General features: G+C 32.7%; 2 protein-coding genes across 3 annotated transcripts; both read left to right on the forward strand.

The window, feature by feature from the left end:
* Window positions 1-12493: 12493 nt before the first annotated feature.
* Window positions 12494-50032, forward strand: LOC132751217 (jouberin-like). Of its 2 annotated transcripts, XM_060741361.1 has the most exons (35): window positions 12494-12530; window positions 18317-18388; window positions 18847-18913; window positions 19495-19546; window positions 22548-22674; window positions 23015-23114; window positions 23333-23458; window positions 24450-24589; window positions 25138-25580; window positions 26567-26642; window positions 26917-27112; window positions 28081-28176; window positions 29021-29114; window positions 29891-29968; window positions 30528-30629; window positions 31228-31353; window positions 31990-32051; window positions 32820-33009; window positions 33883-33998; window positions 34635-34803; window positions 35517-35658; window positions 36380-36432; window positions 37411-37505; window positions 38118-38251; window positions 38604-38744; window positions 41573-41645; window positions 41933-42050; window positions 42810-42839; window positions 44006-44128; window positions 45059-45188; window positions 45860-45927; window positions 46636-46704; window positions 47054-47216; window positions 48893-49049; window positions 49636-50032. In XM_060741361.1, the coding sequence occupies exons 1-35, from the start codon at window positions 12518-12520 to the stop codon at window positions 49781-49783; spliced, it is 4089 nt and encodes a 1362-aa protein (XP_060597344.1). In that variant the 5' UTR covers window positions 12494-12517; the 3' UTR covers window positions 49784-50032. The 2 variants fall into 2 exon arrangements, with proteins under 2 accessions (XP_060597344.1, XP_060597345.1); XM_060741362.1 differs by lacking the exon at window positions 42810-42839 and having other exon boundaries at window positions 12496-12530; window positions 49636-50031.
* Window positions 50033-55883: 5851 nt separating this feature from the next.
* LOC132751218 (uncharacterized) lies at window positions 55884-70335 on the forward strand. The gene is made up of 13 exons (XM_060741363.1): window positions 55884-56203; window positions 56882-57184; window positions 57876-58094; window positions 58425-58538; window positions 59312-59533; window positions 59806-60042; window positions 60681-60908; window positions 61222-61452; window positions 62052-62134; window positions 67721-67922; window positions 69045-69242; window positions 69561-69643; window positions 70203-70335. The coding sequence occupies exons 1-13, from the start codon at window positions 56140-56142 to the stop codon at window positions 70230-70232; spliced, it is 2214 nt and encodes a 737-aa protein (XP_060597346.1). The 5' UTR covers window positions 55884-56139; the 3' UTR covers window positions 70233-70335.
* The last annotated feature ends 1754 nt before the right edge of the window (window positions 70336-72089 follow it).

The following is a 72089-nucleotide window of genomic DNA, read 5'->3' on the forward strand; positions in this document are numbered from 1 at the left end:
TAAATCTTGTACATTAAATTCAATAAATATAATTTTACTGCTGTTATGATACTCCTTTATTCTAGAAAATTACTTCTAAATTTAAATATTGCACAAAATTCATCATAATTAAGTATAATAATCTCCCTCTTGATTGACAAGATCTCCTAAAAACAGAATTCCACCAGCAATCAATCTATTCAGATGAATGCTTGAATTTCCAACCTTAAATTCAGAGTTATCCCACAAATGAATGGAATAATAATGATTAACATGTTTTGGCTGTAAGTTCAATGATAGGGAATAATAGCTCTGTAAAACATCTTTCCAAAATTGATTGATGTGTTACTGCAATTTTCTTTTCACAAAATTTATTTCATACCAATTTCATATAATTATTGTTTGAATGTATAAGTCTCCTAATCCAGATAACCTTTAGACTATCCATAAAACATCTCAGGTCAATCATGTTCAAACCTCCAAACTTATATTCTTGAGTGATTATATTCCTCTTGACTTTATCCATAACTTCACTCCAGAGAAATTTGAAGAAAAGATTTTGAACTTAATTATTTTTATCTAAAGGTGGATAAGGTATATTCATAATTAAATGATTTAGTTTGGCAAGTGCCAAAGATTTTATAACTACAATTTTACCAATAGGCGAGATAATTCTTTTGGACCAATTTGCGAAAAGTTTCTTTTATTCTTGAATTTTTGCATCATAATTAAGACTTATAATTTGGCTTTAACCTGTGGAAAACTTAATACCTAACAAAGTAAATGTTTCATTGTTCCAATCCAGATTGTACTCTGGGCAGATCACAGAATTGTTATTTTTAAGAGAACCAAACCAAACCACTTTAGTTTTTTTCTGTATTAATAACAAGGCCAGACATATTAGCATAGAATTTTAAAATTTTCATTGTGTTTTTTAAAGATTTCTCTGTGCCATCTTGAAACAAGCTAGTATCATCTGCATATTGGGACACTTTATATTCTTTGCCATGAATTTTGATACCCTTTATATCATGATTACTTCTGGTCAAAATGGAAAGAATCTCAGCACATATAATGAACAGGTACGGTGACAGGGCATCCCCTTGACGACAGCCTCTCTGAAGAGAGAACCAGTTTGACATATTTCCATTTACTATAACACAAGACTCCACATTTGTATAGAACAGCTTAAAACATGTTCTAATTGAAGAACCAAAATTAAAAAAACTCTAAAACTTTAAACATAAAATCCCATGACACTGAATCGAAAGCAGCCGCAAAATCAATGAGAAGTAACAATCCTGGAATATTATTTCTCAGTATAAAATAAACAAATCATACAGCATCCTTGTATTAATAATAATAATAAGTGTTCTTTGTATATTTAACCGACTAGGAAATAATATAATGTTTTACAAACGCGTCAAAAATATATGAAACTGAACACTAGTAATCTGCTGTAATTCATTACCGTGTTAAGATTATATTATTATAATAATGAATTACTACGCTCGTTTTTATGACAAATTCCTGGATTTAGACATTTTATAGTTTTTCCATTCCATTTGCATCCATTTATTACATTACTTTTTCATTTTATATTAAAAAGTTTATAATTTCATTTTGATGCTTTAATTCAATAATGTTACATATCCATGCGTTAAGACTTTTTACTGCAAATCAATGCGTTTATAAATGCCTTACTTATGATATGTTCTTTTATTTTACTTTTTATCGACGCGCTCTCACACTTAATCATTATACATTTCCATGCTGTCAGACCTAATTATTGATTAGGAACGCATTCGGAATTCTAATTGTAAATGCATGCATTCATTATATGAGCCGCATCACGACAAAACCAACATAATGGGTTTGCGACCAGCATGGATCCAGACCAGCCTGCGCATCCGCACAGTCTGGTCAGGTTCCATGATGTTCGCTTACAAACCCTATAGCAAGTAGAGAAACTGATAGCGCACAGCATGGATACTGATCAGACTGCGCGGATGCGCAGGCTGGTCTGGATCCATGCTGGTCGCAAACCCATTATGTTGGTTTTGTTCTGACGCCGCTCATATAATATTATTTATCCATGAGTTAAGACTTTACTATAATCATATTGAAATTAATCCGTTAACAATATAATAATAATAATAATAATAATAATAATAATAATAATAATAATAATAATAATAATGATTATGATAATGATACGATACGATACGATACGATACGATAAATATAATAACAATTATATTCTGTCCCAGGTTCATACTACATTGCATTTAACATTTATAATTAAGCCTACTTATCCATGCGTACAGACTATTTCACAATTAAGACTATTTCACAATTAAGTTTATCCATGCATTCATATCATTTTACACTTACCCATGCATTTAGTCAATTTCACAATGAAGCTTATTCATCCATGCATTCAGACTATTTCACAATTTAGACTATTTATCCATGCATTCGGACTATTTCACAATTAAAGGGGTCTTCACCTTTTATTTTTGTCCGGAAAAACAATTCTGTGGGTTTTTTTTAAACTTAATATTTCAGTACTTTTATCCCGGAAAGATGCCTCACATCACGTACTGTTAGGCCTCCTTCAAAACAGCGTCCCAAGAGCTATTTATAGGGCGCCAGTGACGTTCGTTTCTAAAAAAAAAGACCGGGAAAGGATTAGAGGGATTTGTATTTTGTCGACGGCAAATTTTAATTTCCACTTTATTTTTTATTTTTTTTATTTGACAATTATATGAAACGATTAATCTAAAAATAACATTTTTAACATTTAGATCGAAAAGTTGAAAACCGCTTTAAGCATATTTATCCATAAATTCATGCTATTTCTCAATTAATCCTACCTATCCCTGATTTGAGACTTTTCCACAATAAATACAAATTTCTTCATTTATAATCTACTTAGTATTGATAGTTAAAATTATCGCCAAACAAGTTAGTCACTTACTCCTGTACTTGTAAACTACGTTCACCTTTCTTGTAATAGCACAAATGAAAAGCACATACATAAATGATATCATTTAAATTATTGATATACCGTATATTAATCTTCCAATATTTTGTAGAAATAGTGTGAGCTCTTTAATTTTAGCACAATCCGTAGAGCTGCAAACGGTATTACGTGGTTCCAAGGTTTGAGTCCCGGTAAGAACATAGTCCTAGTCAGTTCACATGCTGTGCAATTGCCTCATCCTGTGACGCTGAACTAAGATAATACTTTCACTTAATTAATCCGCATGTAACATTGTTTTCGAATGAAATTTACACACAAAAGTAGTGATAGTATCTCAACAGTATCTCAATGAAAAAATGGACCACTTATCGGAATACTGTGATAACTCAGTAACAATTCGACACGAACTTGTCAAAGCTACATTTTCTAGAATATAACATATTGTAATGCGGTTATATATATATAGCTGGTAAAGGCTTGGATGATTAGATAAGAAAAGGAAAAGAAACACTTATTGTCATTAAGAAGAACAATGACAACTTTAATTACGTAAGGAAGATTAGTGGTTTCCTAACTTTAAGCATACTTAGACAAAAACAAATGTGTATTAGGGAAAACGTCTAAAAAAGTAAGATTTGGTCGGGTTTGAGAATTTTTTATTTCTTGTTTCATTTTAAATCTAGGCATCGGGTTACTCTGAGTTGGGTGCGTCGGGCTGCGCAAGAACACAGGATTTTTAGACATCTATAAAGTCGGTGGTTTCCTAACTTGGCATGCACGTACATTCTGATGAAGGCATATTACAGCAAACATTATTTTCCATCCAGCCGAAGCCGGAAAATATCAATGCAATTGATAGAGATGAGAAGCTATTCACAATAAAAATGATATGTGTAGCCGGTCCGCATAATGTTATCTAAGATCATACCCTAAATATTAGCAAAAAGTAGCATCTAAGGAAAAAAGTGTGACGGAAAATTACTCAGAACCTTACTTGGTGTAATATAAAAAAAATGTTAGAAAACATAAAAACAATATTTATCTTAAAATCATTCTGAAAACATTTAAAAATGATAATTATCAACTTCACAAAGTTTAAACCTCCAACGTTTCGGGGGGATAAACCCCTCTTTGACGTCATATTTTACGTCATCAAACAGTTAACTGTAAAAGTGAAAGTAGGTTGTCAGCACGAATCGCTTTATTTTTATTATGAGAGCTTAAGTGTATCTAGTACAAACACATTTTTGTTACTATTGAAATTTGAAGAAATAATACGACAAATTCATTCCGAAAAAAAAATGAAAATAAAACTTGCTTCTAGATTCTGCTGCTTTGAACACACAAACAGTAAACATCTCTGTACTGTACAGAACAGTGGAAGAGTACAGTAGACAAGAATTTCATGGAAAGAACTTCAAAGTCTATTAAATTTCTTCTGCCGTGTATTAACCTCTTAATATAGGTAGTCAGTACAAGCAAAGGGTAAACATAAATATAGAAAGAAAGGTAACAGATTGAACAGGATAGATAGTAAAAGTGAGGTGGTAAATTATTCCAAAAAAAAAAGACTTAACCAATTACCACATAACTCTACTTTCAAAAAGTGAGACATTTGTCCCAAATAACAGAAAACCAAATGTAACAAATATCATGTGTGAATTAAAAGAATGTAAAAAGGAGAATGAGATTAAGAGAGTATTTTTACGATTCTGAAAAAGAAAATAATGATAATGAAGCAAATAAGGAATGTTGGGATAAGAAAAAAACAGTTGTTTCACTCCTAATGGTGGAAGATATAATTGTTTGGATGCTGAAATAGATGCAGTAAAAGAAGAAATCTTAAAGGTATGAAGAAAAGTGGTGCATCTCTAGGTTAGAAGAAATTGCGGTGAAAGACCTCCTTGACGATGAAACAATTGTTATAAGACCAGCAGATATAAAGGATCGGGGATAGTGATACCTGACTGATAAAAACAATGAAGATATCGAAAATGAATTAAAGGATGCTAGTACATATAAACATGTAAGTGAAGACCCAACAGCAATGATTTTAGGGACAACAAAGAAACTCATAAGTAGAATAGATAAAAATGGAACTTTTCCTAAAAGACTTACACAGTATTTAATTCCCGACTGCCTCGGACCAGGACAAGTAAAGGGCAACCCTAAAATACACAAACCAGACAATCCCTTCTGACTAATCATAAGTGGTATTGGAACAGTAACAGAGCGAGTGGCAGAACTAACTAAGAAAGAATTGAATGAATTTGTAGTTAATACGCATAGTTTCATACAAGACACGTCACACTCCCTCAATGAAATCAAAGACATAAAAAAATCTACAAAAATGCAATACTATTTTGCTTTGATGTGAAAAACCTCTATCCATCAATACCAAAGAATGATGGGCTAGAAGCATGGAAAGAAGCTTTAGCATACCGTACGTCAAAACAAATTCCCGATAAAGAGATTCTGAATATGATACAAATAGTTCTTGAAACAACAACTTTGAGCATAATGGAAAACATTACATACAGGTTGATGGAACAGCTATCGGATCCAAGCTAGGAAAGAATTATGCTTGTACATACATGCGAATTTGGGAAAGAAAGTTGTCAGAATTTAAGTTACAACCACATATATACAAAATATTCATAGCTGATGGCTTTGGTATCTGGACACATGGAATAGAGAGTTTGCAGCAATCCATGGTCCATTAATCAAACTGGCCTGGCGATGTAGACGCGTCCAGGGGATACGTATGCAAGGTCTTCCCAACTGTGATCTAGGAGGGACTTTTTATAGCCCTTGACTGTCTGTGCGCACACAACACTATCTCGCAGATGGTTCCAACACACTAGCGTTTCAATGTAAGATTTCACTTTGATAGAACGTCTTTGATGTTTAGGTGTCAGGTAAACATTTGGGTCCACTGCTGGCACCATACCCCTTCTATTTTATAGAGCATCACCAACCAGTTGTAACATCGCGATCTTGAAGAGAGTTAAATTTCAATGTAGTTAGCATTCATAAGAGTGACACTTCTTTCTTCTTTGGAATTTTACATGTATACAATTGTTCATAATTAAACGAGCGTCGAGGTGTTGGACTTTTTCTCTTTTTTTTTCAATATCCTTTTTGAGATATGGGTCCCAAATAATAAAACCATATACTAGTTGAAATCTGACAAGTGATATGAAAGCTGGTTGACGACATTAAAGGGGGCAGTGCTTTAAGAACACCGATCAGTGTCGAGTCGGCCTTTTTGCAAACGTTTATAATATTATTCGAACAAGTAGGGTAGGGATTTGGATCCACATGTTTATTATGTCTTTTCCAGTTCATAAAGTGAGTACTTTTGCTTTTAACACTGAGGATATAACATTTTTTTTGTATTAAATTTCATGCCACAGTTTGAGGTCCAACGTTCCAAGGCGATAAGATCTTCTTGGAGTTTGACATGATCTGATGTATTACGTACGTGTCTATACATAACAAACAATCATCTGCAAAAAGTCTAACCTGAGATTTTACACTGAGTGCAGGTCATTTATGTGACACAGAAACATTAATGGTTCGAGTACATAGGGGAACTTTAAGGAAGACAGTCAGAAGATGACCTTTTTCTCTTAATATATTGTGATTTTTTTCTAAAACGATGAAAGCAGGCCTCACTTATAATTTAGGTTCTGTAGAATATCCAGATCTAAGCCCATGATTTAACGTTGTTAATTTACACTATGTTTTTCAAAATGTTTTAAAAGATGGCTGCACTTAATGTGTTCAAGAATCTTGCTCGTAACTGCATAATGTAAAGCTTATACAGGACGATAGTTTTCAGCTGTGTGTTTGCCCCCCCCCCCTTCTTAAAAACAGGCGCTACATTTGCATCTCTCCAATCCTGTGGCTATTTACCGGTTATATAACGAATACTGATTTTACTCATTTCATGTGCATACGTTTTCCAAACTATATTAAGTAAAGGTAAAATGTTGGTAAAGACTGAATTCAATACTATTTTACATTGTAACAAATGGTAGAGGGAATAGAGAATACGAAGTATTATCTAAATTTTAACATGATGTTTTTTACAAATAGTAGAATTCAATTTTATTATATGCTTTTCGATGGTTTATAGAAATATATCAGTGAATTAAAACTGGTAATTTCACTGTTTTAAACAGTGAAATTACCACTTTGATAATTTCACTGTTTTGAATTTAAGCCCCTTACGTTGTTTCAGTGAAATACAAGCGTGCACAGTACTGGGTACCAACTCAATGACGTGACGTCGTAAATGACGTCACGTTGTATTATGATTTGGCGCGCTTTTCATTCAGTATTATGTTTTATGTCTTTTTAAAACGTTTCTTTGCATATAATAAAAAGAAAATTTGTTAAGTTTAGTGTAAGATCGAAATATATTTCACCTTGTGAACACCAAAAGTTCATATTTCACTCGTGGCTGCGCCACTCGTGAAATATACCTTTTGTTGCTCACTCGGTGAAATATATTCCGATCTTACACTGAACTAAACAAATATCCTCTATATACACACCACTGTGCCCAAAACTCCGTTACAAGTTTTAGTAATACAAAAACTCCGTTAAAAGTTTTAGTCATACCAATTAATTTCAATAAACCAATGAAATGCCTTCATTATCTTTACTGCAGTATGGGTGGGGGGAAAATCCCGGGATCGCCTATAGAAAAGCCGGGATCCGGGATCGTATTAAACATATAGTAATCCCGGGAATTGACCACCCGTCATCGATAAATTATCGATTATTTCATGCCTTTTGTCAAAGATATGCTTGTGATATGCTTGTTGACAATTTTAATGATGTTTTTTATCGTTGATGGCTATGATATATATTTGTATTTGAATGATTTTCGTTGAGACTCGCATGTACTGTAATTCTTTATACATGTGTCTTGGTTGGTTATTTCATATGTTTGATAATGGAAACGTTTAATTAATAACAGCCGTACTAAAAATACTACAATTTGTACAAAAATAAAGTTTAGATTATTATTATAATTGTTGTTTAATTATTATTATTATTTTTATTATTATTATTATCATTTTTATTAATTGACCTCAGAATATGTCACACACCGATAATCTTATTTAATATTGTAAGTACATGTGCTGGCAGTAGAAGTCATTGTATATTAGTTTCGAGATATTGACACAAATGACACGTGCACTTTTATAATAAATATTATGAGAGATGAGAGACACCTGTCTGGTGAACCAAAGCGTGATTGCTACGTAAAGTGACATTAAGCGGGTTTTTTTATTTTATTAAAATACATTTTGTTTGATTTGTCACGGAACAAGATGACCTTTTATATAAATCACTGGATTTTGATTTCCCTACTTTGATATAAATTATTATAGTAATTTCCACTTGTTAAACAGAATCAGTCATGTAATGTTCAAATCATTTTACTCCTATCAATATATGAGTATATTGTATCTTTAAAATATTAAAACAAACGTTTCAATAGGACAGATTATCATTTTCCCTATGAAATCATTACGATACGTGTACAATATTTTAAACAGAATATCTTTGATCTAACATATAATAATCACATTCAGAAAAGCCGGGATAGTATTAGATATATAGAGATCCCGGGAATTAACCACTGCCATGTCATATTCAGAAAAGCCGGGATAGTATTAGATACATTTGTATATAGAGATCCCGGGAATTGACCGTCTGCCATATGACATTCAGAAAAGCCGGGATCGTATTAGATATATAGAGATCCCGGGATTTGTCCACTGCCATGTCACATTCAGAAAAGCCGGATCGTATTACACAAAGAGAGATACCGGGAATTGACCGTCTGCCATATCACATTTGAAGAATAGCCGGAATTGTATTAGATAAATAGAGATCCAAGCAGGATAACATTACGAAAAGCCGGGATCGTACTAGACAAGCTGTGTCTATCATCATCATCATCGTCATCATTATTATATGTTATTACTTTGCAGTAATGCAATAAATTTGTACATACTTGGGTTAACAAAATAATATCTTTAAATGTTACGAATATTTGTATAACATGGACATATAAGATCAAAATGAAATTCGACTTCTAAGTCTCTTAAAGAACAACATTGGCAGCATTGGTATTCTATTTCTAGCGTGTCTGCCAGTTTGTATTCTTCGGTTGTGTGCAGAAGTTCTTAATCTAGTTACAAATCGTCTCTAATGTTCAGGCAATATATCTAAATACCTTTCGTTACAAAAAAATCACATATACAGACATATAAATAAACACATGTTTCAACACATTAAATCAATTCAAAGCTGCATTCCTCCAGGTAAACGAAAACATTTCAAGAAAATCAAACTTGCGAAAAATGGAAAAGATTCAAGTAATAATCTACGTGATATATGCGATTAATGCATGATTTTGTCGTATTTATTACCATATACAGATTGATTGTATTTCTTTATGCGGGATAGAACTCTTACAAAGAACCAGGAATGTATATTATAATTATATAAACGTTCCTGAAAAATCGAAAACCATGTGGCAATGACTTTTTTCAAATATTAAGATTCACAATAGACGAAAATAAGATTTGTGTTGATATTACAAATCTATTCTTATAAAAAATATATAAAAGTATTATAAACGTAAAAATATTATTGCCTTGTACATACATTTTCACAATTTTTATTAAAAATGCTTGTGGTTAATCTGTGCTTCGTAATAAATTGCTTAATATATATTTATAATATTATATATGTATAATTGACTCAGAGACATTTTGCAGACGTATTTATGTAAACTAATTATAATCTTTACTGTCACAGAATTTATTTCATTAATACAAAGAGCGACGCTGGGACAATTAACAGGGTCATATGTTGAATATACCATAATGCGGCACAGGGCCATAATATCATAAATCAACAGGGTGCATAACATTAATTACATCAGATTACGTCACTTGTGCTAGTTATTTAATTATGATCATTCTAGGTGCTTTATGACATTGGCCATGTCTCATAAGAATGACTACCAACTGTATGGTATTAATAAACACAGTTGTTACAGAAATAATTATTTTTCAATTATTAACGAAATTTCTGTGTACGTTTTTCACCTTGTTTTATACGTTAAATGAAGAAACATATTTTCTTTTACAATATCTAATAAGCAAAATATGAAAAATATAAAGATATTAAGTTGAAAAAATTCAATATCTTTCATTGTACCTTTCATGAAATATGCAGTGCATTAAACTGTGAAGTGAAGTACGTATAATTTTATGATGATGCCTTTTATCTCTACTCAATTAATCCGCTGTGTGACACAATATTTTTTTGCAAGACTCAAACTTTTTTTATTGGCAAAAGCATTTAAGTGTTCATCGCCACTATATATAAGAAAAAAAACCTGCAAAAATAAAAGCATTTTCTTAAAATGTTTTTCATCTTATAATTGCTATAACTCATGATATGGCGACTTTTATACCACGAGATGAAAAAGTCACATATTCATAAATTTTATTGATATTTATATAAAATTGTTTTTTTTTTTAAATTGTATGTTGATGTTTTGTTTGACCTGACGCTTTAAAATATATCCCCCAAAAAGCCCCATTTTTGCATAAACTTATTGAAATGAAAGCAAACACTTTGTTTAGGAAGCTGTATTCCCTATAATTGGTCAAGTTATTTTGGGTCTTTTCTTTTAAAATTGCCGTTTCATGACAGTGTTTCATACTGTGTTTTACTGATATCGTGTGTAAAGATAATATATCTTATATGTCTGTATTAAATATGTTTATTTTAAATTCAGAAAGAGAAATTATCAGTATTTTCAAATATTAAGTTTTAGCATAAAATATTAATCGAATTAAGGTGTTGATTTTTTTTTAAATTCTATCATCATTATATTTTACATTTACCATGATTGAATAATCTTGCACATCTAAATGTTCATCAAGTTATGTAACGTGAATTACTATTTTCAATGTTATAAGAAAAGTTGTAGCCACAAAAGCCGGGATCGTATTAAAATATATATGGATCGAGGGAATTGACAAGCCCAAGAAGATAGATTTCAGAAAAAGCCGGGATCGTATTAAAACATATAGGGATCCCGGGAAATGACCAGTTCAATAATATAGATTTTCAGAAAAGCCGGGATCGTATTAAAACATATATGGATCCCGGGAAATGACCAGTTCAATAATATAGATTTCAGAAAAGCCTGGATCGTATTAAAACATATATGGATCCCGGGAAATGACCAGTTCAATAATATAGATTTCAGAAAAAGCCGGGATCGTATTAAAACATGTATGGATCCCGGGAAATGACCAGTTCAATAATATAGATTTCAGAAAAAGCCGGGATCGAATTAGACGTACAGATAAAGAGTAAAATTCTCATTCGGTCTATTGGCCATATCACTAGACACCTTCAATACACCAATGTTTATTAACATCAGGGACGGCACGTTTTTGGTCCTGTACAGGGCATATTTATAAGGAAAATGAGGTCCGCTACAGTTACGTTCCTTTTCATTTTATAATTAAATCGCCAAAATATGCATAGATAAATAATTTGTTCTTCTTATAAAAATATTCATTTTAGACATTCATATCTGTTAATATGTGAAACATGTTATTTTTATACGATCCATGGATCTTGATTAATTGTTTATACATCTGTACTATCAGGTACGTATATTAACGTATATACGTACCTGGTACTATATACCTTATGTTTTACATTTGTATTCCTTTTTTTTTGCAACGTGAAAGCCTTCTGGTATAGTATATATCATTAAAAAAACAACAACGTGATGTTCGAGACATTTGTTAATATGCAGATAAATCAGCATTTTATATAGTATTTTACAACGTCTTGTACTTAAAATAAGCATAGCAAGTCGGACTTGTATTTACAATAATTATTTATAAATACTCAAGCATAACGGTCGCAAAAAAAACGTTGATTTTCCTACTTAGATATATAAGAGATCCCGGGACATCGTATTTAGAAAAGCCGGGATCATATCCCGAGAAATTTACCATTACCATCTTGCTTTCAGTAAAGCCGGGATCTATTAAACAGTACAGAGAATTGACCACCTGTCATACATCTCAAAAGTTTGTTTTTTTTGTTATCAATTATGATAAGTATATCTTATGATCTTTTCTAAAAATAATATTTAAATACATGAACATAAAATTTAACCAATTATTGTATTAACAAAAACTTTGATTTTTTTCAATTAGGCATATAATTACAAGTATTGTGATTTCCGCATTTTAAGTTTGTTAATAAATAAATATATTTAAATCTTAAGTTAAATTAATTTACCATTCATTACATACAATAAAAAATAAAAAGTTATCGTTTAACCGCCTTTCATTACGACGATAATCAACACAAATATAGTTTATTCGTTTTCCCTATATATCTAATACGATCCCGGATCCCGGGCGTCCCGGATCCCGGATCCCGGGATTTTCCCCCCACCTGCAGTATGACTTGTAAACAAACATGGCGGACGAAGGTATTTTGTGTTCTCATTTTAAAAAAAGTTGGCACATTTCCCCCTTTTATGACCGAATTTATTGTCATTCACCTCGTATTTGATGAAAAAAGTTTAATAGATTACTGTCATCAACGTATGTGCCAAACAAATGGACACTTGTCAATAACTAACCATTTTATTCAAGTTTGTTGACAAGACTGAACCTGAATAAAAATTCCCAGATAATTTTAAATAAATAAATCATCCTAATTTTTTAGCATAAAAAATGTTGTTATCATTTATTTCATCTATGTATATAATAAATGACAATTACTGCGGTTACTATGTCAGTTGGATTTCAATATCAAACTACTAGCCAATATTTTAATTTTGTTTAGCATTCCCAATCATACCATTGATGTTCATGTGCTATACTCAAGTCAAGTCAAGTAAAGTAAATTTTATTTATAAGTCGGATACATCAACAATAAACATAAGCTCTGATGAGCTTTTTACACCGACTACAATAATATAAAACACATGTTTAAGATATGATAAATGACAAAATGGTTATGATAAAATTAGACAAATAGCATTGCATTAACAAATAAAGTATACAAACAGCACTGTACTAGCATTCATCAATAGCATACAAAAGTAAGAGGTAATACATATTAGATCTAATAATAAAAAACCATTAATATATATACTAAAAGTTAAGATCACACATCACAGCTTATATAAGACACATAAACATTTAAGCAGAGGAACATCAGGCATGCATACACACAATAAAATGCATTGACAAACCAACTTATAAAAAGAGCAAAATTATATATAAATAAATAAATAAATATAAAACATGTTAGGACTAAGCAATAGAAAGACAAGGTTAAAATATGCATAATGAACATCAATCCTGACATTAACATCACACAAACATTCAAGTTATACCTGTATATAAAAGATGATACATAGCACATAAAAAATAGAAATAAATCTATTACAATAAAAGCACACAAAAAGCATAGCACTTAAAATAGAAATAAATCTATCACCATTAAAAGCACACAAAAGCAGCTCAATATCAAGCACAGTTATAAAACAAATGCCAAGCAAAAGTAACTAAAAAAATTGAAACATCCAGCATGTCGCTGCCAACATTTTGGTTTTTTTTCTTTTTGATGATGTACATGCGTTATGTGGTATTACATGAAGCTACAGGAGCCCAGTTCTCCCCTGGCCAGTATTTATCAATGAATCTAAAATGGTTAAAAGATGAAGTTTGTCTAAAATTATCTGGAAGTTGATTCCAAAGTTTGGCAGCGGCATACCGGAAAGATTTTCTTACCATATCTGTCAGTTCTTGGTAAAGGTACCTCAACAATATTGGTGTGTTCTAAAAATTACTATTTCGAATGTTTTAAGATGTAGTAAATCATTTAAATAAACAGGAGACATATCATTTAGAATTTTGTATGTTTCTAAAGCAAATTGCTCTTAATCTCCTAACTTTCAAAGAAAATAAGGCCAGACTTCTCAAGTAGTTGATCATAGTTACTGTTTTTAAAATCATCAATAAAATAAATCTCAAAGCTCTTTTCCTGAATTTTTTCTATTATTCCTAGGTGTTTGATTCATTGGTAAAATGCCAATGTAAGAGGACAATAATTAAAGTTTGACATGACAAAAAGAGTAGTATATTGTGAGTCTGCTTTACCTATTAAGATGTTACCAATTCTCTTTAGTACATTCAGTTGTTTAGAGGCTTTTCCTACATATATTTGACACATGTGAATTTAAAATTTAACATTAAAAATCTAAGTTTACACCAAGCAGCTTTACTTCATCGTCACATGATATTTCTATATTTTTGAATTTAAAATTAATTTTCTGCTGGTGGCTTTTTCTTCCCAAGAGCTATTGCCCCTGAGAACACTTCTCAGGTTAGCCTTTTCATTTGATTTTTTGAGAACCAGTCTATCAAAGTTAAACTATCTTTTTCTAAAGTGCTTACAAGTCTGTTTTACAAGTGACATTGAGTAAGAAAGAGTGTTATCATCCGCATAGTTAATACAGTTGACTTTTATTTATGAAAAAGAAAATGTCGCTTTATAAAAATATTAACAACAAAATCGGTCCAAATATTTGAGCCTTGTGGGACGCCTTTATTATGTTTTGATAATCACTACATATATTTTCTAATCTTAACACATTGTTGCTATTAGACAAGATAACTTTTAATAAGATTGAGTGATTGTTCAGACATTACCATAAAATTTCATTTTTAGTAATAATAAATCATAGAGGCAAGCAGTCGAAGGCTTTTGAGAGATCCATTAGCGATAGCTGCCAGATACTGGTTTTTAGTCCAGAGAATCATACTTCCAGTCTTCAACAATTTTTAAAAGAGCTGTATTGCAACCATAACCAGGTCTAAAAAGCACTAAGAAAGGGATTAAAAATGTTATCAAAAATGTGGACAATCAATTGTTTCAAAATGGCTCTCTCTCAAAACCTTAGACATTACAGGTAAAAGACTGACTAGCGGTCTGTAATTGCTCTTGTCTAAAATACTATTTTTCTTATGAATGGGTACAACTTGAGCTTTTTTCATATTATCTGGAAATAACGATACTTGTATGCATCTATTTATCATATCTGTTAGTGGTTTTGTAATAATCAGGAGAGGCAATTTTAACATTTTAACTGAAATACTATCATAGCCTGTTAGCCTTTTTGATACTCATATTTCCTATTTGTTTTTTTTGACAAAATTTTTCAGAAACAGGTTTAAAAACTAGTTCATCAGATATATTAGATGTTTCCCTTGATTTTACTTACACTTACATGAACTATCATTACAATGTGTACATTGCTATCACCAATATTTTTTGCAACATTTATATATAAATCATTAAAAACATTACTAATCTTCTATCCTGATCAGGAAAAAGAACAATTTCATTTTCACATAGTACAAAGTTTTTTTGAGCACAGTAGATACACTTTTGTTGGTTAAAAAACGGCTTATTATAGTCTTCCAAAATCAGACCTGTTTACATCCTCCAGAGCATCTGTCCAAAGAAATATTTTTAATTGATTGTTTCTTGATTTTAGTGACTACTGTTTCTTGATTGTTCTGTAATTTTCCCAGTTAACACTATTTCTATTTTTAGAACTTATTAACATCATTTTCTTTTTTATAAATTAGATTTTTCTCAAAAGTAGAAGGTATCATGTACAGGGCAGGACTGTAGAGGCCTTATTTTCTTTGCTTTAATAGGAGCATGTTATGTCAAAAGGTTTCTGTCATTAAACAATGAAAAATTTTTCAGAGAACTTGTATCATTAGATTTTCCTCTGTATTTATAAAAGATGAGATCTGAATTTCTAAAATAATTAATTTAAAAAGTCAGTCGTCACTATGTGTAGGAGTTATATTTCAGTGCTTATGTTAGGGGAAATTTTCATTTTCTCTCACGAATGGCCTCCAGAACAAATACCTTATTTGGGTAGTAGTAATACTCTACTTTTATCATTTTTAAACAGAGACATAGATAACAGAGATAGGCTACTTCCTAGCCAGTTAAAATATCACGCGTGCCTACTTTACCAAAAACTTGTAGCAAGTTAAAACTTATTTTAACCAGATATCAAAATCGGTAAAATAATACATTTTCTGAAACGCTTATGCCAATTTGTCTATGGCTGCAGGTAAAAATATTTACAGTTCCCATTGTTTTTAAATAAATGTTGTATCATTTTTTTAAAGAGAACTACTTAATATTTTTTTGTTACAAAACTATTCATATGATAAAAAACTGCGCCTCACAGTGGGTATGTTCTCGCCATGCTTTTCTAAGTAAAGGCTTGAAAGGATTTACCAATATTTTAACTGCAGCCATAGATGAAGATTTACCTTTCAAATGGTATTAATATTAAAGGATCATTGCTACATCCATTCAAGATTTATATTTGCTACAACAAATGCCTAAATTTTCACTTTTAATAGGCATGAGTTGATATTTCAATGGAAGTAATAGAGTGCTTATCTTGTTATCTATGTCTTGATTAAAGATTGTTCGTCTACCGATATTTAGGTAGAAACCTTTTCGGGTATATAAGTTGTGTTGCAGTGATGAAGAAAGTACCTGTTATATATTTTTTTGTCTAGCTATGATATAAATTAAATTTGGACTGGATTTTCATTGGTGAGTGTCATTGATCGTTTAGGTTTTACAGATGCAATGGTATTTTTTACGCATCATTGCCTCTTTTTATAGCAATTCAGTCATGGAAATTTCAGTGTTTATGTGAATCAGATCTTGTCAGATATAACGTTACCGGCTGTTTCAGTGTTTGTGTAAAACAAAATTAATACTTAACACTCTGACTGCTTTATATGAAAGCTAAATGTTGATATTGACTTTAGATCATTTTCTGGGGGGTTGTAACAGGGACTGGGGGAGGGGGGGGTCTATCAGATCAAAGCGTCTAACTTTCTCTAAGTATCCCTGTGATTTTACTGTTTGAGTTGGAAAAACTTGATGTGAGATAAATTAAATAAGATATATTTTATGCTTAAAATTGTGTACTTACATTACCTATATTTTTTGGCATGTGGAATAATTTGTACAATGATATTAAATCATGTTTTTTTTAATTTAAATGTTTTATTCCATTTTAATCCAAAAAAAGGCCAAATTCATACTTACCACTGGCGCTATTACCAGAGACATAGATAACAGAGATAGGCTACTTCCTAGCCAGTTAAAATATCACGCGTGCCTACTTTACCAAAAACTTGTAGCAAGTAAAACTTTTTAACCAGATATCAAAATCGGTAAAATAATACATTTTCTGAAAGCTTATGCATTTGTCTATGGCTGCAGGTAAAAATATTTACAGTTCCCATTTAAATAAATGTTGTATCATTTTTTAAAGAGAACTACTTAATATTTTTTGTTACAAACTATTCATATGATAAAAAACTGGGCTTCAGTGGGTATGTTCTGCCATGTTTTTCTAAGTGAAAGGCATTGGGAAAGTTACCAATATTTAACATGCAGCCATAGATGAAAGAGTTTTACCTTTCAAATGGTATATAATATTAAAGGATCATATGTACATCCATTAAGTTTTATTTGCTACAAAATGCCTAATTTTCCACTTTTTTATAGGCATGAGTGATATTTCAATGGAGTATATAGGAGCTGCTTATCTCTGTTATCTATGTCTCTGCTATTACACACCATTTACATGTATGTTAATTCCCCAGAGCTATGTGCAGAACGTACTAGAAAACGATTGTTAGCTAGGTTGTCAAATTTGTGAATAAACCACCATCAGTTAAAAAATGAATAGAATATGTACAGTGGGTTCCGAAGAAATGAAATTGATGGAGTCCATAGTCAACCATTTAGTCCATTTTATCTTGTTAATGAATGCTTGTTTTAACTTTTATACTAATTTGCATCCATTTATAGTGCTGAAATGTAGACATTTATTTTTGGACATTGTCATATTATACCAACTACTTAATCCTTCATATGAAGTTAAAAAAATCTATGACTTTGTGAGGTAATTTTAGAACTTGGAAAATGGAGAAATGGGTAGGGGCGAGGGGGTTGGGAATTGAGGAAATATGTACTTTTTGGGATAAAAATGAAGCTGGACTTTGGTTAGATTACACAATAACTGATTTACTCAGAACTTAATAATCATGTTAATGTCACCGATGTTCAAAGGAAAAAATACAGCACTGCTTCAATGCATTACTTAATACTTTCATATCGTAACTCTTTTCATTTTTTTTAAAACAGGGGCTTTAGTGGAGAGGCCCAAAAAGACTAAAAGGCCGAAATCTGGAAAGAAAATGGAGGACATACCAATGTGTAAGTTGACTTTCCCTGTTTAATCAAGAGACCAAAGTTGAACTTGAAGTCAGAAGACTTGATTTTATTATCACATCCTGTTATGTTTAAGACAAGAAAGTGTAATCATTTTTCAAAGAGCAGAGAAAGATTATATAGAGGATATTTGTTTGTTTGTGTGTAAGATGAAATTTTATTTCATCGAGTGGGCTTTAAAAACAGTATTCTCACGAGTGGCGTAATATAAGAGCAAGAAATTGTACAATAAAAACATATGAAAATGTTCACTGCAGATTTTACCACTTAAAATTTGATTGATCATGTATATTCTTGCTTCTACTATGAAAATTCTGTTTATTTTCAAGCTATTTGAAAATGCAATGGCCATAGCTCATTTATAAGGGAATATTTTTAGAGATTTTACTATGAATTTCTGAAAATAAATAGCCTTCTAAATATATTTTTTAACTTTATTCTAGCCACAATGGATGGAGGAAGTAACAAGTTTAATCAATTACTACAGCAAGCTGTTGGTCAGAGTCTCAGGTAATTGCATATATATGTATATGATTGTTCTCCATATGCAGTACAGATTACAAAGAATGTGTAAAGTCCTCAAAGCATATGAAAGAATTTACCTCAATACCTCTAGCGAGAGAATTTTTACTAAAAAATAGTGACTCTTGTGAGATACATGTACGTTTGAATCTTAAGACAATATACAATATACAAAAAAATATTTCATATTTGCTTGATTTACATTTGATTTGTTTTAAAAATTATGACTGGTTATGCTTGGTAAACTTATCTCAGTATTGAATTTTCATCCAGTTTATTTATTTTAAGTCTCCTTGAGCTGTAGGAAGACACAGCATCAGCAAATTGAACTTTAAAACTTATTTTGTCATAATTTTCTGCCAAAGAATGTTTTTTATTGTTGTTTTTATTTGAAACCAAATAAGTTCACTTTTTTTATTGAGTCATTAATATTTTTCCTTTACATAGCCATTTTCTTGTGCCACTTTTTATTTGAATATATATATGTACATGTATGTTAACTGTAAGATGTCATATATTGATACATACATTGATCACTGTTTTATTTTCTAAGTAATCTATATTTACAGTGAAGCCAAAGTAGAAAAGAAGAAGAAAAAGAAAAAGGGTGATGATTCAGTGGTCTGTATATTTCACTTAGATTCTCCATTCAAACTTTAAAAAAGATTTTCCATTCTACTGTTTTAAAGTTATTGATTACAGTAAATAGAAAAGAATTAGAACTGTTCTCCATTTTCATGAGATGAGAGTGATTATGTTAATATATGCACATTGCCAGGGTTCCCGCTGTCGCTCGCCAATGGCGCGAAATGCGACAATATATTAATTCTGGCGCATAAAGTATTGAGTACAGCTTGATGAAAATAGAGGGTTGATGGAAAAACTTGTAGATGGAAAAACTTGTATGTCCTTCTTTATTATATATAAGTTACTGCAGTTTTTCCCTAGAAATGTATTATTTCAAGAAATATGACCTCTGTGCCCAGGTTGCTAAGGATTTCAATCCCTTACTTGCACCTGATGGTTGTGGGTTTGTAACCCGCCAGGGATATTGAGTTTTTTTCATGTGATAAACTATCCAGCTAGCTAAAGGAAGTTTGGCGTTTCTCAGGTCTGGCTTTTTGCCTGAAAATTCACTATGGGGCCCTTGGGGCCTTCCTTCCTCCACTTTTACTAGGTCTGTGTGATATAAAATCCAATAAATTGAAATTAAATATTTTCAAGAAAAGAGTTACAGATCTTCTCATTAATACATTGTAACTTGTTTTATATCAGCAGACTTCATCCCAGATGATGTTTAATCATGCTGTCAGTTGCCAAGACTTCTTTGCTCTTGGTCATATATGCTTAATTGACATAATGAAAAGATGTAAGAAGAGGCTGATATCATTGAAATATGCTCGTTGATGCTTGTATTTGCTTAATATTTGATGTTATATTACTTAAAACTATAAACAGAAGTTTCAGTTTGATCTGGTAGCCATGTCAAATCCCAGCAACATGTACTAGACCACACAGCTACTTTTAGTGCTTTCTATTCCATTCTTCTCTGGTTGGTATCTATATACCATTACCCTCTCTGGTTGGTACCTATTTACCCTCTGGTTGGTATCTATATACCCTCTCTGGTTGGTATCTTTATACCCTCTGGTTGGTATCTATATACCCTCCCTGGTTGGTATCTATATACCCTTTCTGGTTGGTATCTATATACCCTCTCTGGTTGGTATCTATATACCCTCTGGTTGGTACATATATACCCTCTCTGGTTGATATCTATCTTCCCTCTCTGGTTGGTATCTATATACCCTGTGGTTGGTATCTATCTTCCCTCTCTGGTTGGTACCTATATACCCTCTCTGGTTGGTATCTATTTACCCTCTGGTTGGTATCTATATACCTTCTCTGGTTGATGCCTATAAACCATCTGGTTGGTTACTTAGTATTCTATATACCATTTCAGGTTGATACATACAGTATATATCTTTCTGGTTGTTGTGTATACATCCTTTCTGGCTGGTACCAATATACCCTGTCTGTTTGGTATTCTATATACACTTTCTGGTTGATACCTACCATCAGCGTCCTACAACGATGAAAGACCCACCTTCTATCAAAGTAATAGAAGGCCTTGCATTAACTTAGAAAAACTCTAGAATTCTAAATTCCCCTTGAGGCTAAGAGGTTGCATCATAATTGCTGTTTATCCTTGCATGATCGTAAGAGATGACTAAATGAGTTCAAATTGCTAGAGTCTATGCACCCCTTAGCTTCAGCAGGTGAGGTGGTTTTGACCTTTTGTGTTTTGTTTTAAGTTTATAATACCAGAGATTAGCCAAAAATCATCATTCCTGTTTGGGGGCCATATGCCTTGTGTTGGTGTGCTGTATAACAAAACAAATAAATATAAAGAGAATTTTTATGCCCCCACAAAGTGGGAGCATATAGCGTTGCACTTGTCCGTCCGTCTGTCCGTCCGTCTTTCCGTCCGTCTGTACGTCTGTCTGTCCGTACGTCCCGAAATCTTGTGAACGCAACTCCTCTTAAACCGGATGGCAGATTTTGCTTAAACTTACAGGGATGAACAACCTTAATGTGTAGATGGTAGTAAAGGAAGGAATTTTTGCTGCGACCAAATTTAACAGAATTATGGCCCTTTGTTGATTTTTACACTATATACTATGTTAGAAATTTTGTGAACGCAACTCCTCTTAAACCGGATGGCAGATTTTGCTTAAACTTACAGGGATGAACAACCTTAATGTGTGTAGATGGTAGTAAAGGAAGGAATTTTTGCTGCAACCAAATTTAACAAGAATTATGGCCCTTTGTTGATTTTTTCACTATATACTATGTAGAAATTTTGTGAACGCAACTCCTCTTTAACCGGATGGCAGATTTTGCTTAAACTTATAGGGATGATGAACAAACCTTAATGTGTAGATTGGTAGTTAAAGGAAGGAATTTTCGCTGCGACCAAATTTAACAGAATTATGGCCCTTTGTTTAATTTTTCACTATATACTATGTAGAAATTTTTGTGAATGCAACTCCTTTTAAAAACCGGATGGCAGATTTTGCTTTTACTTCCAGGGATGAAACAACCTTAATGTGTAGATGGTAGTAAAGGAAGGAATTTTTTGCTGCGACCAAATTTAACAGAATTATGGCCCTTTTGTTGATTTTTTTCACTATTATACTATGTAGAAATTTTTGTGAACGGCAACTCCTCTTAAACGGGATTGGCAGATTTTGCTTTTAACTTCCAGGGATGAACAACCTAAATGTGTAGATGGTAGTAAAGGAAGGAATTTTTGCCGCGACCAAATTTTACAGAATTATGGCCCTTTGTTGATTTTTAGTTTTCAACTTGTGGCACATGTAGTCTAAAAAATATTTGACCTAGAGTAATAAGATTGACAGAACAGTGGCGTGTGGGGGCATCCGTGTCCTATGGACACATTTCTAGTTAATACTGAAAGCGTAACTTTTACTATTTAAATGAAATTTTTTCTGAAATATTAGTATAAGTTTAAATGTTGTGTACTGGTATTTAAACTGAATTCAGTGTATCAAATTTTAGTGAAAAATAAGTAGAAGAATTAATTCTCTATATTAACTAGCTTGAGAGTCTACGCAAGGGTGAAGGTTTACAGAAAGATGTTGATGAAACCAAGCTTGCCAACACATTTGATCCAGATGATACCAAATATAAAAAGAGTAATAAACAGAAACAGAAAATTATAGAGGGTTTGTATGATTTTCTTTTTACTGGAAGCTAATATTCATTCAAGTATTTCTGTTTCTTTTATTTAAACAAGTTTTTTTAGGGTTAATGATTACAGGTTAAAATTGTTTCTAAGTTAAAATCCAAAGTTTCATGGTCCTTTTTTACCTTTTGAGAATGAAATGACTTTATTATCGTTCTAACCTGTATATTTTGAAGTAGCTATCTTGCATTTAGAGTGTAACTCAGATGAAAGTTGTTTTTTTTACAGGCAGGTATACAAGTTCAAGTTAAGATTCCAAGTTAGTGATGTAATAATATTACAGATTATTGATTGATATGTTCTTTGATTTTGTTTTACAGAGCGCAACCGGCAAAATGAGTTAGAAATAGTTGATGAAAATAAAGGGAAAACAAAAAAGAAAAAGAAACAAAAGACAAAAGATGAACTCATTGAAAACTTGTAAGTTTTTCAATTAACTGAATCAAAGCTTATTACTGATTTAGAAGTACTACAAACATGTAATTGACAATTTAAGATTTTATAGCACTTTGAAAAAACTTTATGCGGATGCTTTGTTGTCCAGATTGTAATACAATGAATTACTACTTATTGCAACTGATATTCAGTACAAAACTAAATTTTTCTAGTCATAATTGACACTACTGGGTCCTTTTCAGTGATGAATCTCAGATTGAGCCACCAGACAAGACTATGACCATGTCAGAGCTGGAAACCAGTACACAGAAAACTCCTGGTAAAAAGAAGAAAAAGAAACAAGAAGAGGAACCAGTCCTGTCAGCCAGGTACCAGAGTTGACTATTACAAATGAAAATATGAATATAATTATATCGGTGTCAATTCCTTTTGAATTTTGATAAAATATTTATTTACTTTGATGGAAAGCCTGAGTTATAATGCTTGGATTTTAGCTTAACTTGTGTTACAAGTTTATTTTCATAATCTGCCTTGAGATCAGTATATTCATACCTATTATGTAAAAAATAATGATTTTTTTTGAGGATTATTAAGTGAGTGTGCATCCAGTCAGCATTATTTTTTCCTGACAGCAGCCAATAGTTGTCAAACATTGGTCTCATTTGAAATGAAATTTCTGCATCATTAGGTTGGCATTGTTAAGCTTTTTATACCTAATTTTTAGCTCGACTATTCGATAAGAATAAGTAGAGCTATTGCAGTCACCCGAGCGTCGGCGTCAGTGTCTGCGTCGGCGTAACCACTTATGTTAAAGTTTTTGTAATAGTTCAAATATTTTCAAAGTCCATTGACATATGGCTTTGAAACTTTGCACACTTGTTCAACATCATGACCCCAACCTGTAGACAGGAGGAGGTAACTATATCAAGCATTTTGACAGAATTATGCCCCTTTTTCGACTTAGAATTTATGTTAAAGTTTTTGTAATACCTTAAATATTTTCCAAGTCCATTGACATATGGCTTTGAAACTTTGCACACTTGTTCACCATCATGACCCCAACTTGTATACAGGAGGAGGTAACTCTATCAAGCATTTTGACAGAATTATGCCCCTTTTTCGACTTAGAATTTATGTTAAAGTTTTTGTAATACCTCAAATATTTTCAAAGTTCATTGACATATGGCTTTGAAACTTTGCACACTTGTTCACCATCATTACCCCAACCTGTAAACAGGAGGAGGTAACTGTTTCAAGCACTAAGAATAGTCGAGCGTTGCTGTCCTACCGACAGCTCTTGTTTATATAACCAGCTTAAAAGATTTAAAACGCTTACAAGGATATACTTTATGTATGTAGGTCAGAGGATGAACCAAGTGTAGCAACCACACCAAAGAAAAAACCTCGAAAGAAAGTCCCAAGGGATGGGACCCCTGAGCCTGACTCCCAGACAGATACTGTTCTAACACCAACTAAAAAGAAAAAGAAGAAACCTGCAGGTATACTTTGTCACCTCTCTGGTCATTTATCCATCAATAATATGGTATTGCTAAGATGATAATTTCACTGAGGTAATCTCTGAGGGGTGTCTGTGGCTGAGTGTTTAACTTGTCATTGACTTCAAACCACTTGCCCCTCAGCTGCGGGTTTGAATCCAGATAAGGACTTTGGATTCTTTCATGAGAAGAAGCTTTCCAGCTAGCTTACAAAATGTGGGTGGTTCTACTCAGGTGTCGGTTTGTGTTTGAAAGAACGCAGGGAAGGTCACCCGAGGTCTACCTCCACCAGTAATACTGGAATGTCGCCATAATGTTAAGAGTTAATACACATACGTAGGTATTTGACTTGTCAGAGAACTTAGTCTGTATAAGATTTATGTCTAATTTTAGCTGATATTTTTGATTTGTATACTCTTGGCTGACTTAACTTCATACTTTCATCTTTATATCCCCAAAATTGATAATGGACAGTTCCAAAAATGTCAGCTAGATAAGTCTATTTAAGAAGTAAAACAGGTTGAATTTTTTTATTATGTGATTAATTGCAGCTGATACTGAAGATGAGGCTGTTATGTCCCCAAGTGAGGAAGTTGTTTCACCAAAGGGAAAAAAGAAAAAGAAGCGAACAGAAGGTGAAACGGATGAAGAAGGTGTACTGTCACCGTCTGAAGAACCTACCTCGCCAAAAGGTAAGAAAGGAAAGAAGAAGAAGAAAGAAGGAGAAACAGACGAAGAAGCTGCCCTTTCCCCTGCAGAAGAACCATTGTCACCTAAAGATGGAAAGAAGAAAAAGAAAAAAAGAAAGACAGAGGAAGAAGCAGTCCTTTCTGCTGCAGAAGAGCCATTGTCACCTAAGGATGGAAAGAAGAAAAAGAAGAAGAAAGGCGAAGGAGAAACAGAAGATGAAGCTCTTTCACCAGGTGAGGAGGTGGAAAGTCCTAGAGTGAAAGGGAAAAAGAAGAAGAAAAAGAAGGATAAAGGAGAAGAAGAGGTATAATATGAATGATTTTATACCTTCATGACTTTTGTTGTTTTCATTCACTCTTTTGTTCAATACTTCTTTATTTATTTGCTATCTAACGATTAATTTGCTAAGTGTATAATGATACCAATGTCTGTGCAGGAACTTGTCTGTGTGTATATATATATATATATTGGCAAAAAGTCATGTCTAGTCCAAGACTTTTTCTTGCACGCATAATTGTATTTCCAAAATCTCGTCCAAGAGATTTTGCCTGTCATGTTAGCATAAAAATGGATATCAGTCAGTAATGTTAGCCATTGATCTGTATGTTTTAATATTCTTGCTTTAGTGATGTAATAAATATGTAAGGGTTGAGATTTTGAATTGTTAATCAGTGTTTTGGATGGATGTCAAAATACTGAGTTTACAGTGAAAGTTTGAAATTCTGTCAATATGACATTGAAGGATTTTGCAGTCAGTTTGCAATGCTTCATAAATATTAAAGTATGCTTTGGAAAGAAATAAGAAAATTGAACTTGCAATTATATTTTCCTCTGTGGAGACAAAGACTTTTTTGTTTACTCTGGCCATCATATGCACACCAATTAACCTTTAATACACACTGTCGTCTTGGTGCAGTATCAGCTTAACTCTTTATATAATTTATAAGGAGTTAACCGGTGACTGCACTAAGGTGATGATACTTAACTGTATATACATAGAAAAAATGAGCCGCGTCACGACAAAACCAACGTAATGTGTTTGCGACCAGCATGGATCCAGACCAGCCTGGGCATCTGCGCAGTCTGATCAGGATCCATGCTTTTCGCTTACCAACTCTTTTACAAGTAGAGAAACTGATAGCGAACAGCATGGTTCCTGATCAGACTGCGGGGATGCACAGGCTGGTCTGGATCCATGCTGGTTGCAAACCCATTATGTTGGTTTTGTCGTGACTCGGCTCAAATGATTATGCCCTTTAAAATGTTAATGTTTTCATGTGTGATTTGAAGGGAGAGAAAGAAGATGAGGAGGAAAAAGAAGAAGAAGCACCTGTTCCAAAAGAAAGAAAGAAGAAGAAAAAGAAAGGTATGTATTAAGAATCAGATTGAAAAATTGTGTCGTGACTCTTTTGTACAGATTAAACTTTAATATTATCCATGGCAAAAAATAACCAGTTAATCTAGTACTCAATCAAAAGGTGATGGCCGAGTATTGGTTAACAAAATTGATACTAGTAATGGAGTGCTGGGTAGAAAAAAAGCTTCACTTCATTTTTTTCTTCATTATATAATTACTGTAAATGTTGTTGAATGTTTTGTGAACATTAAAATGAAATCAGTGTGTGACATGGATATTATAGGTACAGAAGAAGCTGAAACAGTTGAAGAGGAAGAGGCGGGGCCATCTGGTATGGAGGCGGAGGATGAGGGGAGAATTCTAGCTGTTACTATACATAGAACAGACAAGCTCAAAAATGATTTCTACATTATGCATCCAATGGTTAGAGTGCATATAGTAGATGAACTGACAGGAAAATACCTACCTAAACAGCACAAGTATGTATAAGGGTATTTATATTGTTTATGGGAATATTAAACATTGTTGAGTACGATAGTGAATTCTATTGGACAAGTACACAGCTGTCAAACATATATTGGACTATAAGTTCTAGAAACAGTATTGTACTCAACAATATATAATGACATCTTTTTTCACACTACCAGATTGTTGACATTACTGTGTTTCTTCCACTACAATAAGGATTCGATATGATATTTTTTACTTTGAAAATAAAACAAGACTCGCAGAGTGCAACAGTGATTTTATTTGATTTTTTTGGACTCTGAAAATGAAAAACAAGGCCAGTTTGAGTACAATACTGATTTGATATGAATTTTTTGGACCCTGAAAATGAAAACAAGGCCAGTTGAAGTACAATAGTGATTTGATATGGAATTTTTGTATTAGCAAAGTGAAAGCAAGGCAAATCTGTAGATCAGTTCCTCTACTTGTTGCTGCTAAATGTTTGGGTTTATTTATATCCCTCAATGGATAGTTCTAGATCCAAAAGAAGACATGGCCTTCATACAATATTTGGTTGAATATAAGGAAAAATTAACTATTGTCAGGTGCCCTAAATTCGTCCCTGTCTTAGAGTCATTACCCTTATGGTATATGTCGGTTAGTCTCAACATATATCAGTTAAGAAAGTTTTAAACATCAAAGTAAATTAAATGTGTCTGTTGAATTTTTTAAGATACAACCCTTTAATCATTAGAAAATATAGTGTATAAAACTAGCACTGTAAAATGCTTAGGGTAACGAATCATAGCCATTCTTGGATACATTATCTATTAAAATTATTTTTCTAGAATGGAACAACTGGTTTTACATACATGTAGTGTTAGGTGGCTGTGTTGTTGGTTTTGTTTAAATAAGTATTATTTTTTTTAGTATTGATTTAAGGTAAAGAATAATGAGAGTACTGTCAGATATCAATGAATGTTTTCGTTTTTTTTCCCAGGGACCGAGCTGTAACATCGTACTATGAGACCAAGAATGACAACGTGAAACATATTCTTCCAATAATGACAAAACCTTTTGACTTCAAACAAAACAAGTAAGGGGAATCAATTTTGTCAAATTTGTAGTAAAAGTGTACGTGTTACACTGCTATTATACATTTGTATGTATTATTATATTTTGTTATATATCAAAAATGAAATTACTGATTTTGGATGGTTAATTAATTTTCTAAATCAAACTAAAGGAGGTAATACAGTTCTTCATAAGTTTTGGTAATAATGTTAGGATGACAGTTCTAAAGATTTGCTACTTTTTTTTCTTTTTTTTTTCATTTTTGGCAGTCAGTTACATTTCTGATAAAATCTTTTTGTAAGATATAAAGCTATATCATGGTGCCTGTAAAATTTTGTGATCTGCATGGGCCAGAAAACTAATACAAAAATCAATCAAACTTTCCTTTTTTTCCAAAGAATGGTTCATAGGAAAAAAAATCAGTATTTTTCTTGTGAAGTGAACGCTTGTGAATTTCTAATTCTTTAAACATGCAGTGTCACTTTCTGAGAAAATAAAGTACTTTTCTCCCTAGAAGTAGTGGTCTCTACAATTTATCTCCAAAAAGATAATAGAATTTTAAAAAAAAGTTATACAAATTTTTTAAACCCGGACCAACTTTTTAATTGGTTTTCTGTCGCATGCAGATCACTAAAAGTCATATTATCTTGTTACCCTGTATAATGATTTTTTTTTTATTTTTTTTATAAGCAGTAAAATTATGATAATTCTATAATGTTATAGACAATTTTCTATAGAGTTGAAACAAAGAATGTATCCCTTATTAAACATATGAATATTGTACATACAGTATATATTAGACTAGTATATAAATGGATAATTATTTTTGTGTTATATTTGTTAATCAAGTAAAACTATGTTAACAGATCAGTGTTGCCAGTGTGGGAGGAGTTACTGGTGTTCAATGAGAACTTTAATTACTTCATACTTGACAGACCTAAAGTGCTATTGGTTTTTGAGGTTAGTATTTTTCATGCCAAAGCAGCTGTCCGTTTGTTCATTTACAGACATTTTAACCTTGGTTGTAACATGTTAATTCAGTTGGGTAGATCTTTATTAACTGAACATAACTTACCTTAGAAATGAGCTGTGTTTTGACATATAAACACATTTTAGAATTCTGAAAATATCACCATATCTATGTTACTCATTAAGAAATTTTAGAAGAGGTGTGGGCCTTTATGTTTTATTTTATATATCTTATTATATAATGAATATTATATTTTTCTAAATGATTTACCTAGGGCGTAGCCCAAATGTCTTGACTTTCATGACTGTGAGTCATATTTTTGCCAATAAATGATTACATGAAAGGAAACGTTCATATAGCTTATGGAATATACAAGTTAATCTCCACATATGTTTGTCTGAGATCTTCCTTCATTAGTTATGCCAGAGATGAAGATAATGTCTATCTATGTCTCAGGTTATGCTGAAAAATTCACCACACGACTTTTTTGTTGGTGTAGCTTTACCCTTTATCCTGGTGGAACCTGTAGTGACTAGTCTTAGCCAACAGTATACGGAGCCAGGCCAGTCTGAGTATCCATGCATTCTGACAAGGCTGTACAGTGTAAGCTGGCTAACCTTAAATGTTCATCTTAATATCACCAAAACCAATAATGGATGATTCCAAAGATGAGAGCTGGGCAAGTCTATTTACGAAAATCAGCAATTTGCAGGTAAAATAATAAAAGAGAAAAATAGTAATTATTATCTTTTGTAATGTTTTACAGTTGCTGGATTTTGTTAGTATGAATAAAGCTGCACAAACTGATTCAGGATGGCACAGGATTGGCTGGGCTTTCTTAAAGGTAATTTTTATTTTAAGGTGTATTTTTTTTGTCTTTTATAAATGACATTGGGTCATTAAAAGATTTTAAGTTGATTTAATGTGTATTTTTTGGTTGTTTTTTTGTTTTGTCTGTGTGTGTTTTGGGGGGGGGGGTCCACAAACTGTTAGGTTAAATTGGTTATGATACATAAAAATCAGAAATGAAAATTCAGTTTCATAAAAAGTAAGGCTCATTTTCATAAGATTTCATTTTCTTTATTGATTTAATCAAATTGCATTGAATGATGGTTTCATTATTTTCATGTCTATTCAACCATTCAATTATTAAATATGAGAGATAACACATTTTATCCTAAGGGTTGACTGCAAAACAGCAGCAACTTAAATGAAATAATGAAAGACTTACAACAGTCTTGTGGTCAACCCTTGATCTGCAGGTTTATTTTTCTTTTTTAGTTTCATGAAGAAGGAAAATAAACTAGAATTTTATTTTAAGTCAGTGAGCAGTGAGTACATATATTGTCAACAAGTCTTGCTTTTAATTGGTAAAGTAGATAAAGTTCTATATTTCTTTTTAGGTTCTTGGAAACAATAATAAGTTAAATTGTGGATCGAAAGTAAGACTGCAGATATTTGAAGCACCACCCTCAAATCTAAGAAGAAAAGCAGATATGGAGGAGGTAAGAATATGATGACTGGTAGGACATCGGAATTTACCTGTAACATTCAATTAATGCAAAAGAACGGGGCAATCTTTGTATATTTAAGGCAGATTTATGTCTTATCCTTAGGAATAAATGATGTTAATACAATGAATTAAACTAAAACGGGTGAAAGTCAAGTTATCATTTTGCCATAATTCCTTTCCGTTTTGTAATTTACTTTGCATGAATGATAGGTAACTCATATGGTTCAAGGAAATTTCTATAAATATCCATCTGAATTTACCTGTAACATTCAATTTATGAAAAATAGTGGGGCAGTCTTTTCATATGTTAGGCAAATTCATATTTTACCCTTTACATAATTTCAATATCAATTATTGGTAAATCAACATTATAACAGTCAATCTTTTAAGATAATACATGTAGTCAATTCAGTTCAACTTATCAGTATATATAAAGAGACTGTTTAGTCTGACAAAATTATACCACAAACTTATCAATTTTGATATTTTGGTGTTGTCATTCCTGAGTCAGTAAAGAACGATACTTATTTAAAGTAGGGCATTTACATTTCCCAATCAAAAAAATCAGAGTTGAAATATTATATTTACAGGCGTTCCAATGGTGGAAAGAATGTCCAAGGAAGCCATATCCTTCTACTTTATATGTAACACTGAAAGGTATCAGGCCTCCGTTAGAGGTCGAGGCAGTCGAGAGATCTCTGTTTGCTACACAAGAGGTAGACTAATTATTTCATTTGTATTTATGTTCATATCAATTTAACCCTCTCTAACCACGCTAAGTAATGTAAATGAACTTGCCAAAATTTGAATTTGGACAAAACCATTCATCATTTTTATGGAAGATTTCAAAAAATGTACTGACTGAACAGAGATGCTAGCTGATCTTGGTCTGCACTGACGGCATGGGTAGAAGTATGAACCTTCAAAATGGGTTAGATTAGCCCTTACCCTTAGCTTTAAGAGCCAGGTAAGACTGCACAGATGGCAAGCACCTTAAAATATTGATGAAAATTTGTTAGAAGTACACAAGCATTAACACCGGATGCATTGCTCTTTTCATATTTTTATGTCCTACAGCTCCTAAATCTTTAATGGACTGTTTCAAACTCAAAGTTGGGCATATCCATTACACAATTTAAGAAGGCTTGGGGTTAAATGAAAATGCTTCAAGCAATGTAACCCTTAGTCAAGTATTGTATACATTTCATATGAAATTTAATGCTTGTTGCTTTTAATATTACCTTTGTTCTATTCAGTTTGATTGAGTAAATGTTCCCATAAAGTATAAACTTATTTAGTGTGTGAGGATTTAGCTGTTACAAAATTTGAACTTTTTGGCTTGATGTTTCTAGGAAAGGGGAAGAATGACCTTTGAAGAATTGAAGAAAACAGTCAAATGGACTGGTGGTAAAAAGTGAGTTTACGGTTATTATTTACATTCTGAGTGATATTGATACAAAGAAATTTAATTGCATGTTTATATATGTCACTATTATTAATTGATATGGAAAATTTGAAGCAGCATGCCTCCAAATTCATGCTTATTTTCATGAAAATTTTTGAAATAATTTAAAAAGGAAAATAAAATGCTTTGTTAAGTGAAAAAAGAAAGTAATTGACCATATTGCAGACCGCACTTAAAATCTACAAAAATTACCAAAAGGAGGTCAGAATGTGTAAAAAATGACCCTTACTGCATTAGACATGCAGTAGAAATATGGTTATAAATACAGTTGGTCGTAAAACCAGTCACTAATTGCATAGAACATGTAAATTATTTCTTGAATTGTGATCACTTTTCTTAAAATCTTAGTACATCGTCCTCAAGGTTGATTTTCAGGAAAACGTTTGGCTCATCTGAAGGGATGCAACTTTAAGAATAATTATTTGAGCAAAATTAGAAAGTTTAGCTTTTCTAAGAGTATTAACATTTTAAGTTTCATGTTTTTGAGGAAAGTGTGTACTTTGTAGATGTGAGATGAGCTTATCGTCTCACAGAAATATTTGTCTCGACAAGTTCACAACAAAGTTATTGTGTCTTAAAGTCTGTCCAAATTATACTCCAGCTTTTACCACAATTAGTTGAATTTTAAGGGTAAGTTTGGAATAGATATATTGGCATAACATACACATTTGTATTATTTGATTAAAAAATAAATGAAAAAAATATTGAATATTTCAGAGAACCTCAACATAAAACCCTATCATCGTGGTCTAGACTGGCTGGCCAGTTTTGTCGTCTGCCAAATGTTCTATCCCACTCATTACCTTCAGCCAAGAAGGGTTGCTATATGTTAAAATTCTCACATGATGGCCGGAGTTTAGCTTGTGCTTGCCAGGGAAAAGATGGTTATCCTATTCTAGTCTACGAGGTATGTGAATGTAATTTATCACATAAACCATGGCACAGGAGTATAATAAACCCATTTAATAAAAATGATATTACACTAGTGTAATAACAATTTGACATGGTGTCATTTGTGTTACATACAAACATTGTGTTAAAGCTTGCTAATATTAGTGTTATACAGTAGGCACGTCAACAAAAAAACATACTCTTTTTAACTGTAAAGTGTTCTTATTTTAGATATGTGATTAAAAGAATATTATATTCGTGTAGATTCAATACTAAATTTACTGAACTCATTGAATAAAACAATACTATGCTCGCCACAGGCTCACATAATATGATTTTATTCAACTTTTGCTATAAAGTTAGTAGTTAACCTACACTCATTCACTATCATCTGTTTAAGACATGCATTTTGAGAAAGGGGAGATAATACATCCTATGCAATAAAAACAAAACCCATTTAGGTAAAGATAGTAGATTTGGTTACATGGTGTCTGACTATGAGTGATAATGAACGCTGCTACATCTCATTTGTCCCTAGAACAGATTTAAGCTGTATTCAGTCTTCAATACTATAAAGTATTTGAATCCATGATGCTGAAGGACAAGAACATAAAATACCAAGTTGAAGTTATGGCTCTCTCCTTTCTCTCATTCAGGATACAAGACTAACTTTCCACGAATTTTAACTCGATGAAAGTATGTATAGGTGACATAAAGAAAAAATTTGAAATCTAGAAATATATAAATTGTAGCCTTTTCTTATCTATTCTGTTGGAATTTTATAATATTTTCTTATAAGTTCCGATCTTTTTTGTCGTTGCTACATACTAACCTTTATTAGAATGGTGTACCCTAGTATCAGGACATGCTCTCCTTTTTTCCTTTCCAGATTCCCTCTGGTACATTAAAGGGCAAGTTCCTTGGACATTTTGGCATTGTATATGATTTAAGTTGGTCAAAACTAGACACACACCTATTGTCAGCATCTTCTGATGGAACAGCCAGGTAAATAACTAAATATGCAGTATGAAGAGTGCCTTCAGTGCCTGGGCAGTTAGGGATGCATAATTTATATCATATCAACCTCTCATAGATGTCCGCTTTAATCACTTTTCATCAATGCTGAGAGATTAAATCATGATGGTGACCTTCATTTTGCACCTGATTTTGCAACTTATGAGTTTTATGCCATCTGTTTTGAAGAAAAAGTCAAGTTAATATGATCGCTGTGACTATGTTGCTTGGTTGTCGTGCAAAAACTATAATGTAGCCAAATACTCTTAATAATGATTTTAAAAGGTTTCAATATGAAACTTGGAATACTTGTCTATCATGACAAGAGACAGTTGTAAGACAAGGGGCATAATTCTGAAAGCTATATTTTTGAGTTATGCCCCTTTTTTAGCTTAGAATTTTTGTCAAAAGTACTTATTTGAACAGACGAGTGTTTACACTGCAAGCGGTGCTTTTGTTATGATAACTTGTTTAACAATAAAGCAAATCTTAAGTACTGACTTGGGTGGCATTCTTTGGTTTTGCTGATCTTTTCGGCTTGAATATATAATTTTTTAATTAGATATTGCTTTTAGGTAAAAATATTTCATGTCTCACTTTATTTATTGCTTGTTTTTTTTTCTCCAGAGTTTGGGATATACAGGCATTTGGTGAAAACCAACAGAAATTATTACCTCATCCAGCATTTGTTTACTGTTCACAATTTCACTCTCGTGTAGAAACTGTAGCAGTGACTGGAGGTTTCGACCAGGTTATACGTGTCTGGGACGTCAGTGATGATGATCATAAAGTTGATGTGAGTGAAACTTACATGTTTTTTTTTTTTTTTAAATGTGAAATTTAAAGTTGCATGCCTCCAGATGAGCCAAATATTTTTAAAAAAAATCAAACTTGAGGAAAAAGATTTTAAGAAAAGAAAAATGATTTAAGATTCAAGTAAATAATTTACATTTTATGTACAAGTAACACCATATCTCTACTGCATGACTAACACAGTAAAGGCTAATTTAGCTTATTTTGACCTCTTATTGGTAATTTATATGTACCTGCATTGTAATGCTTTTTGCACTGTAAAATTTACTTCCTTTGTTCACTTCACAATATTTTACTTTTAAATACAGTTTAAAAATTTACATGAAAATAAGCATGAATCTGAAGGCATGCTGCTTTAAGAATACTAGTCGTTGCATATCATGAAATACCACTGTTTTTTTGCTTGGAAGAATCAAGATTTTTTGTATACAAAATGCATGTAATATTTTATAAAGAATCATTTCTTTGTATTGACACTATTAAGTTGCATAAAAGATAAACATTGCCACAAATTCATAAAAATAATAAATATTAGAATGTTTGTCAGTAGTTTACTAACAGATTATTATATATAGGTAAACTTATTTCTATAAGTTTTTAAGGTAGATGATGCAAAATGATAGCATACATTATAAGAAGAAGGTTGAGTTTTTAAATATCTGTCTTTGATATAAATCTTTGTTTCCATTTCCACAGTTACGGCAGGAACTTGATCATCATGTAGGGTTGGTTAACTCTATATGTTTCTCAGAGGATGGCCAGAAAATGTATTCAGCAGACAGTGTGGGTGTTATTATTATATGGAACTCATTTGTTACAGAGATGCCTTCAAAAAGAGGTAGGATTACGGTCTGTTATGATTAGATTGCATTCTGTTTTTCACATCTGTATTTGATAGTATCTGAGGGGTTGCCTTAAAAGGTTGAGGCATCAGAATTGCAGCCACCATTTATCCCTGCATGATTGTAAGAGGCAACTAAATGGGTTTCGAATTACTTGAGTCAATGTATCTCTTAGCTCCAGCAGTTGAGGTTTTGAATCAAGGTGTTGCTTTAAGTTTGTAACTCCTGAGGTTAGCTAAAATCATCTTATCAGTTTCCACTCTTTATGACATAAATTGTGTTGGTGGGCCATAAAACCAAACAAAACAAAATAAAAAAATTTAATAGTGTTTGTGACCTTTTTTCGTGAAACTTTATGCAAAAAGTGAAGAAAAAAAAATTCATTTTTGCTGAATTATTATGTTTGAAGAAGAACTCAAATCAAGATAAAAATCATTTAGATTAAGACTTATACAGAGTAAAAATACAAAAACTTTAACTTAAATTACTAAATTACCATCAGTACAAAGCCGGCATGCCTGTATATGAAGTTAAATGTGTTGGGAATTTTATTTCTGCAAGCCAACAGATATTTCATAAATGTACTCTCTATTATTTGAATCAGACCAATGATATTTAGAAGTGTTAATTTTAAAAGCAACTTTAAAAGAATAGGAAGAATGGTTGTCCCAGTCCCTCTGATTTGTTTATGTAACAGAATTATGATTTGTTTTACAGGTGTGGCAAGAGATTGGACTTTGTTTGCAAAAATTGAAGATGCCGACATGAAGGTATATTTTGATCAACATTTTTTGTTTTACAAATCAAATGTGCCATTTAATCATGGTCTGCACTGTTCGATAATCAATAAATAAATAAGTAAAAATTGTCATAACCAATATATTTTGAAATTTACCAAAAAAAATTATGAATGGTTTTATCGAGATTGAAAGATTGACAAGTCCATTTAAGATATTTAGGGTTGCAAGGGGCAAAGTTTGAAAAGTTGTGACCTAAAAAGTGTTAGTATGACTTAAATCCTTTCCTTTCTCTTCCAAAAATAAAAGATCTTTTCACCTTACATCTCTATTTAGGTAATCAGCATACATCAAACAAATACCAACATGTAATGTAGAAGAACATATTTTCATCATATATCCTGTTTATATCGTCTGTGACTAAATAGCCTTGGCCAAAGTTTAAGTAAATAAATGTACGATGTATTTCAACTTCTATTTGCAAAGAAATATATAGGTAAATTAACTTTTTAATTTTTTACTTACATTTTTAGCTTTGTAAGACATGACAGTAAAATAAAACAATGTAAGATAATAAATTTGTGATAACATGTGAATATGTATTTATTAAAGGAACCCCACTGAGGTTTATTGACATGCAGGGACTGAAAATTTTTTTTTTCAAGATTTTGGTATAAATGAATGTAGGTCTTGATCAATAACTTGAGTACAAAATTTCAAGTTATTTAATCACTCTTTTTACCAGGGATAATCAATTTTATTGTGCACATTGACAAGAGTTGCAATACTTTTCACTTAAATCAGCCCTAAAATCATATCAAAATTTGTTATCAATTCCATTCAAAGTATATTATCTGTTGCTTAGTTTTCCATTTTAAATGAGCCAGATGACTTATGAAAAAAGATCAGTTTTAAAATTTTAGGCTTTTCAACCTCAGTGGAGTTCCTTTAAGAGATCAGTGTGAAAATGAATGATATAGTAATATTAATTGTAAAGTTACTTTTTTCCAGGGCACAGCAATAAATCATATTGTCTTACATCCGAGAGAGCGCCGTCTGCTTGTACACTGTAGAGATAATATCCTCCGAATGTTTGATCTTAGAATGTAAGTTATTCTCAGACAAAAATATATTTTCAATCCATGTATTCATTATGAATATGCTCTTTCATTTTATACCATAAATAAAAAAAAAAGAGTGAATTTTTATCTCTCACAAATCAGACTGGTGTTTTCTTTAGTTTAACGCATTCTGTAAATTTCATCTGGCATTCGGGCTGACAGTTCCTTGCTTCAAAATAACATCACGAAAGTAATGGCAGAAACCCAGCAAACCTCGTTACCACTCATTGGGCAGCTACCCTCGGGACAGATATTCAGATCTAAACAGCAACAATGGTCCAACCTGATCGGAACCAAAACATAATGACACATATTTTCAATATTTAATTGTTACAGTCACTGTTCCTGTTGCTGTCTGCAAACTTGATATAGTTATTCCAGTCAAAAACTGATGAATTTCTACTCTGGCATATATAATTTCAGGACAGCCAAACATTTATATACAATTTAGTTACGACTTTATTTTTCCAGACAACAAATGAAAAATTCATTACTTTTAGATGCCAGTAAATTTATGAATGTTCTTTGTCACTCTGCAATAGTTGAATTGAAAAACACTCTTACCAGAGTGTTGATTTTTCATTTACTATTTTCCAGTCAACGAGTGATGCAGAAATACATTGGTGCTTTGAATTTCCGGGAGCAGATCCGCAGTGATATAACCCCATGTGGTTCTTTTGTGTTTTCTGGTAGTGAAGATAACTATGCATACGTCTGGAACACTGATACAGGTCTGGTGCTGTATATTTTATACACAATATAAATGTATACCATTGTAAAGAATTTTATCATTGTGATGAAGCTATTTAGCAAATTGGTAAAAGGACCAGATTTGTGTACCCTTTGATGTATGTATGTGCCAATAACTTGCATGCAAAATTTCAGATCATTAGCTAACTACGCTTTTCCAGAGTAATTATCTTTATAAGGGCGAAATAAATGTTCTTTTTTCAAAATGAAAGAAAGAAATAAATTTAATTTAAAGTCCTAAGTAATGAATGAATATATAACATATGCATTTTTTGCATATACTTGGATAGGATAATTCTACTTTTTGCACTGTTTCCTTTTTCTTTTGTAAAGGTGATCAAGTTTTGATGTATTCTGAGTTAAACTACCAGAACCCTGTAACAGACGTCTGCTATCATCCTCGAGATCACATGGTGGCTTTTTGTTCCCTGGGAGAAAATCACCCCATTCTGATATACAGCTACGATCCTGCTAGTAAGTTAATCACTCATAAAGAGCTGTTTTCTTCACTCTATTTAAAATTGTTTCGTTAAAGCACCCTTCAGCTTTTTTTTTTGTTAGAAAAACATTTCTATGCTGTTTCATACTAAGTATTTCAGTAATATTACATAGGAAAAGTGCATCATATCACTGTTAAGCCTTCTATAAAACAGAGTCCTAGAGCTGTTTATAGCGCGCATTGAGGTTTGTTTCTAGAAATAGAGGATCATCTGCTTTACTTATTAACATATATAGAGAGAGCGAAACGGTAAATTAGAGGTATTGAGGGGAATCCTTATTGTTTATGTATTTTATCGATGACAAATTTCATTTTACACCTTATTAGTCCCCTACCGGTTTAACCGGAGGGGACTTTAGGTTTACCCTCTGTCCATCTGTCTGTCTGACAAACCAGAGCTACATTATGGGGTTTGGTCTATTGTTCTTATAACAATAGATGTCTTTGATGTCATTCATTCCGCTACTCTTGTGGGGTTATTTTCTGCATTGTGGGGTTAAAAAGAACAAAAGAAATAACAAAAGAAAACCCCATAATGTAGCTCTGGTAAGGACGTCTGTCTGTCCTTCCGTCCGTCAGTCAGTCCGTCCGTCCACAAAACTTGATCCCACGATAACGCAAAAAGTACTGAAAATATTTTTATGAAACTTGATATATGGATAGATGGCAGTATGGAGATTATGCACGTCTTTTTCTTTTGTTCCTATGTTGAAAATTCTGGTTGCTATGACAACAAATAGTCTGAAAAGATGGCAAATTTAACACATAAACTGGATCCAGTGATAACTCAAAAAGTACTGAAAATATTTTTATGAAACTTGAAATATGGGTAGATAGCAGTCTGGAGATTATGCACATCTTTTTCTTTTCTTCCTATGTTGAAAATTCTGGTTGCTATGGCAACAAATAATCTGAAAATATATGAAATATGGGTAGATGGCAGTCTGGAGATTATGCACATCTTTTTCTTTTCTTCCTATGTTGAAAATTCTGGTTGCTATGGCAACAAATAGCCTGAATTTCAAGATTTCTGATTTAATTTTTTCAGCTTTTTCAGTATAAGTTCTTTATTTCTTAAGGTGTTTACTTCAAACTTTAAATATCAGTTTCTGGTCATCAACCACATCATATGTGACAAGGTTTACAACTCTAGCACAAAAATTATCAGTATTACCTCCCTTGAACTTAGAACTTTTATGAAAAGAAAATGTCTTTTTTAAATAACTTCTTTATTTCCTAATGTATCTACTTCAAACTTCATATATATGTTTCTTATTATCACTCAACATTTTTGAGAAGGTTAAATACTCTAGCAAGACTATTACCAGAATTATGTCCCCCTTGAACTTAGATTTTTTTCGAGAAATTGGTACTTTTTACTCCAACTTCTTCATTTCTTATACGATTTACTTTAAAATCCCACATCGTAATAATATGACAAGGTTGTATAAACATAATTTCCTTACTAGGCAGGGAAACTTAACACATTACTGTGATATAGACAAACTTTGAACTCAAAAGATTTAAGTTCATTCACGTCATTCATTCACTGGTAAAATTGAATGGCCAAAGGCCCATCAGAATGTTGCAGGGGTTCTAACCGGTAGGGGACTTATGGATTGCTTGCAATACTATGATAATTGCTTGTTTCTTTTGATTTGGCAATTATGTGAAACAATTTATTTAAAAGTAACATATTTAATCTTTAGATTAAGGCTGAAGGCTGTTTTAATAGCATTGCTTGAATTTTGAATGATTTGCTTTTGCAACCACTATAGACCCAGGGTAACCTACACTTCCGTGCAGTCTGACCAGGCTTTATATTATTGGCCAGTGAGTAAGCCAGTGCTAGGGATGTGGAGGAAGCTTGAAGTTTCCACTACCGTCCATGAACAGTTTCAGTCAAATCGAGCCTGTAACATATTCTATTTTGTCATTTTGAAGTTTTTTAGGAATTATTTTTTTTATTACATGCTTTTCGGTGGTTTATAGAAGTATATCAGTGAAATAAAAACTGATAATTTCACTGTTTTAAACAGTAAAATTATCAATTTGATAATTTCACTGTTTTGAATATTTGAGCCTGTTACGTTGTTTCAGTGAAATTCAAGCATTCACAGTACTGGAAACCAAGTTAATGATGTGACATTGTAAATGAAGTTACGTTGCATTATGATTTGGCACCCTTTTCATTTAGTACAAGGTTAAAATGTCTTTTTAAACGTTTCTTTGCATATAATAAAAAGAAAATTTGTTTAGTTTATGTAAGATAGAAATATATTTCACCTAGTGAACGCCAAAAGTTCATATTTCACTCGTGGCTGCGCCACTGGTGAAATATACCTTTTGGTGCTACCTCGGTCAAATATATTCCAATTTTACACTGAACAAAACAAATATCCTCTATATCTATTTTATCTTTATATCCCTTTAATTGGTAATGAACAGTTCCAAAAACGGAAGTTGGTTTAGTCCATTTTAGAAATTAAGCAGGTTAAGGGTAAACAGTGCATGGATGTGCCCTGAAATTATGGTATCTGTTGATTATTATTGTTGAAGGAAGGAAATTTTTTATGATGAACACATTATTAAACCTAAGTTGTTTTTTTTTAATGCTATCACTTAAGTGTGAGAAAACTTATACCTCATAGACCTGAAAGCATTTTTACTTGAGCATAAGCTAAATTGTCTTCATTTAACTAGAAATATTGAGTGTTCTGCTGTCCAGTGATAAAGTTTCTAGTCTCCTGGCCTGGTGCGGGTGAATAACATCTGGGATATAAATCTGTATATTTGTTTTCAGTTGCTCAGTTCGAAGCAGGTCTATCACCGAGAATGATCTCCCCTGTGCCTGCAGATGACGAGGAGAGACTTGGGTAAGTGTTCTTTCTGTCCCAATGTTCGCTTTTATTTATACAGAATTGATTTCAGTTTGATTGTATAGTAAGCTATAAACTTTTTGATGAAATAAAAAGCGCTTGGTTCAAAAGTTGCATTTTTGTAATGAACATTGTGTGTTTCGGTGTATAAGAAATAAGTTTTAAAAGTGACCTGTTAGCGTAGATTACTTTTATGACAAGACCATTTACAAAAATATACCAATATTTTTTAGATTTTAGATTTGTTCTACTTTGACAATGTTTTATGTGTATAATTTTATCAGACGGACCTCTACATTACAAGAAGAGTTGGCCACAAAAGGTGTTCTAACAAAAGAGGAGTTTGAACTACACAATACAAATAGATACGATAAAGTGATGAAAACCCTAAATAAAGTGACGGTAAGTTGATTTGACCTCAGCACCTGACTTACCCCTCATTCTCAATTGGCTTAAAAACATCCTTTGAAAATATAAACCAATGCTAAATTGTTGTGTAGTTTTTGCAAGTGAAAGTCCATTTATCAACGGTCATCAAGCACACATGATACATTTAAGATACAGTACTTTATGGTTTAATGTATGGTTTAATTCCTATAGCAAATGAAATTATTTGTATGGAAATCTCTTTTCACTAATGATTATCATTTTGTTTTTGTTTTTTTAATTTGAACATTTATTTTTTTAGTTTAATCAACAATTTCCCTTCTCATATTCTGTAAGCTTTGAAGCATTTAAGGGATAAAGATGAACTTTGAATGAATGGACACATTAAAGGGGGATATCTAAAGCATCTCAGGATCAAAAAGCATTGTCTGTGTTGAAAAATGTGTTAATGGCATCCCTATAACTCTTAACTGGATAAGTACCTCTGTGATAAAATAGTTTTACTTTAAAAATCGCTGTGTATTGGTTTGAATCATATTAAAAATGCTGATATTTTTTTTTCTGAGGAAGCTATCCAGCTAGGTTTGATTCTAACAAGGTACTGTTGCTATAGAAATTGTATTGAGGAACATTCCAGGTTGTCTCTTTCCAAATATAACAACAAAGTTGCCATATGACCTTGACATTGTTAGATTGGCTTAAAACCCAATTCATACAAAAAATGCATATTAAATTTGTCAGGATATATCTATTTGCTTGTGTTTGCAATTTTAGGAATTTTATACGGATATACATAAGAAAATGGTAGAGTATTCTGTTATAGTAGCGGGGAAAAAACAGTTATTGTTGTAAACCAAGTTTGTGTTGAGAATTGTTATTTCACCTTTATTATTGTTATTATTATTATTATTATTATTATTATTATTATTATTATTATTATTATTATCAGATTTTGGGATGAGATGGAAAAGCAAAGTTTTGTTGTTAAGTTGATCTGATATCACAAAATTAATCTAATATGATACAATTTTCATGATTGTTAAAGGAACTACACTGAGGTCCAAAAGCCTAAAAATGAAGTTTTAAATTCTTACATAGACCAACTTGGACACATAAACATGAAAATACGGAAAATGTTTTTCAGTTTTGTGTAATTTTTGTGTCGCCTCTACGGAGTATAAGGCGACACATGTGATCACTTATCACTCTTGTTCACAGTTAGAATAATTATTATGGAAGAACAGTTTGAGTGAATGATCTGAAATTTTGCACACAAGTTAATGATGTAGGCTTACATCAAATAGAACACTTATCTCGGAAAATTACTTCCAGCACCGTCATGTCAAAAAACCTCAGTGGAGTCCCTTTAATTTGGCTGTAATTTTTTTCAGATATTTTTTATAAAATGGAAAAATAAAGAAATTAGTAAATTTGAATTAAAAAAAAAAGGATATAAATTGCAGAAAATGCTTTATCACAGGATTCTGTTTTCTATCTTGTTACCAATTTTTGATTGTTATCAGGTTTATTTAAATTCTGTTTCTAGCATCTAACATGTCACCTGTATGAAAAATTAATTTATGTACAAGTATATTTTATCACTATTGTCATGTATAAAATCCACTATTCAACATGCTTATTGTTAGCTTTTCAATGAAAAAAGTTTGTTTTTTTACTGTAAACAGTTCATATATTTTGTACAAAAGTACTACAATGTATATGATAAAAAAAAAAGATATATATATTTGTGAAGCTTCAGTACTAAATTTATTGAACAGGTTGAATAAGATACTATTATGCTTGCGCGAGAGGCTCACATAATAAAATTTTATTCATTTACAAGATGTTCAATAAATTCTGTATTGAACCTACACTTATTCAGTATACTCCATATGGTCATACTTGTTGTATATTTTATGTTGTAATCAAAGCACTGCATGATTATCTCACGATCGTAATTTTTTGTTCAGGCACAAATGACATCGACACCTACACTAGATTTACCAGGAATGGCTGCAATGTCACCGCGTAGCACTATGATGACAATGGGAAGTACCGGTTACGATATGTACGGTACTACACCCAGATCTATGGTATGCTTTCTGTTTATGTCAATTTAAAAAGCCTGGCTAAATTTGTGTGATGGATTATGGATCTGTAAACATTAATACATTTAGAAGTGTCCATCCTAAGCTAATTTTGAGGTTTCTAGTTTCAAAATTTGAAAATTTTTGGTAACATGGTACAAATTGGTAAGATTTGCCTAATGTGCAGTCTTACTGCACTGCTTTCCAGCCAAAAATTTCTAACATCTGCCAACATGGTAATAAATCAGTCATTTCCGGAACATTATTTTTCACAATCTTCGGTATTCAATAACTTTTAACTGTTTATAACTGGAATTTATTACAAAGTGATAAAGGATGAGTGATTGTAAATAGTCTAATGCCCAAGATTTTGAAGGAAAAAAAACTTTCCAGAAATAACCAATTTGCTGATATTGGGGGATGTAAGATTTTTTTGGCTGGAAAGCATTACAGAATGGGTCAGCTTCATGTAGTAAGCAAACAGAAATTACATAGTGGGTCATCTTTTTATTTACAACCATAGATTGCACAAGACTCTAGACTCGGTCATTTTTTGACGAAGTTTTAGTGTGAAATATTTACATGTATTTACTAAATAATTATATATTTTGAATGTTTTTCAATGTTGACCATTTCTTGGCTTTTATCGATTGATGTCAGATATAGAGTCTAATGGCCATTGGTCTCTCACTACTGATTCAGAAACCATGTTGGATTATTAGACAGTCACTTGTGGAGAAATTGGTAATTACTGGTTAATTACCCAGGAAAGCCAAGTAGGTGAATTTACAGCCAATGTATGGCCAAAATAAATGTGTTAAAATCAGTATAAAAACCAAAAATAAACAATTGATTCTTTATCATTGTAAACTATGCAAGTTAAACCCTTCTTATGAATGCCAATTGTTAATCATTGATAAATATATTCACACACAGACTGGCAGTCCAACAATGTTCAGTCCTCATGCACCGAGGTCAATGTCTTCAGTGATGCAACATCAGCAGTTTGCCTCACAGAACATGTATATGAAGGGTGTTGACTCATGGAGACCTACATTCAGTGAAGGTAATTGAGCCGTGCCATGACAAAACCAACATAGTATGTTTGCATCCACGCAGTCTGATAAGGATCCATGCTGTTCGCTTACCAACCCTATTACAAGTAGAGAAACTGATAGCGAACAGCATGGATCATGATCAGACTGCGCGGATGCGCAGGCTGGTCTGGATAAACCATGCTGGTCACAAAAGCACTATGTTGGTTTTGTCATGGCGCGGCTCATATATAAACAGTCATACTTCTCCGACCCACCACTTGCAGATAAAAACCGCACATTCAGAAACTTGTCATTTAAAACCAGCATTGATTTATCATAACAAGAAATTACTCATTTTAAGAGATCACTTCTTAATAAAGAGATACCCTTCAAGTGAAGATTTTTTTTCAGAAAGCTTTTTCTTCACTGCTAGAACAGTTATTTAATCCTAAAATCCCACGAGGGACTTTCAGATGGAACTTTTCATTTGAGGAAACTATTTAATTAAAATGTAGAAAATTGGTGGTTATACTTGGGTTGAATATTTTGATTGAAGTAGGAATGATCATGTTGTACATTTAATTGTCGATATTATATTGCCGTTTTTTTTTCTTTTCTACATTTATGAGAGGGTAAAATGATACTGCTATAAATGTTTTTCTGTGTATGATAGTTTTGTTTTGATCTTTAATTCCAACAGTAGGACGTCATGGCAGAAGTACAAGTCCTGTACAGTTTGGACGAACGCCACAGTTGAATATGACAGCCGTAAGTTGTAATTTTAGCATTTTATCAATGAAGGGCATTGCTTACTGTAGAAAGATTAAAATTTGAGTAAAGCTAAAAAATAGACTCCAGTATGACTTGATATCCAAGAGAAAGACCTTACCCTGGGTTTGAATCCTGTCAAGAACTTTGGATTCTATCATGTGAAGAAACTATCCAGCTATCTTATGGAAGGTCAGTGGTTCTACTTAGGGGCTTCTTAGATCTTCCACCAGTAAAGCTGGAAAGTCATGACCTTTACTGTGTTGATGTGACTTAAAATCTAACAAAAGAAGAAAATAGACTAACAAAAATAGAAAATAGACAACTTTAGATAATCATTCAATAGCTAAAGAGTAACATTCTGCCTAAGAAAATAATTATCTTGCCTCTTGAGCAACCTAATTAACACTACATTTAGGTTGATTGTTCTTCTCCTATGCTATATAGAGGGAATCAAATTGACAATTTGAAAGGTTGATCTTCATTTACATGAATTTCTTTTATGTAATCCCCTGTCCACTGTTATATTACTTAGTCTACTGAGCAATGTAGCTTTACATGAAATTGTATAAAGATAAATAAATTCAACATTTGAAAATGCATCTGTTTTGTTGTATGTACTAAGAAAATACAGAATTCAAGTAATTCTAAAGTGTCATGTAATTTCTGCCTAGAATATTACTTCTACTGTTATATATATATTTACAGTCTCAACAAGGAAAGGCACAGTTTAACTTCCAGGCAGCTCCTGGTAAAAGTCGAGGAAAACAAGAAAAGGTATGTCTTTAATCTGGGTAACAAATAAACTCCTTTCTACTTTTGGATTGTATGAATTTAGAAAGCTGAAGTGCATGCCTTCCCCTAAAATTAAGCAATGATGGGCACTTAAGGGCTTCCTCCATCAGTTTATCTGGAAATTTTCAGTTTTTGTGTGATTTTTTGTACTGGTCTTATTTGAAAGACAACCTGATATTTTTTATTTTTTTTAATTCGAATTCATTTACAAATTAAGAAGAAAAAAAACACAACCAAATAGAAATTTTTTAGAAATTAAAATTCTAACCCTGGTAAAGAAAAAACTGACTACATATTTATAATTATGTAAATTTTATTTATTAATTTACAGGTATATGTGTTGTACGACTACAAGGCCCAGAGATCCGACGAGCTGGATATATTTGCCGGTGATGAGATTTTGGTTCTGTACAAGGATACAGAGAATTGGTGGATGGGAGAACTCTCTGACGGTAGACAGGGCTTCTTCCCGTCCAATTACGTCACTCAGGATGGTATGTTTAGTTTAGTAATTGTTTCTTCTTTCATTCTGTAACAGCCTTGATTTGATTTTTTTTAGCTCATCTGTCACAAAGTGACAGGGTGAGCTTTTGTGATCGCTGTCTGTCCGGCGTCCGTCCGTCCGTAAACTGTTACTTTAAATGACATCTCCTCATAAACCACTAAGCCAATTTCATCCAAACTTCACAGGAATGTTCCTTTGGTGGTCACCTTTAAAAATTGTTCAAAGAATTTAATTCCATGCAGAACTCTGGTTGCCATGGCAACCGAAAGAAAAAACTTTAAATATCTTCTTTTAAAAAAACGTAAGAGCTACAGCTTAGATATTTTGCATGAAACATCTTCTAGTGACTGTCTACCAAGTTTGTTCACATAAAAGCCCTGGGGTCAAAATTGGCCCCACCCCAGGGGGTCATTGATTTTCCCTATACGCATATAGTAAAAACTTAAAAAATCTTCTTTTAAAGAACCCAAAGAGCTAGAGCTAAGATATTTAGCATGAAACATCTTCTAATGAGTGTCTATCAAGTTTGTTCAAATAAAAGCCCTGGGGTCAAAATTGGCCCCGCTCTAGGGGGTCATTGATTTTCCTTATATGCATATAGTAAAAACTTAAAAAATCTTCTTTTAAAGAACTCAAAGAGCTAGAGCTAAGATATTTAGCATGAAACATCTTCTAATGAGTGTCTACCAAGTTTGTTCAAATAAAAGCCCTGGGGTCAAAATTGGCCCCGCCCCGGGGGTCATTGATTTTCCTTATATGTGTATAGCAAAAACTTAAAAATCTTCTTTGAAAAAACTCAAATAGCTTGAGTTTAGATATTAAGCATGAAACATCTTCTAGTAGTTGTCTACTAAGTTTGTTCAAATAAAAGCCCTGGGGTCAAAACTGGCCCGCCCCAGGGGTGTCATTTATTAACTATATGTGTATAGTAAAAACTTAAAAAATCTTCTTTTAAGAAACCCAATGAGCTAGAGCTTAGATGTTTAGCATGAAATTTCTTATGGGTGTCTACCAAGTTTGTTCAAATAAAAGCCCTTGGGTTAAAATTGGCCCTGGGGGGGGGGGGGGAGGGCGCTATATACAGGTGAGCAACTTCAGGGCCATCATGGCCCTCTTGTTTTGGTTTGATGTTTTCAGTTTCAGCCTCTGGTCCTGATAAAAATGAGTAGATAACAATAGTTTAGATCTTGGCCAGACTGCATGTAACAAGCTTGTTCATATATAGATCTTGAATCATTTATTGTTAGAATCAGCGATTCTAATTGCGAAAATTTAGCTGCCAACAAATAAGTTATTTATGAAAGAAAGCCAACCAACCCGTTATTATTCAATTTGGGCAGCCTCACCCATGCTTATAACCAAGTAATTTATTGAAAGATTTCTTGGCCGTTCCTCATAAGTAAAACCATTGAATCATAAGTAATTAATTAATCATACTTAATAAGATAAGGAAAAGCATTTAACAGTATAAACATACACAAATGTTTCCTTATGTGATACATTATTTATCTGTTACCCAAAATGATGTACATGTATGTATATTTTATTACCAGTCTGTTACTATGTTTTACTTTAGGTATATGATTTGTCTGTTACCATATTTAGATTTTCTTACCTAACTGTTGCCATATTTAGATTTTCTTACCAAACTGTTACTATATTTAGATACACTACTAGACAGTCACAGAACTGGGATGACAACTCCTGATGACTCAGATTCTGAGAGCAAAAATCTTACAGCTGTTCGAACGAAGAGCGGAGAGCTGAAGTTTGTCTCAGGGGGTGAAAGCTCTGGAGATGATATGCTCGAGTCAAGTCGAGCGTGAGTATTTTTGTACTCTGGGTTCATTTCCATGTCAAAGGATATATCCCAATAAGAAATCAGTTAGAATGTTTCATTTCTCAAAAACTATCTCTTGGTATAGAGATTTACAGGGGGTGAAGTGTCTTAAGGGCTGAAGTATCTTCAAAATTTGAGGGGTGAAGTGTCTGGGGGGTGAAGTGTCTTGATACCGTTATAGAAGTATAAGCTTCTATAAGCTATTATGATGATGGAAAATGTAATGCATGTTTTTGGGTAGCATTGCAATTACACTTTGGTCATTTGGGTTTTCCCATACAGAAACCTTTGTTGACTTTCCATGTGAGATACAACTTTTATTCTTTTGCAAGTCATGTTTAATTGATGAATAAAGTGTCTTCAATATGTACATTCTTAAAATATATGTATATGCTTGTAATCTGTCTTCTGTATTTGGGTATCATATGCTATTTATATTCTTTTTTATAAGGTGACATATTCATATTTTTAGTTAAAAAGTAGTACATTATTCCATATTAACAATTAGAAATAATGGAATAGAAATTATGGAATGGCAGAAAGTTTAATACTGTTAATAATTTTTTAGACGCAGAAGAAAGAAGCGTAATTCTCAGGACAGCGGGACATTATCAGGGGGCAGTCAGACAAGTGGCGGAGTAAACAGCAAGAAGCCACCGCGTAAGGCGGGCCAGAAAGTACGCATTGATGAAACTAACAACGAATCTATGGCATAGAATTTACTACACATTACTAGTACTGTAATTGATTAATCAATGAAAGTAGTGAAGTTTATGAAAATTTCTACATGCAGCACACAATTCCAAAACAGCACAAATAAAAATCAAAATTTTAAAGTGATCTACTATATTAGTGTTAAATGATACGAAATTGCTTAGTTGGACTGGAAAAGTTACATGGGAATGTTGGACAACATTTACTTTCTGAAAAATGACAGTTGTTGCATAAAAGATTGCAATACTGTATAAGTGATTAAGTTACCGAAGCGGAAATATTGGCGAATTAAAGACAATCGCTTAATTTTCCTGTTGCGTAAATATCAACTTACTTGTCATTGAGATACTTACCTTGCATGTTTCGCTAATATTTTCTCGCACGAAATGTGTGGAATTTTAAATTCGCTAACTTTTTGACTCGCAGAAATATCCCTTTATACAGTAATAGAAAATAATTTAAAGTGTGGCTGAATTTTACATGTGTCATAGCATGAATAAGTGTGCCTTGACCGTTGGACCATTGCAGCATATCTGTGATAACTTAAATCTGATGTTGTTTATTGTTTAATTAGCCATGCTTTTCTTTGACATTAGCATGATTTATGCTGATATAAATATTGATATTAGTGTACATAGATGATGTAACTATAGTGCCAAATAATCTGATATAGTAGCTTTAAATGATGTTTTAACATTACACTGCAGTATCGGAGTAACTCCTATTATAAACTTATAGGGGTTAACCTGTTTCTGCTCTAAGGTGATAAGATCTGCTATAATATCTGAAACTCGCATGATGTTAGCTTGAATTGTAAAACAGTTGCCAGTACCATTTAGAAAGTCTCAGTATTTGTAATGTTTTGGTTTTTTTGGGTTTTTTTTTTCTGACACACATTGTCAATATTATATATGTTTACATTGTCAATTTCTCTAACATGAAGCATTTGTGGAAATTATACTTCAGTTGGATTAAATGAAATCTTTTGCCTTCTTTGCATAGGTTTGGTTTATACAGAAGTTATTTTAGTTCGATTGTATAGGAAGCTATTAGCTTATAAACACACTTTCCAATCCGTTCCTGGAACCAACCAGAACTGAACTTTGCATAGGTTTGCTGATAAAGTGAAGCTAGTGTTGAGAAGTTATTGTGTTATAAGCGCGTAAGAATAAATTTCAAAACCTAGAGAGAAAAAAATACTTTGGTTTTTGGAAATTTATTTTTTTGCAGTTTTCGGTTCTGCACTGAATCTTCATCAGGAGCATAATAATAAATTACCATATGGTAAAATATTGGTGTGCTGGTATACAGGAGATATAATATGGGTATACAGATGGTATAATATTGGTATACAGATATATATTGCTGGTATGCAGGTGGTATACAGATGGTATAATGTTGGTATTTGGACAGGATTATTTCGGTATACAGATGGTATAATGTTTAAACCAGATGGTGGTATACAGCTGGTACTATGCTGGTGTACAGATGGTATGATATTTGTATACAGATGGTGTTATATTTGTATACAGATGGTGTTATATTTGTATACAGCTGGTATTATGCTGGTGTACAGATGGTATGATATTTGTATACAGATGGTGTTATATTTGTTTACAGCTGGTATTATGCTGGTGTACAGATGGTATGATATTTGTATACAGATGGTGTTATATTTGTATATGGCTGGTACTATGCTGGTGTACAGATGGTATGATATTTGTATACAGATGGTGTTATATTTGTATACAGATGGTGTTATATTTGTATACAGCTGGTATTATGCTGGTGTACAGATGGTATGATATTTGTATACAGATGGTATTTTATTTGTATACAGCTGGTATTATGCTGGTGTACAGATGGTATGATATTTGGTATACAGATGGTATTATATTTGTATACAGCTGGTATTATGCTGGTGTACAGATGGTATGATATTTGTATACAGATGGTGTTATATTTGTATACGGCTGGTACTATGCTGGTGTACAGATGGTATGATATTTGTATACAGATGGTGTTATATTTGTATACAGATGGTGTTATATTTGTATACGGCTGGTACTATGCTGGTGTACAGATGGTATGATATTTGTATACAGATGGTGTTATATTTGTGTATGATATTTGTATACAGATGGTGTTATATTTGTATACAGCTGGTACTATGCTGGTGTACAGATGGTATGATATTGGCATACAGATTGTGTTGTTATATTTGTATACAGCTGGTATTATGCTGGTGTACATATGGTATGATATTTGTATACAGATGGTGTTATATTTGTATACGGCTGGTACTATGCTGGTGTACAGATGGTATGATATTTGTATACAGATGGTGTTATATTTGTATACAGATGGTGTTATATTTGTATACGGCTGGTACTATGCTGGTGTACAGATGGTATGATATTTGTATATAGATGGTGTTATATTTGTATACAGATGGTGTTATATTTGTATACAGCTGGTATTATGCTGGTGTACAGATGGTATGATATTTGTATACAGATGGTGTTATATTTGTATACAGCTGGTATTATGCTGGTGTACAGATGGTATGATATTTGTATACAGATGGTGTTATATTTGTATACGGCTGGTACTATGCTGGTGTACAGATGGTATGATATTTGTATACAGATGGTGTTATATTTGTATACAGATGGTGTTATATTTGTATACGGCTGGTACTATGCTGGTGTACAGATGGTATGATATTTGTATACAGATGGTGTTATATTTGTGTATGATATTTGTATACAGATGGTGTTATATTTGTATACAGCTGGTACTATGCTGGTGTACAGATGGTATTATATTTGTATACAGATGGTATTATGCTGGTGTACAGATGGTATGATATTGATATACAGATGGTATTATATTTGTATACAGCTGGTATTATGCTGGTGTACAGATGGTATGATATTGGTATACAGATGGTATAATGTCGGCTCCTTAATTCTGGAATAGTGATGTTTGATATTTAATTCTTTTTTTAAAAAATCATTGAAAGATAGGCATTTTTAATGTAGACAATTGTTTGAAATTATTTTATCTTATATTACAGGTTGTTATTATATTATATAATATCTTGTTGTTTATTTTACTTCATTCTCTACTATTGTATTATGGGTTGTAAAATCTCTCTTAGTCCGTCCACTATATTTGTTTTACTTGAATTTATTTTTGGGCTATATCTTTTTTATGTCAATATATTTGTTATTTATTTGTAAATAATCTGGATATATATATAAGCTGTAAATATTGTAAAATGTATAGATATTGTACTATGTTGTTGATATGTTTACTAACCCTGTAATTTAATCAGGGATTTTGATAAAATGGGGCATGAGAAAAACAATTATTATGTTTAAAAAAAAAAGATCATCATTAATTCAGTTATATTCTTTGTCCATTTATGTCACATATAAACACATTATTATTTGCATATAGACATGTTTATTAAGGTTTTGCATCCAACATGTGCTTTGGCGAAAATTTGGGATATTTTGTCAACTTACTTTGTAGCTCTTAGCTTATTGTTGCCAACAAATTCTACCCATGCGACCAGTGCATACCAAGTTCACCCAGCACAGATTATGCCGTCTGATTATGGTCTGCACTGTTTGCTGTTTAGTCAGTATATATTTTGAAATTTTCCCCAGAAGTTATGAATGGTTTTGACCAGTTTGAAAGATGGGCTATTCCATTTAAGATATTTAGTGAAGTGAGGCTTAAAGGTAAAAAAGGGGAGCTAGGTGCAACAAGATATTTTGCTTTATTATAACCCTCTTTCTCTAGAATATTAGGTATACAGGCAGTTGGTTAGTTTACTAAATCTGAGTGAGCTATAGATGGGTGAAGAATATGATTTCACCTTGTAGAAAGTCAACACTAATATCCTTGTGTTTTAACTTCACAATCTAGTACTTTAGGCTAGAGGAGTGGTCAACACTGGAACAGGTATTTGTAGGTGTCTAAAAATACAAAAACTTGTTTGTTTGAACAATTTGCTGGGGGGTCATTTTTATTATTTATTTATTTATTTTTTTGTCGGGGGGGGGGAGTAGGGGGGAGGGGTATTAAAAGGCTATATAGTCTTTACTGAAGACTTTAATACGGTAATTTATTTTTGAATATAACCTATGGTTTTAAATAAGTATATAACCAACAATGTTAGTCAGGACATTACAGTGGTGATCAAAGAAGAAGTAATACTGTCAACATGTATTGTTTGCGGATACACTGTAAAATGTTTCTGTGAAGAAATTTATTTCAAAATACAAGTTCTTTTTGTTTTTAGTTTTATATATCAGTATTAAAAGTAAATTATTGATTCTTACACACGCTATTTTATAGATAGATTTTATCAATGGATTAATTAGTAAACAGCCTTAGTGACTTCCTATGGTTAGTATTAAAATCAAACCCAATGTGAACTTAATGTACATTTAATCATATCCATAGCTTTCTTAACCTTAAAGCTATATATTTGCTGCAAAAATTGTTATTTAAATTTTGAAAAAAGAATACTTTCAAAAAACATGTATAAAAGAAATGTGTTTGTATACTTCCTGAAGAGCAAATGGGGCATGCAGAAAATCATTGCTAAGCATTTAAAATCCTACTTGAAAATGGAAGCATAATATTTTGCTCTGCAGCAGTTAATTAATTCTGTTTACATACAATATTTATTGTTTGTTATTACGGTTAAAAAACATAGACATTCTATGTTACAACTTTTCAAGAATCGTCCATAAGCTTATAAAAAAACACATAATTTTTCTATAGTATGTAGCCTTTAAATTAAGTATTCCTGCATTAAAATTCCATTTCCCTTCATTGGACAATTCAATACGGAACAATTAAGTCACTAGTGGGTGGGGAAGGGGGTAGGGGAAGATGGTTAGAATGAAAGATTATTGTATATTTAAACAGCTATAAATAGTTATGTTTTCTACTGTTGACTATTTTTGGTGTAGACTAATCTGTGTTGGCTTTCAATATAGAAAATAGAAATCTGTTTAATATATTGATGTACTGATCTTGTTTTTTATAAAATGTACTAGAGCATTGATTATTTTTATATTTGATAAATTAAAGCTATAAAATCATGAATTGGTGTTTTTGTTTAATCCAATAAGCTCGGTGTTTCTGATAATTCACTTTCCTGATATATTTGTAAAATGTATGTATAATAACCCCTGTGAAATATACCATTGCATCACAACTATAAAAGGGGCATCCTTGGCCGAGTGGTTAAGGTCGCTGGCTTCAAATCACTTGCCCCTTACCGCTGTGGGTTCGAATCCCGACAGGGACTGGATTCTTTCATGTGAGGAAGCTATCCAGCTAGCTTACGGAATGTCGGTGGTTCTACTCTGGTGCACGTTCGTGCCTGAAATAATACACGGAAGGACACCTGAGGTCTTCATCCACCAGTAAAGCTGGAACGTCGCGATATGACCTATACTGTGTCGATGTGACGTAAATCCCAAAACAAACAAACATCTATAAAATTGATTCAAATCTAAAAGAAATGTAGTAATGTTCTGTTCTGGTATATTACAGTACTAATAATAATACTACTTAAGTATTACTGGCCAAATATCATGACCATTGTGGGACAAAATTATCTGGAGTGTTCTGTCAATAAGGTGTTCAATAAATGATGTGACCTTGAAATAATTGCAGGTATAGATTTCGCCTCGTGTATTTATTTAGGCGATAGTTTTGAACCTTAATTCCTTCTGCAATAATATTTAATAAAATTAATGAACACAAGTCAAGTCAATAAGCTCGTATTTAAAGAATATAAAAAATAATAAACATCTTTTTCGAAAAGTAAACTAATACAGACACTAAAAGTGTTTTGTCTATTATCAAAAGCCTTTCAAAATATCGTCTGCGCAACGGATAGACATAAATACTCGTAAAATTTAAGACTAAATTTGTAATAAAGGCAGTTTTATTGTCCCCAGATTGGCCTTATTCAAACATTTGATATCTTGTGAACAAACAATGCATCAGGATATATCGACAAATAAAATCCAGTCTGGCGGTCTTAATCTTGTTTTTCCGTCAACACTTTCTTTCCAAATCGACGTTTAACAAGCCAAGCATTGTTTACGATAAATCTCTTTGTCTATTAATAGCGGGAAGTGACATCCGGGGTTAAGAGCTTTTTGTAACACTTTAAAATAAATAAATACTGACCCGTTTGACCACGAAAACAACTTGGAGTTTCGGCTCTCGTCTGTTAGTATATAAGGACGTGAATGTACGGAGTTTTAAAAACCAATGTTTTTATTTCATTAATTGTTAAACACTACAGTAGCCTTCAGAGATGTCTGGATTTTATTTTCTGTTAATTTTGCTGTTTTGTTGGAATTACGATTCTGTCGGAGCAGGTATTTTCTCTTTTAATATCATCTATATTTCTACGTAAGATACTTAAAAGAACTCAGTTAATACGGTATGTTTTAGTGCAAATTTGGTGATACTATCAAAGGTTAAAATCAAAATTACAATTCTTTAAAACGTCCAAATATTATATTTGACGTGTTTTTAAGTCAAGAGAGACTTTTCTGAAGATAAATACAAATTGCAAACAGTTTTTTGAAGGTTTTTTTTATTTTAAATAAAGTTATGGTTTTCAATTCACATATATATCAAGTCATTTAGTTTTTATTTCAAATAGTTAATGGTTTTTAATTCACATCTATCAAGTCATTCAGATACATTTACGTACTTTATCTAGACCTATTTGCTTACATACTTTCCCCTTATCGCCTGTTTTTTCATAACGTTAAGTTTATTCTATCAAACTGTATATTGAAACTACAGAGATGGCCTTTTTCTTCATGAGCTCGGGAAAAATCGACATATTTCGTCCGCCTCCGTGTCGTTTCAAGACCAAGGAGCGTCTCTTAAAATAGGAATACAGAAATGGCTTTTTCTTCAATATACGGAAAAAAGCCGAACTCTGCAGAAACTATAAATATATCCGAGATATTGACTTCATTTACTCAATACTTAAATGGCACCAAGCTAACCGCATTCTAAGGCTATGCACCTCTTATTTTCAGACGATCCATGGAGCACTCCTCCAAATGTTTACCCTAGATCTCAGAAAGTCGCTGAAAATAGTCCCGCAATTTTCACGTGCGTGAGCTACATTCCCGGGGCTGATATTTCTTGGTACAAATCTGGTAGACGTCTGGACGAAATAGAAGATGAGGTCACTATAAGAAGAATAAATGACGTCACAAGTGTGCTAAGAATTGACGCAGCAAACATTAAGAAGCACAAGAAGACGTTCTCTTGTCGTATAGAGTTTGAAGGGAAACAGGAAACGATTAGTGTTAATTTAAAAGTGATGTCATCAAAACGTAAGTATACCACATTCTTGTTTTTTTATCCGGATTATGGTATATAAATCAATGTTCATCGTAAGTAATGTTTATTTGAGTTCTGAAAGGGATAGGTGATTTAAAGGAAGATATTTTAAGAAACGATTTGCAGAAAAGTTACTTTAGCGCTACTATATGAGTTCCAACATTGATTATATTCCGCATATAGTCTCTACGTTTTCAGTTATGGGCCATTCCCCTAATAAATTACAAATTTTGAAAAAAGTAAATGCACAAAACACCCCTACCTCCGGCACGTGTACGAATTTAACATAAAGCCTTTGTAAAATGACCGGTATACAAATTTCGAAAAAGGGAAACGTTTTTAACGTAAACTCACCGGCGCATGCAAGTAGCCAATTCGAGTAGTGTTATGTAAAATAACATCAAGAGAAAGTATTCGAAACACAAAACCTCCGGCGCATGTATGTATTTCACTTTCAACAGAAGGCCTGTGTCAAATAACCGGGATACACATTTTGAAACAAGGGATATTACTGAGAATTATTTGAAAACGATTATATTTGAATATTATAGTAAGAGAAAATCACAACAGGTTTAGAGTCACCCTGTCCGCGCCTACTGTCTACGTTGGTATATGGGCTCTACACTAGTTTAACGTACAATGCTGAAAACTTCTTAAATATTTTCTTGTCTTTTTCAAATATAGGGCTCCACAAGAACTTCCCGCATATCACCCCTGTAAGGAGTGGAGATGATTACATGTTACCCTCGACGGACCCAAATACCGTCCGTATGAAATGTGAAAGTTTGGCAAACAAAAAAAGCACACCGACATGGCGATGGATCAAAGATGACTTCATTGACCTCAGTATTGATGACGCCAGTGATGACGACACAAACGACAGAATAGAAGTTACCGACGATGGTAAGCAATGTAAAAATTTTACCATATGGTTTATATAAAACATGTTATTCAAGATTGCTTTTCATATACTCAAAATAAATATACAACATTCATGACAATAGGACAATATAATCATAGGGCTAAAGTATTTAAGTGAAAAGAGCATGCAGAAAGTTCAAGAACGACAGCGTTCTGATTGAAGTCTTTGCTTGATACCAAGACGCGCCACATGATTGTCCGCCGAGGCCGATTTTTCGCAGAGTAGCAGAAATACAGCGTGAGTATCAATGCAAGATTGTCAAAACAAGATTTATACTATTTTCATTAAAAATTTGCATCTCTACATTTTAGGTGAGCTTATAATTGAGGGTGTGAGCGCCAGCGACAGTGGACGATATATGTGTGTGGCAACAAATAACCGCGGATCGGCCTATGGAACCCCTATTAAAGTCTCAGTGCAACAAGGTAATTGCTTAAATGCATAAAAATGAATAGTTCTTGAAAATTTCAAAAGCTGCACAAATTTATGGAATGTATCAAACATGAATAATTTTTATCTAGCATAGATTTAGTCTGATGAATTCGATCACCTGGGATACTTTCTTTTTTTTAAACGCTTGATTTATCCTAATCTGACTACATGTAAATAAAGGTCTTCCCTGTATGTATGTATGTATGTATGTATGTATGTATGTATGTATGTCTGTCTGTCTGTCCATCCGTCTGTCTGTCCACCCATCTATCTACTCGCCACCTGTTACCCACCGAGTCCTCCAGAAAAGTATGACTCAATTTAGAATTTGGAGGATAGTGCAAGAATCAGAAAGATGCTCTTATGCCAGAAGAGTCTCCTGGTTCTTTAACGTACCAAGTTTTTTCAGCATTCATACACCGGGACTAAATTTAAAGTCTCAATATTAATTTTAGTTTGCCAGCCTGAGAATCGAACCCACAATGTCGAGATTGCACGTCTCGCGCTTTATGGTACGGTATGATAAGAAAAAGTACACAATACTTCTGCCCTCATAGCATTAAAGTGACCCCCAATCAGCCTTAAAACGCCAGCAAGCTGACTAATCTGTAACTATAATATCAATGTGCACTCCGTATTGAGTAATTATTATTTCGAAATCTGAATGGTCGAAGAAATATTAAGATGATTTGACTGTTTATATCATGCGGTTATAGTGATGATCAGGGCAATCAGCCTATGCTTTACTTCCATTTTACCCCTATAGGTCCCTCAATCCCGAGCGGATGTGTTGACGATTTGGGCGTGCGTTCTGAATTTGGCGAGACATACAACCATGGTGGAGACCTGTGCACGAATTGCACGTGTGTTGAAGGTGTAGGTGTAAGATGTAGATCTGTTTCCTGTATACCTATATATTGTTCTCCTGGTCAACGGCGGGTGAAAAATGAGGAGAAATGTTGCGATTACAGATGTGTACCAGAAACAGGTAAATACAGGCTAGCACCGTCTGTTCTGCCAGCACCCCAACCCCGACAAAGCCTATTTCTAAATTTTGGTAAATTTTACGTTTGATAGAGGAAAATATGTGGTTTTACTAAGGTACTTAGTATGTTCAAGTCCGTTATGCACAAATGACAATTGAATTACAGTTTCTCTCTAAAAAAAGTCTTAATATGCATGAAGTAGCCATTGTTGCTGTGCCTAGAAACTATATCACTGAAGAATAATGATTATAATCTTGTATTGCTTTTGCTACAGAGGACGGCACTGAAGCCAGTATGTGCACTGACCGAGATGGACTCAATGTGGCGTCAGGTCAGATATTCAAACCGGCAGAAGATCCTTGCATGCAATGCGTATGTGATAATGGAAGACGTGGCCGATGTATGATGGTTGCATGCCAGGCACCAACCTGTAAGGACTATATTTCATCACGTGATATTTGCTGCAATTACACGTGCTTACCCCCGCTTCCGGAACCATCGAATATCGAAGGTATGCAATGATTTCAGGCCGTATACCAGATATCATAAATTAATAATTAAAATGGCAAATAAAGTAAGAAATACATGTAATATAATAATAATAATAATAATAATAATAATAATAATAATAATAATAATGAAAATAACAACAATAATAATAATAATGCTCTAAAACCAACGTTGTAAAAATATTGTTTGCCCATTCTTAAGGGGGAAACAATTTTAGGTTTCTTAGGCATAATGTGGCTTTAATTTTTCAACAGCTGGGGAACTGAAAGTGGTTAGCCTTTGCCACCAGCATAGAGCCTGGCCAGCCTGTAAAACCAGGCCAGCCTGACCAGGCTCTATACTGTTGGCTGACACGTTTCCAGTTCTCATCTTAAAATCCCTAAAATTGATAATGAAAAGTTCCAAAAATGGAAGCTGGACATGTCCATTAAAGGTTTTCAGCAGGTTAAGTGTTCAACTTTGAATGGATGGTAGCTCTATGTCACAAATCCAGCATGTTAATGATTAAATGTTCTGCTACTTAACTTTTTATTGGTACTGTACATGTAAAAAATCATGAAAATTTGATTAAACGGATTCCCTACAGTTACTCGGATTGAAACCAGTTTAACACACCAAATGTTTTTTTTTTGTCCACAGGGACTTGTAGAGATCATATGGGTGTGATGATTTCTAATGGGGAGATGTACCATCCTGATTCCACAGACCCCTGTAAAACCTGCGAATGTGTAAATGGACGGGCAGGGTTTTGTACACAGGTCGTTTGTGATGAACCAACGTGTAGAAACTACAAGCTTATACCCGGAACGTGTTGTGGGTTTGAATGCCCGGATGAAGAGATTGAATCTGTTGAACTAGACCTTGATGGTTTGTATTATGTATTATGTCTTCATCCGCTATATGTTTTAAAATCAATGTCGGTTAGAACACGGTCGTCAAAATATCAAAAGCAGTCTCTAGTTTTAGAATATGTAACGCACGCTCCAAATTTCATAAAAGGACTGTAAATTTAGTTTAACGTATTCTATGTAAATTCAAAATTAAAAATGTTATGTACAATGTATTTTGTACGATATTTTATTATTATAATAATAATAATAATAATAATAATTTATTATTATTATTATTATTATTATTACAAGTATTATTAGTATTATAATTTTAGTATTTGTTTGAACAGGTGGTTGCCGTAACTACGACGGTACTTTTGTTGGTAACGGCGAGCCATATCAACCACGTTCTGACACATGCTTCACGTGCACATGTTCTAACGGATACCCAACTTTATGTAGAAGTATCAGTTGCGTTACCCCAGAGTCAGATTGCCAAAACCTGAAACGTGTACCTGGCAAGTGCTGCGAGTTCTACTGCGAACATCCGTCCGGACCAGTATCTGATAACGTTGAAAAAGGTAAAAAGCAGAACAAAACTTTTATCCCGAGAGGTCACGAGAGGGGTGACCTACTATTGGTCCCCATCAGATCCTAATGTCTAGCGTTAATATGTAGATCACATCAAGAAATAATTAGAAAAATAGAGACATACATGGAAAAACTACCTTATAGAAATAGGATTCATTGTGAAAAACAATAACTATAGGTCTATACATGTGTATCATGTACATTGTACATTGTATTTGAATTTTATTTAAAGTCTTAAAGATATAACCAACGAACTTTCAGTGTTTGAATTACCTGATGTTCAAATATATATCATTACTGGAACAAGTCTTATCAAATACAGTTTTGGACACTTGTTTATAGCGGTCAATTTATCTCAGTCCCTTGCTGGCCTCATTAAGCAGGTTTTACTGTACTAACCTAGTGCTTCTAATTTTGTAACGGTCTTTTCTTATTTTGAATTCGGAAAAATAAAAATACATTTTTAATCTTCGTGAATACCAAGCATATTATTGCATAGATGGTAAGGAAGCTCGTCTGACTTTTACAGGTGGCATACATAACTTGCCGAGTTTGAACTGTTTTGATGGTTTTACATGTTTTTTTCCAGTGTTAGGCAGAATCTTTATTCAGCAGATCGGTTCCAGCAAGGCTTTTGTTCAGTGGAAAATACCAGAAAAATATGCTGCAGAGGTATGATAGCATAAACAATATTTAAAACGTCAAGACAATTTATTCTAATTAAAATCATCGACTTTAAAACAGCTATCTGAATAGCTTTCTTTATTCAATGTCCTAAATGGAATTTGGACCTACAGCGGTGAGCGTTAATGATGAAACATTTGACCACGAAACACTATCTATGGTGGCTGATTTGGTACACTTTGCGCGTTGTAGATAGCGACAACACAACCTAGATCGTTATAGCCTTTTCGTCTTGTTGTCAACGCGCCAAACGGGGCGTGGTAATCGCTATTGACCCACCATTAGCGGTAGGTACTTACGGGGACACCAGTGAGAAGAGGTTTCGGTAGAAACCGTAGCTCCGCCCTTATGATAAGAAGGTGTAGGGTTACTAAATTTTTCATTCCTGTCACATAATGAGAAGGTTAAAGGTTACTAAATTGTTTCATTCCTGAAATACTTTAGACGCATTCAATCATAAACTCTGTTTATTTATAAATAAAATCCTGTAAAATAGTTGTTATTTAAGAGTAATTTTAGATGTTTTATAATACCTGTGCAGAGTAAATAAAAACCAACGCAGGGTTTTTGCTTTCACTATGAATATGAATTTTTATTAGGCATAATTATTTAAAGGTGCATATATTGAAGAGAGCTGTTTTTTGCAACCCGTTTTTGCTCAATACAGTGTACAGTAGAGTGTTTTTGCAAACTCCGCCAAAACGGTAATGAAGCGCGGAAGAAAATGATATAGAATAGAAATATATTCTAATAGTTTAGAAAAATCTATGCCCATCATTAGTCCCCTGTTAGTTAAGATAACCTTATACTTGAAAATTTGAATCAATCACAAATTTGTTTGCATTTTTGTATTGTTTAAAACAATAAATTTGCGAACTGTTTCAACAAAAGCTCTTTGCTATTTAGATTATTATTCGCTATAATCAGTGAAATGGAAAATTAAGCAGTGAGTTAAAAACTTTTAGAGTTTAGAAGCGTCTAAACATTATTATGTATCTCCTTTGGAAAGAAAAATGTTTTATCGTATTAATATATTAAATGACATATGATATTTTGGCTTAATAATGTTTTAGCAAATATGATATACAATTTTAGAGGTGAATCCGTTTTTGCACAAGCTTAATATGCCTCAATATGATTCAATTTAAGAGTCCAGCCCGTTTTTGACCACACCTATATACGAAATAGATTCTATGTAAGAGTTACCTGTTTTGCACACACCTATCTACCCTAAAGAGATTCAATTAAAAATGCAACCCGTTTTTTGTGCACACCTATATACCCAAAATATATTCTATATAACAGTGGCCAACCCCAATTGTGTACATTCATAAATACCTTAAATTATATTCAGTTGAAGAGTGTAACCCGTTTGGTAACACAACTATATACAACTTTTTAAATACAATTGAGAGGGCAACCAGTTTTTTTGGACAGGCATAAATACTGTTAGCGTGGCAGCTATAAGTTGCCCATACAGTGATATTTCTGGTTCTTCGGTACTGAGAAGTGAGACCGATGCTAAAGGGCGTGAGGGGTGCTGCACTTATTAATAAATTTTGTTGTGATTAATGCTTCCGGGGGATCACTTTGTTTCAAGATTTTTATACAAATGAATTTATGAGTGCAACCCATTTTTGTACACGTATTTATAAATACCTTATAAATATTAAATTTAAGAGTAACACCTACATGGCCAAAATAGACTATATAGCCAGAATAGATTCTTTACCCGTTTTTGCACACACCTATATACCCTAAAAACAGTTAATTTAACCCGTTTTTGTACACATCTATATACACTTTAAGAGTGCAACCTGTTTTTGCATACGTATAAATACCTTTAATATAGATTAAATGTAAGAATGCAACCCGTTTTTGCACATACATATATACCTTAAATAGATGTTATTTCAGAGTGCAACCTTTTTGTACACATCTATATACATGTACATTACACATTTATATACATTACAATTTATGAGTACATGTTTTTGCATATACATATAGCACAGGACTATAATAAACCCATTAAAACGATATTACGTAAAACTGCGTTAAATACCAACTTGTTGTTATTTAAACCGTGTTATTTGTTGATTTTACACTAATTGTGCGTCAGCGAAAAAAAAACTTTTTTTTTACTGTAAACGTTTTATTATATATATGTGATAAATGGTATTTTCACCTAGATTCAATTTTAATCATTTAATACTCAAATTATATACCATAGATTCAAATTAAGAGTGCAACATGTACATATATACTTTATAAATAGATAATTATTAATTTAACGTGTTTTTAACACTTTAGTAGATTCTGTTATTCATTATTGTACAATCCTATTTGTACTGAACGATGACATTGTATTCTTATATGGTGCTTGTCAATAGGTTTCAAGGAAAATCTGAAAACGTTACGATTCAAACATTTATTTTCTGTTTTTAATTGAACAGAAACATAATCTTGAACATACATAAAAGAGTTTTTCATACAATGTTTCAAACAATCAAAATTATTAGGTTTTGTTATCATTTACATAAGACAATACATGTAAGCGTTTGTGATATACAATATACATAGCAATTATAGAAATGTTTCGAATTTAGAAACTAAGAATTCTAATAACATTTTAAAACATTTCACATTAAAAAAAACATGTACCGGGTATATCATTGGATATGAGTGGTTCACATGTTCCAAATGATAAACTTTAGATATGTTTACACATTTTAACAATTATATGCCCGAAAGTGATTTTTTTTTAGTAAAATACACATTTGTAAACATGGGAAATTAAAAAAAAGTATAACTTCTTAAATAAAATTTCCTTTGCAGTTTTAAATTGTGGGGCCAAAAGACTTAAAAATGCCCCAGAACTTTTTATTCTAAGGTAAAAGTACCCTTTACCTTTTACCTTTGACCCCAAAAACATTGGGGTCTTTACCCAAAATACAAACTACTATAAAGTTTAAAACAGAGGCAAAAGTACTTTAATTTTTTCCCAAAAAATGTTTTTTAAAAGGTAAAAGTGACTTTGCCCCGTGCCAAAGTCAATAGGGGGTTTTAACCCAAAGTGACAATTGTTAAGTCTGAAAACTGTGGGCCAATTGAAAAAAAGTTATTTTTCTGGAATTTCTTTCAGTTTAAGGTAATGAAACCCTTTGGGTTTGACTTGTGCCCCAAAAAAATAGGGATTTCTATTCTATGGGAAAACTCCTATGAAGTTTGAACACTGTGGGCCAAATGGAACTTAAGTTATGCTCCAGAAACTGTTTTCAGTTTTAAGGTCATAGTGACCTTTGACCTTATGACCCCAAAATCAATAGGGTAATTCTACCCAATATGGACAATCATCCTATGAAGTTTAAATATTGTGGGCCAAATGGAACTTAAGTTATGCTCCGGAAACCAAATTGATAACGGACTGACGGACAGACGGACGCCAGGGGATATAACATAATATGTCCGAAATTCTTTTCACTATTGAGACGTTTCACGTACTCCAAAGACAGTTCACACCTAGACGTTTCACTCTTATTTTGTCAATTGTATGGACGTTTCACTCTCAATTTTTAGAGATGTTTAGTAGGAAAGTTAACAAGATTTTAATTCATTTTATATCAAACAAATTAAAATGGAAATTCAATTTAATGTTTCATTCTGTTGATTTCAATGGTATTGTTAATACGAATTATTAGAAGATTACTCTTTTAATTATGGATTGAGTTAAAAGAGGTGTAAATAAAGACAAATTTCTGAAATATCACTTTTATTATAAGCTGATAATTGTAACAACATGAGAAAATTCTATTTAAAGTAAATAAAAAAAATAGAATAGCATAAAAAGAACAAAAAGACATACTTTAAGTACGCAGTTTAAATATTGAATCACCACCAGTATAAAGTACTTAATAATATTCAAATAATAAAAAAATATCTATATATTAAATATAATGATTACTTTTTGTAAGTCTTAAACAATGAAATGCGAAACATGTATATAAAATAAATTATATTAAAAATTAATTTCTTCATCAATTTATTAAACAGTAGCCATTAAACAAACTAAAGTAATTGTGGTGTTATCTCATCACCTAATTAGTTGTATAAACACTGAGACCATCAACTAACAGTTTGACACCACTATTAAATCAGTTGTATAAACACTGCACTTAGGCATCAACAGTTTACTGATCAGTTGTTTATTGGACCATTAAAATATTTTTTGACAACAGCCAATTTAAACACAGAAACTTCTGCATAAGTGATTATACATGGCAAATATCGAAAAAGTCCAAATGCTTACTTGCAATTCAATTTAAAGATATTTCTGATTTCAATGGCCATTAAAATTTTTGACATATATCGCAAAAGCACTATACTAGCATTAAATAAAAATAAAAACATTTTTTATCCCAACAAAACAACACATTACTCACAGTTAATTGTTGTAACAAGTTTGTTATGCTTGAAATTAAAATTGCCTTATGAGTCCATGTTTACAAAAGATCAAATAGTTAAGTTATATTAAAGTGTTATTTTAATCAAAAAAATTCTTTAAGTGAAATAATGTGATAATTGCACCTATGAATCCAGGAATAGAAAAATACCTTATTTCGAAACAACAATAAAGAAGATAAGATAACTGAAATGATAGAACTTAAAGTACTTGACAAAAAAAGTAAAATCCCCCCTTTTTAATATATTTTTATTAAATTTAAGGACTATTTTGGTTCAATTCAATTCAAAATTTTAGGTCTATTTTAGTATATCATAAGTATCAAAATAATTTTGGTATAAAAAGGGTCTTCAATTGGGAGTGAAACGTCTTGGTGTGAACCGTCTCAATAGTGAAACGTCTGTCTACCCACGTATATAGGGAAAATGATCATTTGTCCTATTGAAACGTTTGTTTTAATATTATTAAAGGTACAATATACTCATATATTGATAGGTGTAAAATTATTTGAATATAACAAGTCTGATTCTGTGTAGATGTCACCGAGAACAGGCTGTCAATTCCCGGGATTACAATATGTTTAATACCACCCCGGATCCCGGCTTTTCTATAAGAGAGGGCGGAGTTACGGTTTTTACCGTAACCTTTCGGTTTCTACCGAAACCTCTTCTCACTGGTGTCCCCGTAAGTACCTACCGCTAATGGTGGGTCAATAGCGATTACCAACGGGGCGTTGTCGCACTGTCGTCCTGTTTCTAGCGAAGCACGCCATTCGGCGCGTTGTCGTGCGGCGCGTTGTCGCGATGTCGCCCTGTCGCTTGGCACTATCGCCAATCCTTTGATTTGAGCGACAATGTGCCATCGCGACAACACGCTGCACGAAACGTGCTGTTTGGCGTGCATCGTTAGCGACCGGACGACAAGACGAAAGTCTGATAACGCGCCGTTTGGCGCATTGTCGTGCTTTCGCTAGCGACAACACGACGCACAAAAGCGTTCCAAATCAGCCACCATATTAAACAAGCACTGCTACAAGTATAATAAAAAACATAACAATCCTTATTCACTTTGTTCACCTGTGAATTTAATTCCCTATACATATTTTTTTTCAGCTGTCAAATTTGACCGTCTTTTCCTACAGAAACTCGCTTAATTCAAGATCATACGAGGCAATAAACATTGGTGATCGTCCATATGCAATTCTAAATGACCTTGACCCCAACTTTGAATACCACGTGGTAGTAAACGGAAGTCTAGAAAATGGAGCAGCGTTCATGTCGTCATTACCAGTCCAATTCTCCCTAGATGGCAGGGGTAGGTACTCTAATATAGCCGCTTACATGACTTTAAGATACCACTTGAACTTGAATTCAGTGTCAAATTAATTGGAAAATGAAACGATTCTTACACGTAAGTTAAAGTTGGCTTGCAATTCTTCGGGGTACAAATTCACTGTTATTGGTTCATGTTAAATATGCTTGCAGTATCCAGTATGTCAAATATTAACTTGAGCAGTTAACACTAGAAATATAATTGCCACATAGATATATTGGGTAGAGAAAAAAAAAGAGTATGTTTCTTTTATTAGACGGCTCTGAAATTATCAAGAATTTCGGCTTCTGGTCATCCAAGACTGTAGACCTATACGATCTTTAAAATAATAAAGGTTGCAACCCTGCACTTTTCCTGAAATACGTGTATCTGCTGTAACAGTCTTTTTCCCCATGTAGTTTTACTGACATTAATTTCTCACTCTCTGACCGAGTATGTAAAGTATTGGGCATTTCTATCCTGCCGTCCCCATCGATTTCCTCTGAAATATTTCCGGATGACTGACCATTTGTTTCTTCCATACTTGAAAACTACCAGAACAACTCTTCAACATTTCAGCATGTTGCTTTTTAAATTCAATATTGTTGATAAATTATCGACGTGTATGGCTCAACAGTCCAGGATTTGAATTTATGTTGCAACAATCTTTGGAATAAAATTCTTAAGAAGCATTCTTACTACCAATCATATTACAAGTATGTCAGGACTTACTGTCCCCGCCACCCTAGTGCCCCTGTCTTTGAGCTGAGTTCTATACCTAGTCTTTGCAGGATGTCATTCTAAAATATTCCAGTCCTATATATGCAACAAAACACAACTGCATAACCAAACTTTATATATCTGTGCTGAAAATCAAATAAAATAAAAGTTACTTTATTAATTTTCCTGAGAATTTCTTATTAATATGACACGTCTGTACTCTACTGAATCTAGTCTGCAATTGACCTGGCATCTACAAGCATTAAAGCCATGTCACATGACATTCTGCAGCTTGGAGAAGGGTAAAAACTGTCACTTATAAATTGCTTGGAGAATACATAGGAACATCAAGACTTTAGGTTACTTTACTATCATGCATCTAAAGCAACATTATTATCATTGCAGGGCGGTCATCGTTTGTGCTGAGTGACGCAATTGGTCAAGTGTTCGAATCTCGTGGATCCATTGCCTACGAAGGATACAGCTTACCGCGGAAATTCGAGCCAGTGGTCCGTCCGGAAGGCATTAAAATCATTCTTAACACGGAAAGTTTTCATAGAGTTGAAATAACTAGATACAACGAGTCCCCTTGCATGGATCAGCGTAAGTCTTCTAAATAAAAATCACAAAAAATAAGGAAAGACATTTACATTGACAAGTAATGAATGTATAGACTTCTTACAGAAAGCTTGCGTACGCCGTTTGTAAATTCTCCGTGGAATTTTACATATATATTTCCTTTATATATTTAACAACCCGAATAAATCATGTTTCATTACATGCAAACTTTCAGACATTAGTGGAAACTCAAACCGCTATTTTCACCTCTGTGCTTAATTTTAAAGTGGTACCATAAAGTACTCGAGAAGACGCAATGAATTTCATATAAAGGCTATAATGAATTTGTTTGTTTTTTTTCAGATTGCGGTTTATTACGATTCTATGTATACACTGTCGAAGGAGAGTCCAAAAATGTCCTGTCATTAATGTTTACAAATGAACAGGTATTATTTTGACGCATTTGCTCCCCTCCCTCCAACTTAAGATAGTTCATACTTTACGCAAGATAGTTCATACTTTAAGCACAAGAGTTTGTTTGTGCCTTAATAATCAAGAGTTACGATGTATGAAATCAAATCAAATACTCATTTTCTGTTCTAGCCACCGAAACTTGAAATATAGCTACTTCAAAGAATAAGCTGAAATATCCACTTCAATTTCAAAACTGTCTCTCCTTTGTTAATTTACGTAGTCTGTGAGAATTTAAAACCCAACTCGACAAAACGTACAGCCAGAATATTTAAAAACTTATCAAGTGTCCAGTAATGTTCATAATTAAACTAAAGTCAAGTCAAATGGCCGGCATGTTAGAAGTCCAGCACCGATTGGAGTACTGATGACCTGTAGGACAATTTTTGATGTAATGTCGTCATGAATTTAAACCAGTATGAAAGAATACAGCCATTTGATCTGGAATTTTCTTTTATGGTACTTTTGTTATTTCAGGGTCTTTGTATTAAATTTTTAAACCTTTAATAATCTTATTAACTATCTTTTTTTCAGGATTTCACTTGGGCAAAGGGACATCTTTAGTAAGCTCGCACTGAAGAAGACGAAAAGAAAAAGAGATATATCTATATATAATGAATTTGTAATTCTATGAATTATATAAATTGTGACAAATATAAACATTAAAAGGTCCAATTTCTTTCTGCTTAACATGTATATATTACCTAGAATAAAAATATGTTTAAACCAAATATAAACATTAAACATATGATATTTGTATTTTGTAATACTATTATATTGCTCTGTATCATTGTAATACAGTATACTAGTTTATATGCTCCTAGCTGAGATCGGACTGTGTTTTCTCAAAACAAAAGAAGACATAAAGCCTACCTTAACCATATTGAAATATCAATAAAACGTAGGTTTAATGGCTCAGGTTTTTATGGACGCCAATTGGCACAACCCTCTTACTCATGGAAAGAGAATGGCATCGTTATGCATTTTAAAATCGTCTTTTGGAAGTGAATGATCATGTACATGTCTTGCAACTTTTGTTGTATTGGTTGAAAAATCACATTTTTATAAAATCAACCACACTATTTACGATTGTTTTGCCTCACTTTATATGTAGTTCATATATATCATCATTATACATTTTCTGTCTGTTTTCTTTATGTTATGAATGCATGATATTTCTTTTGAACACAAGTATAATAATCTACATACCGGTATCAGATCCATCCGTGTGCAATGCCAGATCACGCCTGTCGGGTGTCAAGTTTGGAAATTTCTATACCTTGTCAAAGGTCTAAACTTATATCCAGATGGAATTTTCCGATGATGTATCAACTATCTGAAATAACAGAAATAGATGACGAGTTAGTCCTGCCTATAAGGGAAATGCTTTACAAATATACTATCAATAGGGAATTAATTTTAACAAAACAAAACTGTAACTCACGCATCGGAACAGTAACCAGAAAGAGCCGGGTTTGATAACTTATTTCTCGAATTGTCACATATAGATGGATTTCAATAAATTCAATCTATAACCTAACGCAAGTCTGTGAGAAAAATCATTGCACTATTACACATGATATCATATGACATGAAACTTATACATTGTTGCCCACAATGTTCGTGAAGTTAGCCAGACAGCCGGAGTAGCCGTAACAATTTTGCATTATAATTAGGTAATTATGTATGGCAAGGAAGAAGACCAGAAATAAACAGGTCAATACTTGTGAATTGGCAAAAAATTTGGAAATTTTACTCAAAACTACCAGATTTGAAGCAAGAGTCGATTAAAAATAGCCCGTGAATTAGTTTTTGACACATAAAACAAGATGTAAGACAAGCTTAATCATTAAAGTTTAATTTAGCAACTAAATCTGATTTTGGAAATATGAAAATAAACAATTTTAACGAGTGTTTTTGTGGTATATACAGATGTTTTCCGACGAACTCCGTGACAGTTATCACAAGAACTCCTGAACAAGTTATCATAAGAACTCCATCCTTCGTGTAACACTCCCCCCCCCCCCCGTGCTATTTGCACTGCTTGAATTCGTTTTAAAATTGGTTTTGAAATAAGAGAACTAGCCTGGAAAATATCAATATTGTATCAGTTTGTTCATGTGAGCCGCCATTCAACACGGTATATCATTTCTGATGTCAACTTACACCCTGTCACACAATATTTAACATCTAATCACAATTCAATGTCTTTTTTATCAAAATTTAATGTTTAAATGCAATCTCCCACACAGTGATCTCTTAATATACTGGCCGTAGCGTAACCGGCGCGCGGAGTTTGGTGGATAATATTTCAACGGGGTCAAAATGTATTGTTACATCGAACAGTATTAGGTGTACATGTCATGATGCGGAGTTTACAATTGGTTGGCCCACATAACAGATTACTAACACAAATACATG

This window comes from Ruditapes philippinarum, unplaced genomic scaffold (genome assembly GCF_026571515.1).
Source record: "Ruditapes philippinarum isolate M1 unplaced genomic scaffold, ASM2657151v2 ctg470_1_1_1_1, whole genome shotgun sequence".
Lineage (NCBI taxonomy): Eukaryota > Metazoa > Mollusca > Bivalvia > Venerida > Veneridae > Ruditapes > Ruditapes philippinarum.

What these genes read in the sequence shown, in the direction of transcription:
- LOC132751217 (XM_060741361.1), top strand. An exon ending in TTTGACTTCAAACAAAACAA is followed by an intron (nt 28,177 to 29,020) that starts GTAAGGGGAATC and finishes CTATGTTAACAG; the next exon opens with ATCAGTGTTGCCAGTGTGGG. An exon ending in CTCTGTTTGCTACACAAGAG is followed by an intron (nt 31,354 to 31,989) that starts GTAGACTAATTA and finishes TGATGTTTCTAG; the next exon opens with GAAAGGGGAAGAATGACCTT.
- LOC132751218 (XM_060741363.1), top strand. Translation starts at nt 56,140, where the DNA reads ATGTCTGGATTTTATTTTCTGTTAATTTTGCTGTTTTGTTGGAATTAC. An exon ending in AATAGAAGTTACCGACGATG is followed by an intron (nt 58,095 to 58,424) that starts GTAAGCAATGTA and finishes TCTACATTTTAG; the next exon opens with GTGAGCTTATAATTGAGGGT. An exon ending in CAGAAAAATATGCTGCAGAG is followed by an intron (nt 62,135 to 67,720) that starts GTATGATAGCAT and finishes ATTTTTTTTCAG; the next exon opens with CTGTCAAATTTGACCGTCTT.